The sequence below is a fragment of the Neopelma chrysocephalum genome, unplaced genomic scaffold (assembly GCF_003984885.1).
Source record: "Neopelma chrysocephalum unplaced genomic scaffold, ASM398488v2 Primary Assembly neopelma1_22b, whole genome shotgun sequence".
In the NCBI taxonomy this organism is placed as follows: Eukaryota; Metazoa; Chordata; class Aves; order Passeriformes; family Pipridae; genus Neopelma; species Neopelma chrysocephalum.
The window spans coordinates 2,919,672-2,991,760 of NW_020897690.1; positions in this window are offsets into that span (position 1 = coordinate 2,919,672).

The following is a 72,089-nucleotide window of genomic DNA, read 5'->3' on the forward strand; positions in this document are numbered from 1 at the left end:
TTTGATGTACACCAGATGTTTGAGAATCTTGGTTGACATTCTGTGACTGAGCTTACAAGGAGTGTCTTTTTCTAGTTTTGAATAAATCATCCGATGATCAGCACATCCAATGAACAGCAACATTCTACAAATGCACCTAAAATATTCCATTGTGCTCTGCATGATGCTTACATGGAGACCTGATGCAAGTCACTATGTGAGCTCAAATGGCACAACTCCATGCAGACCCATGAGCTAAGACCCAGATGAACTACACATGCAGAGAAAGGCTTTTTGTCACTGGACCCAAGAATACTGCTTTCAAACCTAGCTGACTCCTCACCTTATTTATTCGGTGGGCTTTTACAGGGTTCAAGGTAGTTCACAGACACTAACAACATGTTACTTGGATATCAAACAATTTGGGACACAGATTTTCATAAACCACGAATGTGACACCCTAGGTGTTGTGACAGCTAGTCCACCATCTCCATGAATTTTAGAATAAACTAAGAAAGGCTCTGTGTACAATGTTACAAATACACAACTTCAAATTCAAATTTACAATATCAGATGAAATGCTCAAATTCCCTTACAACATGGATGAAGAGAATTAAGCGTCCACTATTATTATTTAGTTTCCTGATTGGATAGATTATAGCAGATGGTATTTTTATGCTGTATCTGCACCTAGAGTACTTGCTGAAGCCAAAGCAAAAGAATTCTGTGAGCATGCAAAACAGACTACAAAACCTCTTCCTAGAATAAAAACATTCCTCTTTTCCTCTGAACACAGATGGCTGCTCTTTTTCAGTGTAATTCAAAGAATGTCTTTTGTATGAAATCACTCAGCTACAGCTGGAGGGAAAGAAGAATCTATAGCTCCTGCACAGCCCAGAGCCAGGTATGCAGACTACTCTTGGAAATGAACATTGGGCCAGAGGTGGGTAGTAGGGTTAGTGAATTCATACAGTAATCCTACAGAAGTTCTTGGGTGAATGAAATGCCTCTTCCTTTTGTTCTCTGAATTTTAGTGAAAGCTTCTTTTTAAAATGGAACAAAAAGAGAAGGAAACATAAGTCTTGCTCAAAATGTTTGTTAAAGTAGCAGAAAACAGCTCTCATCTTTTCTTCCATCACAGATATGACATGCTTGAATCAATAGGGAAAAGAATAATTTGAAGAGAAAAGGTGGTCCTAAAACTCCTGTTGTGTTCTCTTAGACTTGGAGAGAGCCCTATTCTTTTAAAGCTTCACCTGTTTAAAGCATTGACTACTTAAATACTAATTGACCCTTAAAGAGAGCAAATCCTCTAGTACAGCCCACAACTGGAAGTCAATACTGCTAGAATTCAAAGCCTGTGTCAAGAAATACTTAATATAAAAGCAATGTATGTGATACAAAACCTGGAGTCTATTTCATCTATTTGTGAAGCATTCAACTCACTGTCTGCATGTTAAGGCTTTTGGTAATGGGGGGACTACAGGGGTGGCTCCTCTGAGAAGCTGCCAGAAGCTTCCCTCATGTCAGACAGCCAATGCCAGATGGCGGCAAGACAGACCTTTCACTGGCCAAGTCCAAGCACATCAGTGACAGTGGTAATACCTCTGGGATAATAAATATAAAAAGGTATGAAAAACCCCCATGCAACAGCAATCAAAGTCAGAGAGAGGAGTGAGAAAATGTGAAAGCATCAGCCCTATAGACACCAAAGTCAGGGAAGAAGGAGGGGTAGGATATGCTTCAGGTGCCAGAGCTGAGATTCCCCTTCAGCCCATGATGCAGACCACGAGACAGCCTGTCTCCCTGCAACTCATGGAGGTCCACAGGGGAGAAGATATTCACCTGCAACCTTTGGCCCATGTTGCAGCAGGCAAATGCCCAAAAGAAGACTGTGACCCTGTGAGAAGCCCAAGCTGGAGCAGGCTACTGGAAGGACCTGTGGCACTATGGAGAGAGGAGTCCATGATGGAGCAGGTTTGCTGATAGGACCTGTGACCACACAAGGGACCCACAATGGAGCAGTTCATGAAGAACTACAGCCCATGGAAAGGACTTAGGTTAGAAAAGTTGGTGGAGGACTGTCTCCTGTGGAAGAGACCCCCTTTCTGGAGCAGGGGAAGAGTGTGAGGAGTCATCCCCCTGAGAAGAAAGGAGCAGTAGAGACAAGATGGGGTGAACTGACTACAGACCCCATTGCCTATCCCCCTGCAGCACTGCGGGGGGAGGGGAGATAGAGAAAATCGTGAGTGAAGTTCAACTTGGGAAGAAGGGAGTGGGGCAGGGAAGGAGGTTTTTTAAGATTTGGTTTTATTTTTCATTATCCTACTCTGATTTGATTGGTAATAAATTAAACTAATTTCCCCAGGTCGAGTCTGTTCTGCCCATGATGGTCGCTGATGAGTGACCTCTTCCTGTCCTCATCACAACCTACGAACCTTTACTTTATTTTCTCTCCTCTATCCAGCTAAGGAGGGGAGTGATACCAGGGCTTTGATGGGCACCTGGTGGTCAGACAGGGTCAACAGACCACATTCACAAATACTTGTTTCCTATTGTATTTCACACAGAATGGAACAACATCCAGGGAGAGACTGAAGGAGATTTACCAAGATAGCATTGAAACCATTCACCTGGAACACAAAACATATTCCATCCTATGCTACCCTATTTGATTATACCAGACTAAAATATTTGAGTAAGTCAGTTACATTACCATCACCTTTTTCTTTTTATCCCCAAGACTTTTGCTGGGGCTGATCTAGTAGCTAAGCTCTGAGACCAGAAACAAACAATGTGAACAATAGTTATTGTGAGAAGTCTGATGAGATCAATGTCTAGTTGCACAGGACTCACAGAATTTCAGAAGTCTTTCAGGCAGCAAGACAAAAATCAGTAATGGAAATGGATATATTTTAAACAGCTTCAGATGGGAACTTAATTTACTTAGTGCAAAGTACTTATTGGGACAGCACAACCCCCATAATATTCTGTGAATCTAGTCCTGCATCCCAGGCAAAAACTTTTAATGAAGCCCAGCTTATCTTTCACACTATTAATTTTGAAGTAATGTAGATCTGATGGGAAGCCGGGTTTCCATCATCTAATTCAAAACTTGACAAACAAACACATCGGCTAATTTGTCAAATAAGACTTAAATGCCATCTCCGGGTATAGAGCATAACATCCTGAGAGTAAAGATGCAGTGATTAAACCACAGTATTGCAGGGCTAAAGTAATTATTTGCACATCTCAGTGTTAGAAGTTTTTATTGAAGGCTACAAGAAAGTTTGAATACAGGTACAACTTTAAGAGTCATACTCCACTTCTTATTTATATTACATATTAAGCAATTAACTATGAACCATCAAGAGTTTGATCCAATATATTATGGCTGAGTAAAAATTAGGTATTTACCCATCTATTATTGAAAGAAAGGCAGTGGTAAGATGGAAAAAAACAGAACCCAAACATTCTCCATGATATGAAATTATTACAAAAACCTTCCAACACCTTAATACAGTAACACTAAAAGATCACTTGTTATCACAGATGGTCACAACTGTGTAAAAAAATCTTTTTGAGAGAAAGAAAAGTGAGGGGGATTTATGAATATTTTTTTTCTAGAACATTTACAGACCTTCTTAAACCAATAATTTTTGATCCTTCTTGCACTCTGTCCTCTGATGCACCTTTATTTAGTTTTATCTGCTTCATTGTACTATGTTGAAACTCCGAATATGAAAGTTTTACATCCTTTCTGAAGAGAATAATTGTGACTTCAAACAACAAAGGGGTTGCTCCAGAGCCAACCCCAGATTAACTTTTTTTCTGCTGGTGAAGAACATTCCCGTTTATTGATTGCCTGGAAATAACATTGTTCTCTTATTTAAACATAGCCAACATACTTTTTTTTTTCAAACTGAAGAAAACTGAAGTTAAGGTCAAGTTTCAATCTATTCAATATAGACTATAATATGTAAGTGTCGCAGCTGTTTTCTTCATGAACAGGGGTCACAGGAGTTTCATATTTGCCTTTATTCTGTGAAAATTCTCTTCCAGGGGCTACCTGTTCTTCACACAGCTAATTAAACAGCCACTGGCTCCCTGCCAGTCATCAGCAGGCCAAGGAAGGCTGTTGTAGAAGGCTGCTTTGGAGATGGTGGGCAGGGATGCTTTGACCATCTCTACTGTCTTTCTTCTGAAGATCTTAGTATCCTTTGTGAACATAACAAAAATAAAATGAAAAATAAAGCCCTCCAAATTGCCCAAAGTTGTCTGTGAGAGAAAATGCTCGGCCACTTTCCAAAACGGTGGACATTATCCTACAGACAGTCATATACACACATTGTCCCAGTGAAATAATTAATTTCAACTGGACTACTACTAAATGTAAAAATACACATTGACAGGTTTGAAAAAGCTGCCACTGCTGTTCTGCCACTTGTCCATGTCAACCTCTGGATAACATTGAAATATATAAAACAGGACTTTGTTGTCAATAAAACACACAAACCTCAAAAAAAAAAAAAAGAAAAGAGAAAATAATAAAAAAATCCCAACCCCAAGCAAAAGCAAATAAAATAATAAATAAAATAAACAAAGCCAAACAACCCTCCCAAAAAAACCAGCATAAATAAACAAAAAGTCACCCTCAAACGACTAAAAAATCCTCTAAAAATAAAGAACTTTATGAAACCAGCATAGCTTTGTGAACTATTACAGTTGTCTTAGTACTGTAGTTACAGCAATTAAATAATAATAATAAATACCTACAATGTACTGCAAATGGTAATATATTGCAGAAAGAATTAATTTGTTTACAGGATTTAATTAAACAAAATACAATTAAAGCTGAATTTGCTGATTCAGGGAGCATGAAATGTTTAATTTAATATACTTTGAGATCAATGAACTGCTGGCCAGGACTTGGTGCAGACCAAGCAGATCTTGACGGCACTGAGTTCCTGCCTCTCAGGGAAACACCTAAACAAATCACCTTCAGCAAGCAGCCACCTATTTACTTCTGAGTACACAGGAGTCCTTTGCCTGAGAAGTCTGATGTGGAGCCAGGGCTCAGCCAGACTGTCCTAGCTCTTTTTCCCCACAGGGACAGCCCTAGGAGCTGGGGCACAAAGTGCTTTTTAGCTCTCCACAGAAGGGGACAGCAAAATCCTGTGGCCACAAACTGGTATTACAATAATTTCCTGACTTTGATGCTTAATAAACCAGACATGCTCAGTCACAGCACAGCCACGTGTCTGTCTCACTCCATTACTAGCATGCTCTCTGGCATGGTCCTGCACCAAAGCAACACATGACCCCTGAAATGGCACATACCACAGACTGCTCCCAGCACAAGGGGAATGAAACTCTATGATGATATATACGTGTGTGTGTGTGTGTACTATTCATGAGAAAAAGGGAGCTTGTATGTGTGTTTAGAGGAGTAATAGTTCCAAATATCTTAATAAAGACCCAAAACAAGCATCATGTATTTTGAAAGGTTCAGACCATACCATGTGGCACAGGACCAAAGAAAAGACCTTGTTCCTGCTTTGTTCAAAAGTACAGGTGTAGCCTCAGAGTTCCGTAGTTCGGAAGCATCTGTCACAGCAGGGCTTCCTGTGTCCTTCTGGAACTAGTAAAATTCATAATCCACATAGATTTCACTGATGGCAACTATCGACTGTTATGAAACAGATACAGGATTCAATGTCATCAACAGATACTTTGTATGGGAGTTATTTTATTCAAAAAAGACACCAGTTAACCCCAAGATGACATTCACTGAGAGAAGGAGCCTCAGGCTGGTTCTGAGTGGGTCTGAGAAAAGTACTTCCAGAAATTTCTCATAAAAGGAATTACCTGTTTTGAAATTTGTTTGTTCTGTTTGTTCTATTGTTCTGAAAACTGTTCTGAATTTGTTCTGAAGAAACACACTGGACACCAAACTACGCACACATATTGACAGTACCTATCATGATTCCAGGTGGGAGTAATATTTTTCCCCTACAAAACTTCTAAGACGAACCATTTAAAACAGATGAAAAGGGAGGACAAAACCTGCAGTGGGAGATGTGAGTCACAGAGAGGAAACATTTGCATTTGAAAGAAGCAGGCAGTGTAGTCTTTCACAATTATGGGCTAAAATAAGCAGAAGCCAGCCAGTTCTGAGTTGCAGTGAGGATCCTGAGTTCAGTGATGGGGTAACTCAAAAACTGAGTCATCATCTCTTCAAGGTTATCTAGGTTCTCAGATACTGCATTCAGACTGAAACACACCAGAGGAGTTTAGAAAGTTGTTTAAGGATAGTGCTGGTAAAATTTATATTTTAGTTTCTACACTAAACTTTCTGTACCAAGCCATCCAGCTAGCATCTATGTTTGGCATCTTCAGTTTTTAAAAGCTTCATATTTCCCTATTCAATTGTTTAACATGTTCAGGTTAACTGTATATGCATGAAATCAGCAAATGAAAGTCTACTGGGTAGAGACTGCAAAGAATCAGCAAGGAAATTAATAAAAAAAATTATTTCCAGCATAACCTCTTCATCCCCCAAAGAGGAGATCTTAGTTCACATTTTCAAACCCATAATAATTTTTCCCAAGAAACAAGAGTTTCCTGAAAGTTTCAGCTCAGTGAAATGCTGAAAACCCCTGGATTTTGTTCAACACAAACTCAAATCAAATTTCTACTAAAACAAAAAAATCCTGATAAATGAGAATTCCCAATTTAGTTAGCTAAAACTGAAAAAATAGCACAGAGCCACAGAAATGTAGAAACTAGGAAACAGAATTGTACTTCAGCAGTTTTTGTATATCTGAATAACACCGTGTTACTAAACCTCTTCAGACAATATTTTCCATGTATATGTGACTGCATTTATTCTAATGTGAATAACATTACTTTTTTCATCCAGTCAAATTTATGATGGTTCAGGAGACTGCACCTTGTAATCACCATATACCTTCACAATAACTTTGCTCACCATGTTTTTCTCTTTTCTCTAAAAGGTTGTTTCCATGGTCGTTGATAAACGAAAGTATAATTAAGCCTTGCTTAAAAGTTAATTTTCATGTAAGGAAAAGGTCATTAACATCTCATCATTATCAATGCAGAAAGCTCATAAACATAACGCCAAGTCCAATGCTAAAACAAAAATTTGCAAGTTTCAGTTCTTGAGGAAAAAAAATAAAACCACCAAAAAAAATCACTCCAAGATATCTATAAGAGATGGAGTAGTGTGATTAACTCTATTTGTTTCAATAAATGGAGATTATACAGTGACCTTTACTTTAGCTGCCTTGGTTTCTCCATTTTTAATCATTATGCAAGATTTCATAGGATTTGTTGCTGACACTCTACTCCTCAGGGGGCAATTAGCAGAGAAGTGAATTCACTAGAAAGACAGCAGATCTTTTCACTTTGCTACCTAAAATGACAGGAAAGACCTCAACTTTGCTGGACTGTCATAATGCTTATCTGTGGCTGGATCTGAGAGAAGCCAGACAATTCAATGCACCACACAATTACGTAAATCTGTCTGAATTAAACATTGGAGATAAGGGATGCTAATGATATAAAATATGCTCTGCGGTGCTGCAATTAAAAGTTTCACTGCACAATAAAGTAATAACTTTACTGTTTTCATAATCTTGAAGGAGTAATTCAGTGTTAGTTCTCTTCACCTTACCTTGAAACTTAGCATCTTTTTCTTTCTTGAAGTACTATTGAGAGATTGCACAAAGGGGTATTTTAAATATTTTTTAAATTTTTTTAATTTAAAAATTTAAATTTCTGAGTTTAAATTTGTAGAAATGGATATTTTAAACATGTTAGTGTTTTTGAGCTTTATGTTTAATTCCTGCCACCTAATCTCATTCAGGCAAATGCATTCACCCCTGTGTCCATTGCAAAGACCTCTGATTGACACATACTGTGTTAGCTTTATATATGTTCCTTACACCTTCCTAGAAGTGCAATTCCAAATTCCTGGTGCATGCATACCTTAGTAGCACTCCATTTCAATTCCATTAGGATTATTCTAGTTCTGTCATTCTCTATTACTTAATATGTATTTGGTGTCTTCTAGAGACTATGGTGTGGTAACATGAACAAAAATTCAGATAGTTTAGTGTCTCCAAAGAAAATAAAAACATTATAAGTAATATGTTATTCAGTAGAAAAGGTCAAGAAAGAAATTGTCTACAGAACCTATTTCTCTCAGGGCTTTAAACACTTTCCTGTCCTTGAGATTCACAATCCCAGGAACTATTTGAGAAGAAGATAATAAGCCTTCCTTCCATAATATCTCACTCCTGCCAAGAACAATGTGTGTTTCCGGGATTCTTTTAGAAATATGCATATTAGAAGAATATTTGATCAGGAAAAGAGCCAGATTGCAGAGTGTGACCCAGAGAGTTGCAAGAACGAGCATGGTGTCCAAAAAAAAAAAACAAAAACCAAACCCAAACACCCCAGGGAAATGAAAGTATGTGCTTAATTCAGCACACACTACCACAGAGAAGTGTATAAAAATCAGTTCCTGAAAAAATGTAGGGTGTTTAAGTAAATCAGACATACTTATTTGCAGTAGAAGATGAGGAAAAGGAAAATAAACTTGCAATATTTCCAGTTTCCTCTGAAAATGGCAAAGAAGGTCTGGTAATTAGAGGTCCTTAGGCATTTTGGAGCAATCAATTTGTGTGGTAAAAGCTTGACATAACAATGAAACCACATGGAAATAAATGAACTGGAATATGACAAAAGAATTCCAAAGTTCCTAAATAAATGCATTTAAAGATAAAAAGAAAGGGTTAAAATGTAAAGAAGTCTGTGTAAACATAGGTCAGTATATCTGTAAGAAAGAGAAAATATTTAAACAATTAGTTTTTCAATGAAAGTTGGACTTCATGTAACAGTCCTGTTACATTACTTTTTTAAAAAAATGCTACCAGAATAAGTAACCATGCTTTGTCATGCTTCATTTCATTACTAGACTTAAAGTTTTTATTGTGAAGCTTTGTGTATGAGGATTTAAGTGATGTAGTGTAAGTATTAATGTTGAGTCTGAACTAAGGGAATAATTATAATTTTAAAAATATGGAAACTGGGAATTCTAGTCTACAGGTATGTTTCTTATTAACTGTGTGTTTACTTCCAGGGAGATGTAAGGCTTCTGTTTCTAGTAACAATGGGATTTTACACATTAGAGCATATAATTGCATCAACCATTTTTGACATGAAAATTAACATGAAAATTTTCAACTGCTCAGTGGGTGTTGCTGCTGGTAAAACAACATCCTGCATGTGCAATTACAAAACACGTTAAAAACCACTGCTACAGGATAGACACGGTGCAGAATAGTTGCAAAAACAATATATATTTTAATAGCTCCTTAATGTACAAATCAAGAAATATCTTAAAATACTCCTTGAGATTTAGGTCCTTGTGTTTTAGGACTACAAGAGCCCATTTATAAATTAACTGAAGACAAAGGAGAATCTCCTAACATAAATGGTAATCTGACCTGTCAAAATGCCCTCCTCAACATGCATCTTATACCTACACGTTACCTGATCGCTATGCAGACTTTCAACATTCTTCTAGTATGGTTTCTTACGTAGTGAAAGGTAAATTTATGTTCTGCAACAGGGACTGGTTTTAAATTAATACTAACATACACAGGGATATTCACCAGTGAGGACCCAATATTCTTCTATCTAATAATCCAACTAGAAGACTGACATACAGCTGCTAAGTGTTGTAGCATAACATCTTCACAATTAAAGAGTTGCAAATCCAAACCAGTCACAAATATGACACTCTTGCCATAATATAAGTTAAATAAATACTATTGCTAAGGAGTTGTCAGTCAGGTAGTAAGAAATTCTTTTTCTGACCAATGACACCTTAATCCTAGATGTAGTGTACATAATTTCTGTACAACATAAATTAGGTGAACATACAAAACTTTTAAACATGTCGGCAATTATGTCCGACAACACTCTAAGGTGAAATGATTGGATATCTATCACTAGCTCTTCCTGAGCCCATTGTTCTCACTGGAATATATCTGTTGTAAAGACCAATTTGAGAAAGGTGCATACTGATTCTCAGTTGTAGAAGCAGAAGTTTTGCTATTTTATGCAGGGTTGGTTTTGTTGGTTTTTTTTTTTTCCCAGAAAAAGTGTGATAATTTAATTGACAGCTTATGCATTTTCACATACTTAAAGTGTAAAAGTGTATTTGTGTAGAGGTAAGTATTCAGGGGCACCATAAAACTCATTCTTTCAAAATTTGTTGGTCGGAGTCTCAAGGAGAAAGACATCTCTAGTAAAGATAAATATTCATGCAACTTTTCTGAGTTGTCAAAAAATATATTGTCCTGAAAATCAAAGTTATATTAAAAAGTAACATCTGAAGATGTGGTTTTCTCCCCATTGGTCCTGTTTGGCCTCACTGGTGAAAGATCAGTGCTATCAGCTAGAGATTAGAGTAGGGTGAAAGGCAGTTTAAGCTCTGAATAGCCTCTGAGCACAGAAGTATTACCAGAGGGAAAGGAGATGATTACAGCTATTAGAACTGAGCATGAACATTTTTGGGAAGAGTGACTCATCCTTTGCTTCCCTGCACCATATAATCGAGATCCCAGTACAGTTAAGTACAGTTTTTTACTGTCTAATCAGCAATTAATTGTTTTCCCTACACAGTTGAAAAGCCCCAAGATAGATTCTTCTTTTACTCCTCGCTGTTGTCAAAATTCACATTGGATTTATTTATTGTTTTAATTATGCGTTAAAATGATAATCACGTTTTCCATCCTCAGCATGGCTACATCTAGTTGACTAAAAAGTCTTTTACTCCATAAATTAGTCAGAAGAAAGCCAAATACTAGCACTTTTTTTCAACATCACTGATTTCTTCCACAGCTTATTTATCAGACCAAGTTTGGTTCAAAGAAAAGAAATTATACATAGTAGAAACAAAACCCCATTGCTTCAATAATTACAAAAAAGAGTCTGTGATCAAGAATTAACTCAATGGTCTTAATGTAAAATAATTGTATGCTAAGAGAATGTCCAATATTGCATTAAGATAAGAAATAGAGTCTTTGAAATATCCTGTCTAAACATCAAACTGCAAAGCTTTCCATCACCCTGCCGTCTTGAGGCAATCTACATTTACAACTAATTAAAGTTCTGTACTGATCAATTTCATTTATAAAACACATTTTTTTGATTTCCAGACAAATTAATCATTTTGGTGATAACAACTGGGTTTTTTTGTAAATCACAATAAAGAAAAAGAGTTTCTGCTAGTCACAGTTCTTATAAGTATGCAAATATGTCATTACAAATAAGCTTTAGATCAGCAAAGACATTCCAGTGTGAACAGTAATCTCTAGAAAATATACTATTTACTGCTTTTTAAAGGACACATTTCCTATCTTACAATTTACGTGAATCAACACAACCATTCAAATCTAATTTGACTGAGAACAACAACATTTTCCATGCATATATTTCAGTAAACATTTCACACTGGACCTTGTTAAATAATACATGCAATTTATAATCCATTGAGAGACTGCTAACTTACAGTAAGTTTACATAGAAACACATTGAATACTGTGCATATGAAATTAGCAATCAGGTGTCCTATGATGCAGATGCAATTGCATAATTTACAACCTGTCTGAATTTAAACCATGTTACAATTTGTTCTTATTTTACTGCATAATAATTTGCCCCATCTCAAATGTCAATAACACAATATTAGACATACAAAGCATAATGTCCAGACAGATGTGTGCAAGAGTATATGTAACATTATTCTTCCTTTTAAAAATATATCAACCAAAATTATTTGAAGGAAAATTAGAATGTTTGTTGACATAATATATGTTGATAACTACTTTGAAGACTCATTTACAAAATTAAATATAATTGTTCATTACACATGGTTTCAAGATTCTGCAAGTCATTATCTTGAAAAAGAAATAGATAGTGTTACAAAACCATAAACAGCTAAAGAAATAAATAAAATGTCCTAGCTATTAATGCTGTGCATATAGTAATGCATATATGCAATCAAATGAATCTTTGTCTATGTGGTTTTGATAGTTTTCCTTGAAATATGATTGTTTTATTGAATGCAGGCATTGTGTAATCTGTACAGAGGTCTGTGATCACTGCTGATCTAAACTGTAGCCATGACAATCTGTTGATATATATGACAGTTGAAATTGAAAAGTCAGGGGAGTCTGAACAGGACAAGCAGCCTGCATAGTTCTCTGATAAGAGAAATCTACTGCTTAGTAGCCACTGTTTGGTCTCAATATTTTGTTTTTACTTTAGCTCAACTATTTATTTCATGTTGCTGGAATTGCTCTTTTGTTGCAAATTCTAGATTCTGAACAACTCTTGCATTTGATTGTGAGATTCCTCCGTCTTATTAGCCTGTTTTTCTTGTTGATCTTTTTGCTATTTTGTTTTTCTGAATAATTTCCAAAATTTCAGCATACTAAGCATATAGCCTAACACTCAACACTGTTCTAATTTCTTTTCTATTCCAGAAGGAAAGGATGCCTTATAGCACCCAACTTATTACTGAAAAAATAGACAGAAATGAGCCATTATTAACATTATCATACACCAACAAATACTAAAATGCTTACTGAAACCTAAGTTTTAAATATTTTAAAGTATTGAAGCATTTGACCCTACCACCACCAAACCCAGTCAATTACTTTTCCAATGTGTATTCCCTCTCTGTTTCTCTGAAAGCACAGGTTCCACAAATTTTCTTGTCAAGGTCTCAATTCCATTTCAGTGGCCTCTTTTGTTCCCACCCTATGTCAGACATCGAAATGTTGGAGAGAAAAGGGGGTAGAGGTGTGAAGCACCAAAGAAAGAGCAAGGCCTCCTGCTGCAACAGTTTATCTTTCCCTGCCTCCAGTCGAAATTCAGCTCAGGGGAAGGCTCCCTCTTTACTCAAGACAAGTGGCATTCCTCAGGGTGAGTTCTGGGATGGGCACAGTTTAAAATCTTTGTTGGTGACATGGATTGTAGGATTTATTACACCCTCAGCAAGTTTGTCAATGACAGCAAGTTGTTTAGTGCAGTTGACACACTGGAGAGAAGGGGTGCCATCCAGAGGGGCCTTGACAGGCTTAAGAGGTGCGCCTGTGCGAACTTCATGAAGTCACATAGCCAAGTAAAAGGTCCTGCACATGGGTAATGGCATCCCTGTTTGACAAAAAGTTCAGCATGAGCCAGCAATATGTGCTTGCAGCCCAAAAATACAACTGCATCTTGGGCTACATCAAAAGAAGTGTGGCCAGCAGATCGAGGGAGGTGATTCTGTCCCTCTACTCCACTCTCCACCTGAGTGCTGCATCCAGCTCTGGATGGACATGAACATGTTGGAGTGGGTCCAGAGGAGAGCCACCAAGTTAATCAAAGCACTGAAGCACATCTCCTGTGAAGACAGACTGTGAGAGTTGGGGGACTATTTAGCCTGGAGAAGAGATCTCACAGCAGTCTTCCAGTACCTGAAGAGGGCCTACAAGAGAGCTGGAGAGGAACTTTATACATGGACATGTAGTGACAGGATGGGGGCGGGTGGCTTTAACTGAAGGAGAGTCAATTGAGATGAGATATTAGGAAGAAATTCTTCACTGTAAGGGTGGTGAGGTACTGGAACAGGTTGTCCAGAGAAGAGGTGGATGGCCTATCCCCGAAGGTGTTCAAGACAAGGCTGGATGGAGCTCTAAGCAATTGATGTAGTGAAAGGTGCCCCTGCCCATGGTAGAAGGATTGGAACTAGATGATCTTTAAGCTGCCTTCCAACTCAAACCATCATGATTCTATGAACTTTACTTTCTGAAAACTCAGCCTCACTCTAATCTTCTTTATGCTTTCTGGCTGGATGATCCATTCACCTTCCTTCCCTTTTCTTGTCAACACTAACCAAAGCTTGTCTAACTCCCTATTCCCTCTCCTCACACTGATTAAATAAAATCCACTAACACAGCCATTACATTCTTTATCTTCTCACTGACACAACTATGACTTCTCTTTCAGCCCACTCTCTCTTTCATGACAGACAATTTTAGTGTGCAAGTTCAAGATACATATCATTATTGTGGTTAAATTAAATCAGAAACGAAGTTGTTAATAATGAGATGAATCTTTCTCCATTGCATGTATCTTTCAGCTAAGCATATTTACTTGGAATCAGCACAGTAGGAAAGACTAGAGCAAACTCTAGCAAGACATCTATAGTATGCAATCGATCTTAGTAATTGTCTTACACAACTGTGAATTATACTCCAAATTATTTTCTTGAGCAGAAAAGCATCATAACTTATTTCTCACTGATGTATGAAATTTCTGAGGAAGTGTGATATGTCTGGAAGACATGCACCCTAAAATAAATAAATGATTTTCCTTTTTTTTTTTTCATTATGCTCTTTCCTTTTTTTCTTTTTTTTTTTCCTGGTTCATGACAACCAGCATCCTTGGCAGGGAACTGCTTAATGCCAACCTTTCTAGGCTAGAGGAATCTCACCTAACAGTAGACATACACAGTATAAATCATAGAATCATAGGTTCATAGATTAGTTTGGGCTGAAAGGGACTTTTAAAGGTCATCTTGTCCTAACCCCCTGCAATGAGCAGGGACATCTTTAACTAGATCGGGTTGCTCAGAGCCCTGTCTGCCCTGATCCTGAATGTTTCTAGGGATAGGGCATCTCCCACCTCTCTGGACAACCTGGTCCAGGACCACCCTCATATGAAAGTATTTCTTCATTATAGCTAGACTAAGTCCATACCCGTTTAGCTTAAAACCATTGCCCTATGTCCTATCACAAATATGTCACTGCTAAAAAATTTGTCTTCATCTTTCTTATAAGCCTCCTTTAAGTACTGAAAGGCCACCACGAGGTCTCCCTGGAGCCTTCTCCAGACTAACGACCCCAACTCTCTCTTCCTATCCTCATAGGAGAGAGGTCTGATCATTAAGCTGCTTGCCTAGATTTCTGCATAGCCAGTGCAGCAAATTAGGTATTTTCAGAACACAGTTTGTTAGATTTAGTCATCTATCTTAGGAAAAGACAAAATGTGCTCTGTATGATCTGTATCTTTCCACTGACTGTAGACTATTAGCTGATGTAATATCTAACCTTGGTCCAGTCCTGCTCTATATTTTTATATGTAGCCAGTGACACACATTTCGTATACAGGAGAAAAAAGTAAGTCACAAGAAAAAAAGAAACTCTCATGAAAAAAGAAACTCAAATCCAGATGTACTTGCTGTGCAAAACCACAATTTCAGCTATTAGGGAAAATACACTTCAACCTTTTTCTTCTTCCCCCCTGCCCCCCCCCCCCCCCCCTCCCCCCCCCCCCCCCAAAAACGCCCCTCTGTTTATTCAGAGATCTTCACTTGTTTCAAGATAATGCAAATACTGAATATCTAGAGCACTCTGGTTAGAGAGGATGCACTGCCCTAGCCACAGATATGACTTTCTTGAGAGAACTCTGCTCATGTTAAAGGAAAAAGAAATTCCAGTTTTGTTGAAATGGAGAGAAACCATGAGAAGAAGTTCATTAGGGATGAAAATTTCTGTATTCTAGTCCCTGATAAAAACACTATTTGCACAGTAGATGTATTTTTAATGAGAAGGAACTTTTCAATAAAAGATAACAGGTTGTGCCTATGGCTCTCAAATGACTATTGTTGGCGTCTTAAAGGGATCAAACCATTTTAACTGAAAATCTTCATTTCCGTATTTCTTTTCTGAATTAGATACATAAACTGTATCTTCCATAGCACTTCACACATAAAGACTAGAAGTGAAACAAATTCATCTCACTGACAGAAAGCAAAATATGCTCAGACGAAGGAGTGGCCTAGTACTGTATTCTGTGCTGTAAAAAAAAAAATTATGTTTAAGAAACAAATTATTTTCTCCTTTTTTTTTTTTTGGTTGTCACTTTTCGAAAGTATGCAGCCTTTGCTCCTGAAAGCAGAAGAATACACTAGAGCCTAAAAAAATATTTCCTCACTTCTCTGATCACAGCCTCTCTAGTCAAGCACATCCAAACCAAAATCCCACTTCTAATCTAGACTGAAAGAGTGAAGTAGCAGAACTCAACAGTCCAACACAACTGTATAATAAATAATAATGGCCAGTCTTTGCGAATGAAGATTTGGGGAAAGGTCTTTTACCTTTCCAGCCTGCGCAATGGATTTTTTAGGTGAGACACAGCATGCGCTGAACTGAGCCCACCCTTTAATCCTAAGGTTCATCTGCCGGGGCCAAGCAAGCTTGGACAATGGCAGTGAGGTCCTCAGGACGTAGGTTTATTTAGAGTGACCTTCTCTTAGATGGATGGCCTCACAGGGCTAACGAGCTCCATCTGGACCAGGGAATCGAACCTGGGTTGCAGTGGTGAGAGTGCTGCATCCTAACCACTAGGCCACCTGGGGTCCCCTATCACAACTGTAGTCCTAAAGTATTCCTGCTTAGTCCTCAGCAATGCTCATCTAAGAAAAAATATGGGCTACTTCACTGGAGCAAAAATACCCATTCTGACACAATGGACTGTGTAAGCTGGTCATCCAATCCCAATTGGATTCAAAATTATTACTGCCCAATTAAAGAGAGTTAGAGGGAAAGAGTTTGAGTTTTGTAGAACTTAATCTTACTACTGCTTTGTCCCATTAGCTCTTAAAGTCATTGCTTCTGCCTATGGGTGCTCAGGACAACATGAGAATACCAGCAGCCTGCTCAATGCCTTTTTTAAGTGTAAACGTGATGACAAGAATATCTCAATCTGTTTGAAATCTGAATTCTTTACACTGCAGTCTATCATCTGGAGGTTAACATCTGCTTATGTTGAGAAAACACCACATTTGGAAACCTATTCTAGGCTAATGGAATCCTTTCTTTTGTACCCTTAATATGGATTAAGGGGAACTCAGATTCCAGACTTGATTATAATTTGTTGTTGAACAGCTCCTCATTGAAGGTCCAATATATGTATCAGAATAAATAATGTCTTTTATATGCTATTGATCAGCTGGCATTCTAGCTTTCTAAAGAAAATTAGCTTTATTTTCAATCTGTAGTAGCTCAAAATATATCTTAAAATCACAAAATGCAAATTGATCCAAAAATAATTTTAACTCATTTTGAAAGGATTTACAAATTCTGTGCACACTGAAATGAGTATAAGTACATTTATTTCACAAATTCATAACAATTCGTGTTTGTAAAAAATTTAAAGCTAAGTTAGTAGTGTTAAAAAAAAAATTTTGATAAAAACTCTGGAGCAAGAAAAAAAACACCGTATAATCAGCATTTATAGATTAAACTATGAGATGCACTTATAAGGAGATATTAGAACCAAGAAGTATTTACTACTAATAACATTAAAATATATGCAATATGTTAAAAGGTAAAGGTCTTTTCTCATGATTTCTTCAAATGTGCAAAAGAATTTCTAATGTAGTTGCTGAAGTAAGTAGCCGGAAACACTAACTGAAAGAAATACATGCACATAGACACAAAGGTAATTGAATCTTAGAAGACCAGCAGTAGAAAAAGCAGCTCGTTAAGGTCATTTAAACAGCTTAAGTTCATTGTTGAGGTTAGGAATAAGTTATAAGGTTTGTCTCAGATTAGAAAAGGGAGGAAAATTGTGTAAAGACTAGAAAAGAGAATACGGAAAAGGGATGGAGGAGAAGGAAAAGCAAGATCAAGAAAAACTGTATATTTAAAATGAGGGTGAAAAATAATTCACAGACAAAAAATAATCACCTCTATATTTAGTTCCTCTATAAAGGCTGAATCTTCTTTTCTGATTTCTCTGCAGATCTACCAACACTAAGCACAGAGAAATATACTATGATAAGCTTTGCAATTGCAAATAAAATTTGGTCTTCTCCTCTGTACTGGCTTTAGCTGGGATGGAGATAATTTCCTTCATAGCATCCCATATGGTGCTATGTTTTGAATTTTTGACTAAAACTGTGTTGATAACACAAGTGTTTTGACTACTACTGGGCAGCTCTTATACAGCATTAAGATTTTCTCTTTCTCCCATTATGTCCAGGAAGCAAGTATGTTGAGGATGTGTAAGCTGAGAGGGGGCACACCCAGGACAAATGAACCAAACTCACCAAAGGGATATTCCATCCTATATAACATAATGCTCAATAATAAACCTGAGGGATACTAGTTTGGCTAGGTAGCCACTGCTTGGAGACCATCTGGGCAATGATCTGCTAATGACAGCTAGTGAGGTATTGCCTCTGCATCACTTATTAGATTTTTCTTTCTTTCTTTTTTGTCTTTTTTTTGCTCATTAAACTATCTTTAACTCCCAAATTTGCATGCTACATTCTCTTCCCCAGCCCACTAGTGGGTGGAGAGAATGACTGACTGTGTGGTGTTTAGCTGCCAGCAGGGGTTAACACACAACATCCTCTATGTCCCTGTTTGTTTGAGATTTCTTTGCCACTCAGAAATCACCAATATCATCCGGAGTCCAGAATAACTTGACTGAAGTCAGGGTAACCAGTCTGCTTCAGAAAAACACTTGCAATGTACCTTATGCAGTTTAGTTGACAAAGTCGGGTCCATTGAGCATATCTATAATGGGCTAAATACACCACTCTTTAGCAGGGTGTCATGAAATGCCCATTTTACTGATTTAGCACAAGAAACTACAAAACAAAACAATCAAGCAAACAAAAAAGTAACAAAGCTACTCCTGAAATTCCCCTCTTAGTTTAATGCTGTTTGATGTCCTTACTACAACTTACACTTCTGTTACAATATCTGATGCACGGGCATATGCATGGAGTGCAAGGTGATTTAAAGAAGAGGATTTGGAAGAAAGAGCTTACAAGGCAACTTGAAACAGATCTTCTTAAATGCTAGATAGAATTATGGCTGTGTGCAAACCATACTTTGATACCTTAAAGGTCTGTAAAATCAATTACCTGATTTATTAGATTCAGTCCTCCCAATTAATTATATGACCTCACTTGAAGAGGACTCACAACAGGCAAAACAGGAACTATGAAACTACAAAGTTAAGTATAATATTAAATACAAAGAATAATAAGGCAAATGTATGAACATCTGAGAAAAACACAGCTGTGCCAGACTCTAATTACAAACGCATGCAGATGCTCTAATTTGAAAACAGAGAATTTATATATCCTTCCTTATTGTTTGAAAAACACCCTGCTTCCAAGTGAAAGCAGATGTACTGCTTGTGTGAAGAAGCACACTTCAGTTATATAACACTGTCTACGGGTTGCACTAAATTCGCAATAAAAATGGCTCTAGCGCTACATTGTCACACACAGTCTAACAGAGACAGGGATGTGTCCCATCACCTTCCTAGGTAATGCTGTCTTATGAGCTCTCTCAATGACATAAATAGAACCAAACATAACCTTTTTTCTACTATTGAAACTAATTATCTTCTGATGGATAATGGTCCATTAATTTTCACATATAGAAAATCTACTGAGACACACTGGGCTCCTGTAATTCCTTTCACTTTACCAAGATTGCCTGTTTTTGCTGCCATTCATGGTGGAGTTTATCAACACTGAATCTATGCTCTATTCTTAGAGCACATAAACAGAGTGATCATGCAAAAGACTTTCATTTCTCTTTTATTCTCCTTAATAATAGCTGCGTATCAATTCCTTTGAAACTTTACTGACTCTACAGATATGCCCTGGTCCAAGATGAATTATTCTCTATTTGCTTTTTTTGAAAGTAGCAGGAAAAATTGCCCAATTTTGAGCAACCAGTGTTCATCATTAGTCAGAAAAAGGAAGAAAAACAAGATATTCAAATCTGTTTGTTATAGACTTCAGCCATCCTTTTGCATTTATACATCTTTATAGGAACAGTGTCTCCTTTGGTAACTGCTTGCCTTACTATCTTACTGCATGATTAATTCTATTGTCCAGTATCACATGAAATCACATTGATACAACAAGGTAATACTTGATATCAAGTCAGAACAGAGCTTTCAATACTTTTTCAATGTTTTTCTTGCAAATAAAGATGAAGTGTTAATTCATTAATCCTTCCTCACACACATATCTTGCACGTCTTTTCTCACCCCAAAAATCTTCCTAAATTTTATAGTAAAAATTGATTATGTTATATTATTATAAATTATTATATTTTAGCAATTATCTTCATTTTTCTGAAGGTAAAGAAGACCCCACTATTCATAGTTGTTGACAATAGCTTCTCCACAAATTACTCTGTGAAACTGTTTATATATAGAGAAATAAATGTCTGTAACTTTAGAGATACCATGAGAGAAGCTGACAGAATAAACAATAGTTGTTAAAAAAAGAAGTTACTCTCCTCACAGTGACTACAAGTAGCAGATACAAAGCAGATTGGCCTGAAGAGAGCAGTGTGTAGCAATATGGCCATTATTCATACTTGAGACATAGACTTGTGCTTTCACAAAAAAATTCTGCAAATTAACATACCTACCACGCTGATCAAACTCTTCTCTCCAGATGATTGTGAAAGACCTGACTTCAATGGACCCTTGTAATATATACTGCAGATTCCTGTGACTTTTGCTGTTCACATAGTTTTCCTTCTCACCAATTTAATGTGATGGACTTGCTCATGGTGGCAAACTCTGATGGAGATTAGGTTCAATGTTTTGGTTTGTTTTTTTTCCCCACGTGATGCTGCTTCTAATTAATTATATTATCTTGAATAAATGGCTTTATGCCTTTTTTTTTTTTAACATGCCATCTCTGAAACAGGGACAATATCCCCTCAAACAGTGTGGTTTTTGTTAGAGATGAAAATTTAACATATAAAAACTAGAAGCAAAATTTAAGGAGAGAATATGAAAAATACACTCACTGAGTTTCCAAGAATGGTATAAAATGTTTAAGTTACTCTTGATGCTATTTTCTGTTGGTATGCAAACCATAACAGTGAAAATATTTTTAAAAATATGTCATATTTTCAATTTAGGCAGACTGAGTAATGTCTAAACAGTGCATTTGTTTTATATGGCCCTTAACACAGGAGATCTTTTATGTTGCTATTCCTGTTAAAGTATTTGCTTTGGAGGCAGTGCCATTCCGCTACCATTCTTCTTTTCCCTTAATCTGAATCAAACATCCTCTAAGGGCTTTCTAAAGGACCATACACTGTTTTAGCAACTTAATATTATAACTTCTACTGAAATACTCTTCTTTTGTGTCATGGGGCATGATGAGACAACTAAAAGGTTTACAATTTTAAAACTAATTGACTGCTTAAAAAAGTCAAATAGCAATGCTAAAAAAAATATTCAGTTGAAAGAGACAGGGATATGCAGGGAGAATATCTGGGCTTTTTAATTTCAGTACTGTACACATCTCATCCAAAGATGTTTATTTAGGCCTAATTAATTTTTCGCTGAAAAGCTACATCTTGGTTAGGTAAATGTGAAGTGTACCAACAATAGGGTGGCAAAACTACAGATGCTACTCCATTCAAACAGTTACAGTAAGGAGCACACCACGTATCAGAGAGGCTACCTAATATCAATTTAAGAAATTAACACAAAAACTTAACCCTTGTCTGCAGCAAGGGTTTTCTGTCCCCTAATTAATCATGTACCACATTCCTTAATGCTGTCAGCCTAAGAAACTGCACTAGAGGTACTTTGGCTTGTAGAAAGCAAGGATGAGAAGGGTTCAACAATGCAACATACTAAGTTGTGTACATAAGACAGTATTTTGCCTTACACTGGCATTTTTTTCTTTCATTAAAACAACTGGCAACATAGCGAGACTACTGAGCTGCAACTGTACATTTTTTTTTTTTTGCCAGAATACAGACAGTATTTTGAGAATGAGTAATACATAATGGGGGGAAAGAGCAAACTAGAGAGAATTTTTTGTGAACTAGAAGTAGAGGTAGTAATAAGGTAAATATTTTCATCACAACAACAACAACAAAAGATGTATGGAAAGATCATCAGTGAGATAATAAGATCGAAGCATTCAGTTCTCCAGGTTTTAACTCTACAGGATTAGACCTAATCCAAATGGTTTCAGAGCACCCACTCTTTTTTCTCACACTCTCACAGCACCAAAACAAATTGTAATTAGTATTTAAAAAAATATCCTGAAACATAGGCCGTAGCACAGACTATGAAAATATGATTATTTTAATGATTACTTATGAGTTACTCATATTTTCTATGAGGAAGAAGACCACCAAACACCAGTGTTCGCAGATAGCTTAACACAGGGCATGTTTCACACAGTTTAATTTACAAACAAATCTACTTTACCTGAAATAATTGACTATTCATCTAGAATTTATTTTGACGGTAATGAAGATAGAACACCAAAATGGTAAACAGTCATTTTTTATTATTACAGAAATCTTCCAATTTAATTAAAAAGATCTACTTGGCATAGGGAGAAAACTCCATAAAACTTCTCCTTTTTGATATTTAGGCAACTTGATCCGATCACTTTAGATGAGCATTTCTATTTTCATTCCTCATTTACTTTATTATGGAAGAGGAAATTCTTCCAACTATAATGAGGCTAAATAAGTGCTAGGAATAAAAAAGCATTACATGATTAAACCTATCAAGAGTAAATTGGGTGAAATTAACAGTAGAATTAACTATGTGATTATACATTTATTTACACTTTCTAACAACTCATTTGAAGTCTGTTCATGAAATAGTGCTTGTAAACTTTTCTGTCCTTCAGATGGTATCAACAAAGCAATTGAAAATATCTTTAACTTGAACACAATTATAACTATTTTCATCTTTCTAAAAGTATTCACATAGTGTGAAAATATCATATTTATCTTTTGGGGATTTAAGCCATTTTCTGACTGATCAGTTATTAATTTCTCAAATATATGGGTAAGTTCCATGCTTGCTTAGGTGTAGATGAAATTCTGATACATTTTCCCTCTGTCTTGAAGAAAGATGTTGAAGTGTCAGATATGAAGCATAAACATCCCATCATTACGCAGATGATTAACACGACTATTTTACACGACGCCACACATTTTTATTCCACTAGTACTGATTTCATCTTAACTGTGCTGAGATATCCTTTGAAGAGGATGTGGTGCCACGAACATGACAGCATTTTCCATCACTCACACCTTCCAGAAGTGACATCATCTGTAAGCTTATCAGAGCAGATACTTAGTACAACAGAAAACACAATAACTGTCCCTTCTTCAGTCTAAAGTACTCAGGTTAACTTTCTTGTTAAAGTTCTCAAATCTACTACTATCCAAACAGTAAGGATGTAAAGTTCAGGGTGGATTGTTTAAGCAAAACACAGGATGTGAGTACTGTTTTTAATGAGGGTCAAAAGAGAAATGTAAAAACTCAAAACTCCTACTGCCACTAAAAAGGAGGGAAAAACCACACTGCAAGATGCTAAGTGTGAGCATCTCCAGACCAGATCTGAATTAACCTGGCCAAAGAGAGAAGAGTGCCATAGAGGTGTGGTAGCTACGAAAGGAGAAAAACACTAAAAGCCTTGCAACACAGAAGAGTGAATAATAATATAAAAAGTGAGGAATGTAATAGAATGGGGAAATGGTGACAAAAACACAGTGATGTAATGCATTCTCTAAAATTACTCTGGATCTGCAAGTGGCTAGAAAAACATTTCTGCTCTCCCAAATTTTGAAAATATGATGAGATAGTTAAAACAAACAAACAAACAAACAAAACAAAACAGAATTCTAATAATATTTTGAAATCTTTATGTGAATTTCAAACTTTGACCAACTTTATCCCTAATATGATTTAGATTCTAAAGTCTCCAGCAGCATTAGCAAATTTCAATTATTTTTGAGGACTCACAAAAATAGGGAAATTGGTCTTAAGGGATCATCCTTCCCTTATGCACAGAATATTTCTATTATTATATGATGTGGAATCTTACATTAGCGAGACAACTTTTAGTCCTCAAGATTTCTTGCAGTTTTAGGAAGAGGTGGGCAAGAGAGGAAGTTAATGGCTCACTAGAAATTCCAGTCAGTGTCTTTTACTTCTAGTTTTAAGAATATTGCATTGCAGACAGCAAATTTTGAAAACACTTCCTCTGGAATATATTATAATATGCTCAAAGAGAGAGACCAAGTAGAAGAAATGAGTTGTTTATATCCAATGCTGTTACAAAGTAAATATACTTTGTTGCAGAACTGGTGGTTCTGCATCCCAGATTGTGCATCACTGGAATTTAAACTCTAATGGGTCCCTGAAGAAAGGCAGTCACAGATGCCAGATTACCTCTACACAAGAAAGGAAGTAATATAATCTCTTGAATATACTTATTGTTAGGTTCATGCTTTGTGTTAGTTCATACCCAGCAAAACCAGATTTACCTCCATCTGAATTCATCTAATAAGCACTACTTTTCCTACCACGTCTAATACACATTAATAATTTTTAACAGTGTCTTTCAAAGTTCAGTCTGCAGTCAGATCAAGAACTACAAAATTAGAGGGAGTTAAACATTCTCCCCCCTACTTCCCCTCCACCCCCACCAAAAAAAAACAACACCAAAACCCACCAAAACAAAATCATAAAAAGTATCATTTTAGAGTTGAATGTCAAAGTACCGGAGCAGTACTTAATAGCACTGATTCCCCTGAATGGGAGATGATTGACAAAAAGTCCATGAAATAGTATCACTTTCTTGCAGTCAAGGGCTAAGATGCTTCTCTCAGTGAGCAATTCCAACTCAAGAGCAAAGGGAAGGAGAAGACAAACTGTCATCAAAGTAAACTACATTGGCATCTAAAAATCTAATGAAAAAAGGTTTCTCCTTCTTGCAAGTTGTTGGAGAGTGACTGACTGAGAAAAAAATCCTTTCGGCAAAAAAAAATCATGAAGAAGTCTATACTCTTTTCTTTCATTTCATTTTGCACAGTACTGCATTACAGACATCTTTAAACTGTTCAGTTGTTTATAATTTATTAATAGAGACCAAAAGTTCTGTGACCCATTTGTTAGATCCTACGTGAACCATTGATAAAAAATTCTCCGTGCAGAGAAGATCCATGGCACAGGAACATACAACAATGTCGTGATAGTAAACATAGTCTTATGGTATAGGAAGAAAGGAGAGCAGAATATAGCTTGATAGCAGAGCCTTTCTAGTAGAACTTGTGCAATGCATAACAGTAGATTAAAGTCAGTATGACAGTCTCAAGGGTTTGAGCAACAAGAAAACATGAATTTAGCTTCTGAAAAATTCAAACATTGATGAAATTGATGTAATATGCTTTCTTCCAGTACCAGCTAGTAATGAAACAGGACTTTTAATTAGTCAGAATTAGCTTGTTATTATGTAACTCAGAACATAATTACATAATATTTCATAAGGGCTGTTTGATTGCAACTGTGCAATGAACATTTCTAATGCCATAGAGATATGGCATGTAGTAAACAAAACAAAACAAACAACCATGAAGACCAAGGGATAGTAACAATGCTGTAAAGACTTTAATGATCATTCTCTAATCTTACATCACAATTATGTGTTTCAAAATGTTATGACACATCTTACCTGTGCTACCGCAAAAAGTCACAAGGTAGACAAGGACTTGAAAAGAGGAGACTGTTAGCCCTTAATTCCAAGCAATTCTGTGTTTTCTACAGGGTCATGATGGATTTCTCCTAAAGCAACACAAAAAATGTGAGTATCTTCCTTTATCCAAAGACATTAGGTAAAAAAGAGGTTCAAACACTTTCCTTATCCTTTTTTTTCCCCTGTGGGTTATTTATTTATTTAAAATGCTTCTGGCATAATAATAATTTAAGAGTACTCTTAGGCATTCTCTGCAGGGTAAAGGCTAAAAATATGAATATTGTCTACTGCTGATATCTACTGTTGAAGGGCTCCAAAAAGTAGTTCTTCTATTGTGTATAAGAATTTCTCTATCTATACACAAAGCTGCAGAACTATTGATACAGAAAGTTTTGAATGGGTTTCAGCAATGTAAGATAAATATCACCGGTTAAACTCTGCTTCAGCAAATACAACCACCTTCATTTCCTGACAAAAACTAACAAAGCCCATATTTGTCTATGATGGAGAGAAACATGACAAAAATAAAGATTGAGAGATTCTGCATGTGATGACAGAGTGGATGGGAAAAAAAAGGAAATATTCACTACAAACAGACTTTTAAAAAATGCAAGTTTTGATATTACTCAGAAACTATTAATGTTCACAAAAATGTGTACTAAATGTCTGCATTAAGAAAATTTTTACTACATATCAAGCTTTACCTTGAGATAGGTTTGACATTTGGGGCAAGGGAAAAAGGTACCATTGTGTGTATGTCATAAAAAGCTCTAGCACATCTCTTCAGGTCTTTTAAAATCAGGTAGTACACCTGTGCATAACAAAGACATTGGTTCCTGCACTCTCAACTCATGAGACCTTGGTGAAAGAAAAGCAGGGCCAGTTCCGCAACTCTGTGGGATCTTATGAGAATGAGAAATTCTTCACACAAAACAGGAAGCAAAAACACCTAACAGGAAGCAAAAAACGTCTACAAAAGGAATCTGCCTTTCACCAAATATTAAAATCTCGTAGTTCTAGAAGAATCAGATCAGTATAGATCCCCTATCAAGGAGATAATGTTCCTCCTGTAAATCCCAAAACCTATCTCCAACATGACTTTCTTATTAGAAAGATTCTTTGTCATTGCCTTTTGTCAAAAAAAACCCCAAAACCAAAAAACCTTTTCTCTAGGAACTGCTGTGTATTCCATTTGCCAAACTTTGGCTAGCTCTCAGAATAGCTTTAAGTGAATAATTGCCTTCTCTCCTGAGGAAATTGTTTAAGCAGATGTTGGTCTTCAAATCAATCTTACAGAGAGGAAATCCTTGTAGAATAAAATAGATACATTAATGAAGAGAGACTTTGAAGTAGCACAAATTTCATTCATGCACATTTTTTTCAGAGACGTAATTACCTTTGAAAAGTTACAAAAACCCAGTAACTGCTAAAGCTGTGTCTATCTTCAATTATAATTAGGCCTCTAGCAAATAAAGCAAACTCACAAATAAATCTGGTCTTGGTTTACCTATCTCTGTCAATCCCAATCTCTGATAATTGGTTACTTAGTTGTTAGCTATTAAAAAGCAGTTATTCTGAGCAAAGTGTCTTAGGAAAGGCCCTTTGGGGAAAAAACAAACAAACAACCTAACAAAAAATATCACTTCCAATGCTTTATTACAGAGGTACTCTTAAGAAAGATGGACCTTACACATTAATCTAGAAACAACCACCACCATACCTTTTAAAGTCTTGTTGATTAGGCTGTACCCATGATTCAGTGAAATATAGATAGATATCAAATAGGAGATGCAGACATTTTGAAAACAAGTGAATGTTAAGTACAAATTATTAAGGAAAAGTTGAAAAATCACTTTTGCCTTATATAAACCTTCCTAGGAAAAATACATTGAGTCCTAAACCTATGAAAAAAAAATCTTAAGATGAGTACATTATAATTTTCTGGTGGAGCAGTGAAGACAGACTTGTGACTATCTCACACACCAGATAATATGAAATTTTAATTTTCTAACTAGATGTCTGCTTTTCTCCTTATGCCATAGAAGTTTGTTTACCACAGGCCATTTTCTCAGGCGTATAATTATTTTGACTTTAAATATAGTAGTCATTTATTATGAGGCATAGAAGCTGTTTAGAGCTGTGACAGCTGTGGCATCATATTACATTTTTCTAAATCACTTAAGTCTGCTGTTATACAACAGTGTACTTCAAATATAAATTATCTTCAAAATGGGGTTTCTGCCTATAAGTCAAAAATTCTGCATGAAAGTACAATGTGGGTAAGGTATAAGAATCTAATGGGCACTAACACATCTCAGAAATTTCAGTAATTAAAAAAACAGAACAAAGCACAAACAACAGAGGCATAAAGGAAGTTTTACTTTGATCCAACCACAAGTTCTATAAAACATTAAAAAAATCCCCTACTCGTATAGTTGTTAAGTACAATGTTTAGCATCCTGATTCTTGCAAAATAAACCCTTTGAATCACTGTTAAAAGCTGACAAAAAAAATACATAAAACTCTGCAAATTTTACTTTGCTGACAATCTGTATCAGCAAGTAGTTTTTCAACAACTTAAATATTACACACAGTCTCTGTCTGGTTGTGTTAAAAGTACATAGAACATGGTTCTGATTTTTTTCATTTGTTAGTTTCAAGTTTCTTCACAGAATAATAGTTTTCTTCATGGCAGAAAATTGCTATTTAAAGTTTTCTTTTTTGTTGTAGCAGTTGCAGGGGTATCAGGTATAATTGTAGTGCATTTTGGAACAAACAAAACTACTTTGCTCTGTTTCACAGAGGAATTTTTATTCAAAAAGATACAAAGTAAATAAAGTACATTGCATTTACTGAGAAGTATCCATGACTTCAGGGAGTTAATCCCTCTTTAAAAAAGATTTCCAAATTGTATGAATATTCCAAGTTACAAATCTGTTTATCTAATTTCAATAAAGTGGTGATTAAGACTTCTACAACTATAAATTAAGTATGCAAGATAAGAAGCTATAATCTTGAGTCATGACAAAAGTGTAACAAGCAGAAAAATATTTGGAAAAATGCTCAGACGTACCTGGGTTCTACTTGAAAAAGTGTAAGTGTTGAGTAAGAGTGCTTTTTAAACAAATCTGTGAGTTAAAAGTGCTCTAGATGACTTCATCAGGGTGGAGAACAACCACTTCTATGCTCACTCCTTTGCTTTTAGTAGGGTTTATGGTAAAGAAAACATGAAAAAAGCAAGAATTCCTATATCCTCAAAATAAAAAGATCCATATCCAATTAGATTTTAATGTTTAATGTAAAGGTGAAAAGGCAAGTAGTGTCAGTACATATCGTAAATATTTACAAGTATTAAATTATCAGTGATGCTAAATCAATACGTAATACCTTTCTGTGGCTTTGTTATTCTTGAAAAAGAATCACTTTTGTATGTAATTTAAACCTCTTGAAAACAGATAAAACTGGAAAATTAGTATTTTGAAAAGATAACACTGGATTTAAACAATATATATTCCCCCTTTCTTTCTCCAAAATCTGTTTTTTAGTCCTCTTCTGTGAAGCATGTTTGTCATTGAAGTTTCAAACAATACTGTATTAGGAGCATACTTGAGTTTTTATTAAGATTTCAGAACACATAACAAGCTAAAATAATGTTCTATGTGAATTTATCTGACCCTGTGCCATCAAGCAGAAACATAAATGTTGCAGTTAAACATCAGAGGAATAAAACTATTGATATCCCATAGAGGTTAATTAAAAGTATATTTTTTTTTCTTTTTTACAAATGGATTAAAATTTAGTTGAATACAAAGTCTATTAGGGTCGCAGAATCACATCTCATATTTGTATTGAGATGTTCAGAAAGAACATCTTGAAACATATTTATTAAAGACCTTCCTGGATATCTTTCCCTTCATTGCAGAAGGTTTACTGACATCAAGCCACAATGTTTAATGCACTTGCTTCTGCCAGCATACATCTTGATAAAACCATTTATCTCCAGAAAGTCATGAGTGTATGGAACAATAACTTCAAAAAATGCCTGAGTGGTAAAAATCAGACCGAGCTCTTCAGAACCACAAAGTGTCCTGTATAAAAAGCTATTTTAAGCCTAGCTTAGCGAGCTACCTGTCATTTACCTATCTTTGCTACCTATCTACAGTTAGAAACTTAAATATAAACTAGAGGTATTGTAAAAACAAAACTTATCGAATGAGAAGTGTTTTCTAAAATTTGTGTTTGCCAGTTCATAGTCACCTAAGAAATGGCTCACTTTTTTAGGAAGGAGTAAGCTTTTCCTAAAAAAGGCAATTACGAGAACTCAATGCTGGGAGAAAGAGATACTTTCAATTAGAATGGGTAAGAAAAGAAAATTACCTTGCTTTTAAAATTTCCTAGTGTTAGTTTTATTTATTTTTTCAGTGTCTTGACCAGAATTTTATAAAGCAGATATTCAAGTAGTGCAATGCTATTTAATTGCACATGTATAATAGAAATTTTAAACAGGAAGTAAGAAATTTAATTTTAATTACTTTTACTTATTGAACTTTCACGCCCAGAGTTATAATGATAGAGGTGTTTTCTACTCCTGTGTTCATTGGCAATTTTTTTACAGAATGGTAAAGAAACTCAAAATAAGAGATTAAACACCGAGGGATAAGAGAAGTGGACAGTAACCACAAAGAAAGTAATTTATACAAGACGTAAAAATTCTTTGAAAGATGGCCAAAAACTGATGAGTGACACTGCATGGAAATCAAAGTCAACCATCACTTCCAGCAGCAATATTGAAATGTGCATGTTTGAATGTACTTTCCCTAGAACAGATATATTGTATTATGCACATTTCTTTAAATAAGAAAAAATGACAATATGGACACAGCACATTTCAATGCAAAATTTCAGAAACTTCCTGAGAGGAACAGAACAGTATGATAAAGCTGTTGGCCGTGTCACATTATGTACCATAAGATAGTGATTGAATGATACATAAACTGTATATTTAAAAACTCTTTGCAACTGAGGAAAAAGACTTACCATGGAGACTAGTGATTCCTATTTCTAGTCTGTCACATTTTATTTTGTTACCATAAGAGAGTGTTACCATACCAATTCTTTAATTTCCATACTTTTCTTAATTTAATAACCATACCGTTTGTCATCAAAGGAACTTTGTGATGTTTATTTAATTCATATTTTGTAATTGGAAACTGAATATACACTTTGTCAAACAGAACTGGATAAAAAAAGGCAACAAATCCATATATTGACTGACTATATAGGGAAATCCTTCACTTATTTGTAATTGTCAAATATGAATTTTCTTTATCTAGAAACTCCAAAATTAAATCCTACCTAAAGATAGCACAAAATAGTAGGTTAATCTACAGTTATTCACATTTTTGAAATTGTGCATTTAGGCAAATGTGGTATGGTATCACCTGAACATGTGGCTACAACTTCCCTGGGCAACAAAAGAGTCCTAGGAATATACTGCAGTTTAAAAGGTAAAGAAAATGTGGAGACAAAGGAGGTCTTTATTAATCATTAAGAAGAGAGACCCCTGACAGCTGATCTTAATGCAACAGGAAAGGTTAAGTGATTAAAAATTCTGCTGGAAATCTCATCAAAACTTCTGGTAGCAGGCTACTAAATTTAACTGTGTGGTACCAACTACCAGAGCAATCCTTTAGGACCTATCAAGAGTAACAAAGACTTTTGTAATACTTTATTTCCAGCAGTTTTGTCCCTGAGGCCACATCAGCTTTTCCCATCATCAATGACACAGATGAGTTTTAGACCTCCTGCTTAGAGCAGATAACAGTTGCAGTGTTCACTATACAAATATAACATATGCACCTCATCAGCACGGATCAGGTGAGATGACTATATGTTATCCCACTCTTTTTCTATCTCCCTTTTTTGTCACAAGCAAACAGGAGATGGGAGTAAAGAGAGAAAAAAAACTATAGAAACAACAAGAAACCACTACTAAAGGCAATCATTTTAGATGTTTATGAAAAACTTAGCATCTTGTTAGCACGGTGTAAAATATTTGTTCTTTTGGTACAGTAACAGGGTTTGAATGGCTCTGCAATTTGCTTTGTGGCACTTGCCTTAATACACAAGGGAAAAAAACCATTGTCCAAGTATTTGTTGTTCCTTGGAAAACCAAGTAAAAACTGAAGTCAGAGCCAGTGAGTGCAAATATAACCTCATTAAATAAGACAGTGAATCTAAGTGGCATACAAGACTATTAAACAAACTAGATTGATCCATAATAATAAGAAACATATTTCACATCTGTTGAACAGTTCAGAGCTTTTAACAAGTAATATGCACACAACGCTATAAAATAGTTGCTGTTCTCCATCAGTATATCATTGTCAATGGCTGTGCTGTCTCAAAAGAAGCACTTTTCCCATACACTTTATTGCTTGATAGCTTGCTGATTGCTTTTACAAAGCAATAAATTGATGGTCTGATTCAGCAGTGACATTAGGTTATGTTCATTTTCTGTGATTGATGCTTTGAATTAGAACTCTTACATTCTCATCTGTTTGGAAATATGAAATTCCAAACAGGCAAACCTGATGTCACAAACAAAAAGACACACTGGATGTCAGATGAGTGAGATTTATACATTTAAATATCTAACTAGTTTTCTTCTTTATTAAAGTTTTCATAATTTATTGTTGAAGGGATTGTCTTTCAGTTTAAAGAATCCAGTCAAATAAGGAAGATGAAAAAAAAATTAAAAGACAAGAGTAGAATTTCCATACTATTAAATTTCTGCAGTAATAAAAATGCATGTAAAAGTGAACAACAAGAACACATAAATTATTTAGCTCTCAATTAAATAAATTTCATTTTCCATCAAGTTTTAACAATAAAAGGTATTTCATCATTTTTCACTGGTTAAAAAATTAATCCATCAACCATAGCAGCCTTTTTATTACTTGTCATTTTGAAATGCTACTGAAAGTAGTAAGGCAAAATAAAAAGATGAAAGAAGAAAGGGTGACCATTAAATCTTTTTCATTATTTCTTCATGATAAATAAATTAAATAAAAAGCAGTTTGCTAAACTAATTTTAAATATTAGAAAAATCTCCAGAAAACTAAAAATTCCAGTTAGCTGCCTATTTCACAACAAACAAAAACCCAACAAGCAAAACCCAAACAAAGCCTCCAAAAGCAAACAATCTCCCCAATCTACTGATTCCAACTCGTAGCTGTTGGAAAGCAGTTCTTCAGTGTTAGATGTTACATTTCAGAAAAAGCACTGTCATGTGGGAAGTAATTCCAGAATAAATGTATTTTTGCATATGCATCCCCCAAACTCACTTTGTTACATACGCAGCTCCTTCACACCATTCATAAAATGCAACCCTGACTTCAGTGCAGCCTAACAGTTGAAACAGAAGAGAGATGAAATCTCTACTTCGCCAAATCTGGTCATATTTTTATGTGTTCATTAAGTCTGCTGGATAAATATATATAAATTAACAGCTTTAGCCCAGGTGTCTTCCTTGAATCTGACTGTGACTTGAGAAATGTTGTAACACCTCAGTTTTCACATCTGTAAATTGAAGAGGATATTATTTACTAACCTTCTTGGTGAAGCTATGCACATTCACTTGCTGCCTTTTATACTGGCCTTTTAAATTATATAGACAACATTTAAGTGATAAATATTTATAGCAAAAGGCAAAGCATGATGGGCATCTGCTCATAGACTGATGTTCTTATCACTGAAAGGGCTATAAAATACAGTAGCTTTCACTTTTGGGTACAACATAATTCTTAGGCCATTCTTTTCAAAGAAAGAGCATGTAAGAAGTGCAAATGAGCTGTACTTTCCTAAAATACCACATTTATTTTTATCTTTTTTTTTTTTATTCCTCCCTTTTAGTTTTTAAATCCTAATACAGATAGAAGAAAACATAATTTTGACTTTGTGAAACTTCAGTTACACCTCAAAACAAGTCATGAGTTTATCAACCTATTCTGGTATAGTTCAACTTCACTTTGTTGTTATGTCCTATCTTCTAGAGGTTTCAAAACACATATATATGTGTTTTATTATATATATATATAAAATATATATAATATATATATTATATATATATTTTATATATATATATATATTTTCAAGTTACTGACAGTGTGCTTTACCCCATCACAGAAAAGCAGCATGACAAAGTTTCCCTTCATTACACCATTTTCCATTGTTGTTTTTTAATTTTCTTCCTTTGAAATATTGAAAATATTTATACAAAGGCATGGAATACCCACTTTCATGACTTTTTCCTATACCTCTCCTGTGGAAAAACAAATTGTACACATTCTTATAACATCTATTATGTGTAGAGACATTGTTTATCATGGCATGAAGGATGAAGCCACCATGCAGGGCAGGGAGCTGCAACCCCCATGCTCGATTTGCTCCTTGTGGGATGCATTGGAGGAGGTGATCCTTGAAAATCAGCCAGCATTCTTGGGCCCCTCTGCCCTCTTGCTGCATTTCACCTTGCATATGTATGTGCAAATACTCTGGAGCAATGGGTGATGTTCCAGGTGTCTTTCATATCAGCTCAAAGGGACAATTTCATATTAGGCAAGTGCCACTCTTCAGCATCAGCATTCAGAAATCCATATTGATGCCCTAGCAAGAGAGGTTAGGCCTAGAGCAATTGGCACCTCACATGACCAAAAAAATGAGGAAAGAGTCTACTGGGTTAAGAGGCCCATGAATGAGAATATATTGTAGAAACACGCAGTAACTGTGATTACCTATGGAAATGAATTTGTTCATTCATTTTTAATGAATACGTTAAGCTAAGCAAGCTGACTAAGATGTCTTCATAAAAAAATGCCTATACTTTAGACAAATGCAATAACAACATCAAAAAATTTTTTTGAAATCCCTGTTAAACCTTTTGGGTGACATATATTCCCACAAAACAGTAGTAAACACAACAATGTTGGCAAAACTAGCGAAGTCGAGATATTTTCTGGTAAATCTTCCAAGACTTGTTGAAAGAAAACTGGATTATTCACACAATACAAAAAGATGTTAGAGAAATCAAGGGAAAAGATTATTTAATACTTGCATATATGCACACACAGACATAAAATGCTTAAGAAGAATAGATGGTGAAAGACAAGGCTTTGCTGTTTGCAATCAAAACCTTACCTGTACCTTAGAATTGTCTAAATTAATAGGTTTCCTCATTTGACACTATCTGCTGACTCCTCCAACACTGTGGATCCCAAATAAAGTATATTGACCTGAAATCCCTGCAAATAAAGTAGTATTGAATGAGAAGGCTCATAAATGAAACAAAGACTGTGGCCTATTCTCAACAGGACATAAAAGACAAAAACAGCCTAAGTCTATCACTGGAATTGGAAAATAAGACCTCCAATTGGTATACTGCAACAGGAGAAGGAGAATCTTATTATATTTACATTCTTCTTGCCAGCATGGGCATTACTAACCGGGAAATTATAATCAACATGTAGTCTGTTAATTCTTGGGTTATAATATTTTACTAAGCCTCAAAGGACAGTAGTAAAATTATTGCCTCAGAACAACAAAACACAATGTCAGCATATCAAATGCTGTTTGATTTTGAATTAGAAGAATACAGGTCTATGGTGAAAAACAGTATGCATCTTTACAGATATTTATTTTGTGCATGGAAAAATGTTAATTGTAACTTTACATTAATACTCATAAATAAAAATAAAGTTTTGATAAGTTTTTAAGGGACTTTTTGTAGTTCTATATTTTAGTAAGTCATTTAAACTTTATATCCCTTCTCTTTCTTAGATCTATATTAAAAAGCTATTAACTCCCTTTGCTCGGAAATCAAGCCTTTTTCAACTACGATATTAGAATATTTCACAAGTGGGCACATCTTATGTACCACTGCACAATAGATATAATTTGAATGAAAAATTAATCATATATTTTAGTGCTCATATATTTTTTGTTGTTGTTATGAGTCCAGCAGAAAGAGAAAGGTATAGCGCTTCCTTACGGTGACTTCTAGATAATGAGGTTCTAAAAAAATCTTTACATCTTTAACATGGTAAATTATAGAGCGAACACAGAACTGAAAATTAATAAATTTAGATTAATGATAGGCTAGACTACCTGATGCCTGCCGGCATTTCCTTATGACTAACCTAAAATGCCCACAAATTCCAAACAAACACAAAGTCTGCACCAAAACAACCCTAACGCCCCCCACACACACATACACAGATGGCCTAGGTAAACTTTTGCAGGTCCCTCCTCCCAGAAAAAGCAATAAGAAGTAGAAAGATGTACAGTAGAACATACAAAGTAGTTTGTTTTATTCAATATCAACAGAACAGTAATGCTGTGATCCTTATACTGTTCTTCTTAGAGCCAGATTACAATCCAAAAGATTTGTGCCTTCATTTTCTGCACTATTAAACCAAGTTTTGTACTTTTCCTATGAACTCTTCAGGTCATTGGGAAGGAAGACAGGAAAAACCACAACTGGTTTATTTCTTTTCCCACTCTGTGCTCGTCCACCCTGAGGGGAAAGGAGGCTGAGTGAAATAAAAGATAACCTTTTTCTGCACATTGTATAAAATGAAAATTAATCTGTGAAAATGACTTATGACATGGGAAGTAACTTTTTAGCTATGAGCCTCTAAAGCCCAGTTGTGTTTAAGACAATAATAATGATATACTTTCTTCCTTGTCAATAAAACTCTGAATCTAAGTAAAAGGTCCTCTCAAAAAAAAAAAAAAATGTTTCTTCACCTTATGAAGAAGCACTTGGTAAGTAAAATTCATAATAGTATAAACTTGTCTTTATTTAGCAATAAAGTTAACCATGTAAAGCAATAATGCATTTTTGAGATCCAAAGCTCTACCTCAGACACATCCCTTGATGATGGATTTGTCCCTTGCTCCAACTCTATATTCTGTTTTTCAGTAAGTGTAATAGCTCTGACTCCACGGATATAAATGTTCTCAACTGATTAGATTAGTTAAATGCCAACTCTCACTTTGGGATCTCAAGGCTGCAGTAGTTGCTATTAAGCTATTGATTCGAAAGTAGGGCTAAAATACCAAGGTTCATGAACACTGGGAGTCCCTCCTCTCCTGTCCTGTTTTTTAAACCTTGAGAAATTCAAGGTATGAGTCTTTTTCTACATCTAAAACTGTGACCATTAATACTACACACAAAGAAAATTCAGTTGAATAAATTAGCTAGATGAGGGGTCTCACCTAATTAGGCAGAATTGTATATTTAATCCTGCTGCAAGTAGAGAACCATGAAGATCATGAAAGAAAAAAGTCAGGTTTGACTATAGAGTTAACTTAACAGATATGTTTTTGAAATCTGTGGGTTTGGACTTAATTAGACAGGGAAAAGTAAATTGAAAATATTTTCTGAATTATTCAATGTATTAAAACAGACATCAGTATTATTGCTTTGTTTTTAACATTCTAACACTATTTTATACTTTATTCTTCTGCAATGTGCTGTCAAAAAATTGATTTCTTGTAACAAATATAAATTGTGTCCCTCCTATTGTTTTGCAAAAGTCACAGATTTTCTATTATCTTCAGGTTCTAACACTGATGACAACATCTGAACACTTTCCAGAATGAAACATTTTTCTCCTCATTTAATTTCTGATCCAATGCAGATACTTAACATTCTTCAAACACAGTGAGAAGAAAGAAAATATGTATTTTAAGGTTCTCAGTGGCATTTTTGTTTAATTTTAATGAGCTATCAGGCTATATGTTCCTTTTACAGGAAAGGAAGTTGAAACATGCTTCACATTTAGACTTGAAATTAGTGATCCTAATGATTCACTGAAAACAAAATCTTAAAAGGTAAAGTACAACTAATTGTGTTACACAGCAAAGGCAAGGATCCCCAGAAGTTTAAAATGTAATGATTTTTGAAAAACTGTGACCATGGATGACCCTCACAGTAGTAATAAAGAGAATATTATTAAGCCTAAGCTACTTATCATTGGAAAAACATCAAACATCTGAAAGTGGCTGATGATATTTCTCTGTAATACACATAAGAATGGTTAATGTCAGACATAAACTTTTATACATTATTCTGCCATCATTTCTTAATTCTGACCTGGGGAGACCTCTAGGGGTGAGCGGTTGATTCTGTACTTGGTGTCCCTGCTGAGATTGCCAGCTGGGGAACCAGCAGTTATGCACAGACTGAGACCTACACTTCTTCCCCACTGAGGCCCCAGAACTGTACACATTTTTCAACGACAATTTTATCAACAATCCACCATGCTTGGTCTCTAATCGAAAAGTCATCCCACAAAAGGGAATACTATAGATTATATAAAATAGCATTTAAAATGGTGGTGTTACTGTTTATTTGTAATTGCAGTTTATTTGAAAAGTATGAAATTTTTCCATTTTTATGATTTTAATTTATAGTGGATTTTTGAATGTATTCACATTTCATATTGCAGGACTACCAACACACTGTATACTCTGCAACACATTGCACACTCAAAAAATTACTTTTTGGTTATTCAGTCTTTGGTGGACTAAAGACAGCTCAGACTGCATATGTTTTCCAGTATGTGGGATCATGTTATATCTGCTTATATAACACGAAATATGAAATTCAGGCAATAAATTATCTTTAGTTGTTTTATTTTATTCATTCTGCATTTAATTCTGAGGGCTAAAGAGGTATCTGAATTGTAAATCTGCATACTGATATATGTTTGGTTTTTTTAAATTGGTGGGGTATCTCAATAGTTTTTTAAATACATGTAGAACAACACCACCCAATTGCTTCCCCATGATGCACTCCTCCAATAGAAGGTAAATGCTGAGTTTGCAGGTCAGCAGGGAGGACAGAGCAGAGAATGAGCCCAGGCTCTCTCACATTCTGTCCCTTCCCCATGTAACCATGGAATTTGATACTGAATCATATGTCTAATACGAATGACAAAGTTCTCTTTTCATATTTAGCGTTCCCTTTAGAGCTAGGATGGAGTGGGAGAATTAGTTGTATAAATTGAAGACTGTCTCTGACCACAGGTCAGGGACCTGCTATTTCTTTGGCTGATATGTATCTACCAGTCTATAGAGAATGAAGTTGTCACAATATTTTGTCACATGCTACATTAAAACTTCAAAAATGTGTGTGGGAGGCATAATTAAAAATCAGCATATGTATACATCTTTGTCTAGATAACACATAAAATGATCCTATGTTTATGGCACAACATCATTTTAAACCTTCCGCTGTTCTGCATTCAGATTAAAGTTGCTTAAAGATTAGCTTTAAATACAGCAAAATCAAGCAGTTGCTAGGAGAATTACCATTCCTCTTTCTGCTTTGTTGATATCATGGTGTTGGAATACAAAATAAAGAAAATACTACTGCTCCCCTCACACAGTGTGGGTAACGAAGGCCGGAGAAATGTGAGGCAGAAACCTCTCCCTTCTTTCTACACATATGAGATAAAGCCTGCTCTGCAAAAGATTTTGATCTTAGTCCTGTCTGTTTTCTCTGCCTTTCTCACTTCTTTCTGTGACAGGAATGAACCAGCTCTCATCTTTGGAAAAAAAAACCCCGAATTCTGTCTATGCTTCTGAAAGGCTTTGGGTCAGGTCCACCCAAGAATACCTGCTTCAAAAACAGACAAACAGCCCCCCACCCTTTTAACCAGAAAAAACCAAACCAAACCAAAACAAAAAACAAACAAAAAACCAACAAAACCCCCACAAAACAAACAAACAAACAAAAAATAAAAACAAAAACCAAGCAAACCAAAACCAAACTATTTCCCTGGAATGAAAGCACATAACAAAAGATGATTTTGTTTCTGCATTCTTCCACTTCAATTGTATTTTCTTCTGCAGACTGCACACAGTGCTCAGAAGCCCATTATGACTGACAAACAATGCCCAGACATTTCTTGCCACAAGAGCCAACATCCAACGTATTCATCGAATAGACTAATATAAAGATCTGTAACAGGCTCTGCCAGTCAAGATGAATCTACAAGATTCCCAGTCATTTTGCCATTGAATTTACCCAGCCTCACCAAGTGGATTTCACCAGCAAAGGTATTCCTCTAAAATGATAGACTTTATCAAAGCCACTGGACTTTTTAAATTTCATGGTTTTATGGGACTAAAGAAACAAAACCCAACAAACATGTTTCTGACTGAAATAGTTAGGCTAGTGATAAGATCAAGGTGAACTTTCTTTCCTGAAATAGATCAGTTGTATATAGCATAAAATACTGATTCCTATTCTATCTATTGTCTCCAATCTCATATGCCAGTCTACATAGCTCACTTTGCCTTTTATTGTCTCCTTTATTGCATCCTCATCTTTCAACTCTTCACATATCAATGTTTTTTTGATCTGTTTAAGTAGTGCCAGAAGTCTCAACATCTTAAACATACTTCAGTAGAATATAGGGTCATACAAAAGCTTTTCCAGAAGAGACAACCTCTATCAAAACATAAGATAACTAGATTGTAAAATAATTTTTTTCTGTTACTTGACTAAAAAAGAAAAGGTCTGTCATGTTTTCAGAATGAATATTTAACAAATATACTCTACACACATTAATTTTATGCTACCTGGTGTGATACATCCACTCCAGGCCATGTGTAGCTCCACCAGTTTCTCTGTGCACCTGCATCCAATCCCACTTATAAGAAGCTTGGTGCTGCTACTCTTGGCTGACTCAAGAGTCAAGATAAAATAATAAACTCCATGAAAACTTCTCTGACAGTGACATAGTGTGCTGGATGTGCTTGATTACAATTTACTATAGTTTTTTTTTTAAAAGGTGCTTGTCATCAGCAAGGAAAGCTGTCTGCTCACCTTTTTGTTCTAGAGCAGTGGAAACTGCAGAACTGCATGAAGAAAAGATGGAGCTGTCCCTGGAAGCCACTGAGCATGATCAGCTGGGGGAAAAATTCTGGACTGGAAGAGAGAGAGCTTATGGTCAGAGGTGTAAAGTGGTGAAATAACAAACTGTATGATACGTAATAATAATAATAATAATAATAAAGTAATTGGAAATTGCTAGGTCGGGACCTGAGGAAAAACCTCATCCTAGAAAAATACAAGACATAGGGGTTGGGGAATTTCTTTTTTTTTTGGTCAGACTTTTTAAGGTCTTAACCTGAAAATCTGACTTCTCTCTATTTCAAAATGTCTCCTTGTTCCTTATGCTGTAATAAGATAGCATTCTGGTAATTGGAAAGACATTAGTGATTTTCCAAAATATCACTTTAACAAAAAGTTGCAGATTGTTCCACATCAAGGATCTGGCCAGATTGGGGTCTTGTCACAACTTGTTAGTAAAGTCAATGTCTCAGTGCGTGATGGCTGTGCTGAAAGTGCTGCTCAGAAATGAGGAGCATCTCTCTGTTGCTTTTACAGCTTGTATATCACTACCTGAGCAATTCACCATTTTAACATATTATCTAAAACTTCTTAATGCAAGGTAGAACATCACTATGATCTACCTCCTATTTCTGCCTCTAGGAAAATGAGAAATACAAATCATTCACAGTCTGTAGTATATAAAACAGTGAATTCTATCACATATCCAGTTGATTCTGTTAAGCCTGTTTTGTTTTTTTTTTAAGTAGAGGTCAACAAATTTTACGAAGAATTTTGCTTTGTTGTTTTATTTTAACTAATCAGGACAAGGGAACGAAATTCTAAGTGAGCTCCAAATAAACAAATGTTACTGCAGAGTGGATGCATCCTTCCTAGAAATGTACCTGACATATAATATATGTGATATAACTAGACATAAACTGTGTTTTTCTTCCTTTCTCAAAATGTAACCTCCTGCCTGCTCAAGTGTGCATCTTTCTATTACACAGCTCATGTCTATGTCTGCAGTTTGTTAGCAGGTTTGATAGATTTCTGATTAATATCCTGTATTAGAAGCAGATGTCCTGTATTTCACCATTCAAAAAGAATGATAAATACATGGACAACCACTATGGACAATCATCTGTTAGGAAATTCCAAGACTTTTTTTTTCTTTTTTTTCTTTTTTTAATGCAAATCCAATATTAATGTTCTTTTCAGACAGTGAAATTCCACTAGTATTATGAATTCAGACAAAACATGTATTGACAGGCATTACAAGGGATGAACAACAAGTTTTGCCTTTCAAGTAGTTTGACTTTCCAGTAAATTAAAAAGTAATTGCCGTATTTCAAAATACTGAGCTTGTCTGGGCAGAAGAGAAAATAGAAAATTTCTGTGCCCTTTTCCCTGCATCCTTCTCATAACTTAAGAGTACATCATCAGTCTTGAGTTCAGTTATAGTCAGAATATACACAGATTTAGCATTTTCAAGTTGTTTATATTAGCTAATATTTAGATATACATGTAGTTTTCTAGATCACATTGCAACAAAGGACATAGAAAGAAAGAAACAAGGACCTACTGTGTGAGGATCTGAAATCATCTTATTATTTAATAATGTTTCATGTTTGGAATTTCATTCAGGACTTTTTTTTTCTTAATTACACAGAAAAAGGTATGTAAGCTTCCAAAGTAAGACAGAAGCTGGGTTCAAGTCATGGGTTGCCAACAGCAAAAGTCACTACAAAGATTAATGAAAACAAGACATGTTATCCTAGAGGACACTGTAGTCATTCAAAATCTCTTCAGAGAGTGAAGATCTCAATATGGCTCCATGAAAATTGCAGGTAAATGTCAACTTGGCATATTTAACTGCAGTTAAACATCGTCAGGGAAAAAACCGCATCACTCTGTATTAGGCTTTGGCAAAATATCCGTTATAGCTAATTGTCATACACTTCAGGAATCTCATTTTACAGTGAAGTGGCATGAAGACTGCTTGTTTTTTAGTGTTTTCTCAAATTTCTAGAATTTGTGCTTAACAGCTTTTACCTAGGCAGGGGGATCAGTAGAATTGATTTGCTTGTCAGATACATGTTTTATTAACCACTTAAAGTGGTAGGGGAGCTCCAATTAATCTTTTGAGAGCAGGAAGGGTAGCTCAATAGAGACATAGTAAAGCAGTGTGGTACTCCTACCAAGAAATTCTTGTAGCCATCAAAGAAGCCAACTTTAAAAAAAAAAAAGAATGGAAATGTTGCCCTTCAGCATTAAGCATGCTTTGTGGAGATTTCAATCTGTAAGCCTCCCCAGGAGTTCATAGGCAAGACATTTACATCCAGAAGAGAGAAGTCTGAAATTTCACAAAGATTTCAAGGTAAAATTAAGCTCACAGATTTTCATGTCTTGGATTTCTTTTTGAAAGTGCCCCTTTGAAAGGAAATTCGTCTATATGTACATGTTCACATAAAGTAAAAGAAGCAGTATTTTTTATTTTCAAATGTAATACAATAAAAACATCAATTATTCTTTTCAGCTCTCTAAAGGTGACACAATTTCTGGTTTGACTGCACCACAGACAACAGGACCCCTAACAGTAGAATCAGGTTCTCCTGTCAGTGTTGGCCTTTGAGGACTGGCTTCTGATGCTAGTAAATATGCTGAATAATAGATCTCATATTTGTTCCAAAGCCTAATGACAAGCAATTAAAAAAAGATGTTGAGCAACAGTCATGACATATGGCCTCAATGTTCCTCACTCTTGGGATCTCTCCTCTGGTGATTTGGACACAACTCTAGGCAAGCCAGAAAATAAAATGAGAAGCCACACAAGAAGTGAAGTGAAGCAAAGAGAAATGAAGATACCTCTCATTCTTCTTTCAGTTGAGAGCTTGAAAATGAACCGAGTAACTAATAGAGCGATGCTTGCTCCCATTCTCCTAAGATATCCAACTGGGAAATAGAAGCTCAGGTTAGATTCAAAGATGAAACTCTCTGATCCCACATCCTCGGTGGCCTAAGCTAGTCCCCCTGATATACTACAAGCAACTAACCAGCAGTCATGGCCTTATATACTTCAACTACACTGAAATGTTAAGGCATGGTGAGAAATTTGATGTAAAGCAATCATTTTGAGGCATGTAAGTTAACACCTACTGAGATAAATGGGCTTGTTCTTATTTCTCAGAGCTTTGATGTCAGTCTGCAGGTGTAAGGAGGCACCACTTCACTTGCATTGAGGAAAAGACTGCCTACTGCCTTACTCCTGACAACTAAAACTAATTGTAAAGAGAAGATATCGATTACCTCAAACAATCGTGAGGACATCAGGCAGCTCTCGTTAAATCTTGACTAGTGGGAATTGCTGACATGATTAAAAAGTATTAGCAGTATGAAAACAAGTGGGCTTAACTTGACCATCAGCCACTGAAACCATTTCAACTACAGCAAAATATATTACATTTCATCATAGCTTCTAAAATATTCCTGTTTAATATCAGCCATTTCCTTTCAGAATAAGAGTATTATCTCTACCATTATTATGGTGGAAGATGTTAGTTTGTCAGAATTTTGCCAAATATACTCTGAATTATCAAATTTAAAATGCTTCATAAACATACTCATTAATATATTAGAGCAACTTAAAAGACTAATAGTAAAAGACTGCAAAGTTTGAAAGGAGAGGAATAAAAATAGTATTTTCAGTGCCTTAGCCACTTATTTTCAGGTATTTGATGAAAGCCAAAAATGTACAGTCTGATTTTCATCCATACTTTCAGAAAATTTTATCTGCTATATTAACTACATCTGCTGAAATCATAAGGACAAAGACAGAAACAAATAGCAAAAATTACAAGAGGACTAATGGGATGATTTTGTTATTTATAATCTTATGACATAGAGAACTACTGTAAATAATGCATAACTATTGAATATACTACAAAAATATTGTCAACTTTGAAATAAACTGAAATGAGCTCAAAAAGGCTGTTCAGAACAAATGTGTTACAGATAAACTCCAGGGATGCTACCTGATCTCCTTTTAATATGCCAGCCTTTCTAAACAACTTTATGTACAAGGGAGTGCTTCTTTGAATATTTTACTTACATACACATATAAGTATACACACATATATATATTTAATAAATATATAAATATTTTAAAACACATAGGTTGGAGTTAAAGCACCTAGGTGCTCCCGTCATTAGATATTACTCTGCTTCCCATCTAGAAAGCTAAGGTATCCCTGAATAATTTCCAAATGAATAGAAACCTCTTTAAAAAATACTGTTGCAATCTAAAGCAGCATAAGCTAAAACTCTCTTTTTCCACTTTGGTGAATAACAGACCCTAAACCATGGACTCTGCCAGGTAATTTAGCACAGTACCAGTTATTTTAATATTTCTGTTCTATTTGTCTAAATCATCTACCCACTGAATAATTCACGGTGCCATTGTACCAGTTCTTGCTAAACAATAATTACAGAAACTGACACAAAATAGTTGATTTGTAGATGGGCTTATTCTTTAAATGCATCTTGTTAATGGAAAGGACTCTTGATTCATGAGAGTAGTTTAATGTAAAACAATTTTATGCCGTGGCAAATTACCATCAAAACATAAAAAATAAATGAAGCCACGTTGTGCCCAAAATTAATCAAAACTATCTTGAAAGGCTCTTGATTTGCAATCTAAAATACAAATTGACAGAAATAAAAACTTAATATAAAACACAAAGCTAGAGGCATCTGAATATTTGGCAGGTAAGTGCTGATGGAATCTATTTTATAGAGAATTAAAGCTGCAGATAAAAAGTAAGGGTATTTAAATATTTTACAAGAGCTCTTCAGTGGTGATTATTCCCCTCCATAGACACCAAATTTACACCTTGATTTCTTTACCAGTTCTTGAAAAAGTTAGCAGCTATCAGCAATGCCCATCAGTTTACACCACTAATGGTCCAATTGCATTCACCTCCTGCAGAACTGGGAATCCTCACTTCAAGGTGCAGTTGTTTCTTTGTTCCTTTTCACAGCAGACATTTCAGTCACAGGTGGAAGGTCCATTCTATGAAGCAATATTAAGTATCACTACCTCCTCTCAGACAATAAGAGAGATCTTAATGAAGCCTGTGGAAATACTGACGTGAACTGCTAATATTTGTCTAAACTTTCACGGAATTTAATCTGTAAAGGAAATAAGTATTACACCAGAATATTTTGTCATATCATTTTATGGATTTTCTGAGAACTGTAATTTCCAGAAAACTTCCCTATACTCAGAGATTTTCATTGGCCATTATATACACCTCCAGAGGCAGTGAAATGTGATAAGAAACCCTCAAGGTACCCTCAATCTAAACATAGGGATCAAGAGTTGGAGACATCAGATCAGGCAGAAGTCTGGACATCCTTTCCACACATCCTGAATGCCCTGCTGTCTAAAAAAGAGAAATCCAAGTGAAAGGGCTGGGCAAGAGCTGTATTTCAGCAAGTGTCAAGCCTGGATGACCAGTGAGATGCTGGTTCCTGGGGAGACTGTGGTGCCTACCCAAAACCAAAACTGGAGCAGGGAGAGCCTCGTATGAGCTGCAGTAGGAGCTCTGACAGCTCACAGGCTTTCCAACTGTGCTGACTGGAGGCAAAGCAATTCAAGGCTCTTCCCTGAGTTAGGGCAGCTGGCTGACCCCTTTGACTTTGGTAAAATTCAACAGGGCAATTTTTCAGGAATTTTACTAATACTTATTTTCCTTTGAAGCAAGATTTTTATTTATTTTAAAATAAATAAATCTATATTCTATTCTAATCTAGAACAACAGTAATTTTTCAAATATCAATGTTTTCTTTGAAACAGAAAGTAAGTTTCATTCAGTTCTACTCATAGCTGAAACCGTGTTCATCAAACTAAAGCTTGTATGTACAAAAATCAGGGTTTGTCCACCTTAGAAAACAATTTTTAATCTTTTATCTGGCTTTTTTTCCAGTACAGTCCACTTCTTCAAGAGTAATTATTGACTTTTGTGGATCACTCAGATACAACCATAAATAAAGACCATAAGAAAATTATTTCACTCTGATAGCAGAACAGGATTTACAGGAAATAAAGCACTTGGCCACATTTTGAGCTATGATGATAAAATTCTTACAGCTTCCTACCATGTGGGTAGCAGGCAAATTTTGTGCAATGAATGAGGAAGGACTTCTGTCAGAGGGAAAAAGGATTATTATATGATCATAGAGTCAACCAAAGTACTGATTTGAGAAGAATCCAAAGGGCAGTTCTGTGCATCACTTGAGCCTCTTTTATCACTTAGTTACTGCTTTGCAAACTTCACATTTCATGTAGCCTAATCGTGAGAGAATGTCCTAGTTGAGACTGATCTCTACATCACTCCAATTAGCTTGAGACCTGAAACCTTCATTTTAAATATTGGTAATCATTATTCCCACTGAGAAAAAGTTCAGATCTGTACTTAAACTCTACAACAGAAATCTGTTTACTTCTATTTCATGTGTATCAACAGAAAATGCATCCAATGCATTTTACATTCTGTAAACAGGCAAAAACTGAGTGTAATGGAGTTCAAAGTGTCACATGAAGTCAAATTTTGACTGAGGAACTAAGTGTAAAAGATCGGTCTGTTATAGATTTAATCTATTACTGATCTTGTTCTGGTTTTCAGAAAAGACATACTCAATTTTTCTGCTTATTTATTAACAAAGCAAAAGTGATACATCTCCATTTAGTGATTAATCGTTTAGTGATGGCTCATGAGCAAATGTAAAAAGTGTCTGTAACCTGGAGGGAAAAGGAAGATCTTTAGGCCATGCTCCTAATTGATTTTCATTATAGTCTCTTTCACCTTCTGCCATAAAACTGGCTTTGAAGTAACTACCGGCACATCTAGAAAAATTAAACTGCTTTACTGAAAAGGAAATTACATCTTCAGATGCTTCACTTGTGGTCATTTATGGTATAAACAATCACATTAGAAGTCATGCGTGATATCAAAGGATGCACCACCTTTTGAAGAGAGATCCCTAAAGCCAGTAAATACTTTTAACAAATCATTTATGCGGTACTTTAATTTCAAAGGACTGTGCAAGTGCTTCTAACAAATGAGCACAGCTTTATGTGTATGTGCAGAGTCTTCTGGATAGCTTAAAGCAAACTGTATACTTGACCTTTACTTCAAAGGAAAGTTAAAGGGCTTCATAGAGATGCTGCTCCCAGAAGATTTAAGTAAGGTACCAGCAGCTGTTTTCCAGTGGCTAGTTTCGTACAGTGTGTATCCTCTGTTCTTTCAGTGTTAGAAGTTGAAACATTAACTTTACAGATCACAAATATGTGACTTAAAAGAGTGTTTCATCCTGATTAACTATTGGGTTTACAGCACACTTGGATAAAGGTACAACAGTTTGTGAGAGTGCAACTTCAGCAGCCCAGATTTCTCTTCTGCAACCACTGCTGGAGAGTCTGGGTGCTGCAGTTTCCACCCTGCCAGCCTGGGTTGCAGCAAGTTCTTGGTGGGCAGCAACTAGTCTAAAGCTAACTTGTATATGTATTAATTATATTATATTATCATTATAATATTTTATTATATTATATATTGAAGATTTACACCCTTTGGCTATATGTTTATATGTAAAAATAACTCCAGTGTTGCTGTCTGGATGCTTTAGCTGGATATCGTTTGATAACACCCTTCATAAACTGCCAGCTGGAGCAGAAGTCCAGACAGTAAAGGTAAGGATGGGGAAAGGGTGGGAAGCACCACACCTCTGTAAGGACAGATTCAGTTGAAAGAAAAGGTATTACTCCACATGAGTTCTTTATTGGTTGTCTTCAATATTAGAAAGATGGGGAAAAAGTAAGAAAAGACTTAGACCTCAGACAAGATAGATGTATATTTACCACAGAACTGCATGGTATGATCAATATTTAAAAAGCTAATAATTAAAAGATGAAATATGTTACTTTTACTGACCCACAGGTAATTAAAAAAAATGAAATAAACACTTAGCAGTTTGTGCTTATGTTACACTTTGCAGTATTTACTAGCTGTCGCGGAAAATAAATAAATAGAAAGCAGGTAGCTCAAGAGAAGAACACCCCAAAGTCTGCATATTTTGCTTCAAGCACTAGGAAACAAAAGAGAGAAATTTTCCTAGCTCCAGTTGATATTTACAACTGTGATCTGTCCTTATACCATACATATAGGTGCACACACACACAATTAGGTAGAAAAGAATTTCATACAGTATTGATTCTAAAAACTGTATTCCTGTAACCAGCAGTAAAAAATGGTATTGGAAAATCCTCATTGTCTCCCTCTGTTGTAAAACACTGCATCAACAGATATTTAGTGAAGGGAGTTAAATCAGCAATAACAGCTTTTCTAAAAAAGTGTCGGGGGATGGCAGGTAGCCATGAATATGCCTGTTTGCAAGTCAAATGTGGCATTCATGCACAGTGATAGTCAGTGCTAACTTTTCACTCACTTATCCATCAAAAAAATAAATACTGTAACTGCTCAATCAGCAGACAATATCTGAAGTATTCAGACATGTCTGTCAATCACATACCACCAATATAAGAAAAGTAGCAAAAAGACAAACACTTTCCAAACGTGCACTTGAGCATACAATTTATTCAGTGGATGCTTAACTATGGTGCTTACAGAAACTGTTTCACAAGGATTCATTGTATGAAAATGGAGGCTAAATTAATTAGACTAAATTCTCACTGTTGCAGAACAATGCAATTTAAGAGCTCCAGCACCTTGCCAAAGAAAATTCACCTTTCCAAATCCAGACTGTGCTAAAAGACATCTTATAAAAGAAAGTCTATAGACTACTGAAGACAATAGGTCAGACAGTTCAATACAACAGGCCAAATTTTATCTCTAGTGTCATCCTATCTGAGTTACACCTGAGATTAATTTACTCTGTTGTCTATGTAAGACAGCTCTAGAATGAATATCAACCTTTTAAACCCAAAGTGTCACTTTCATGCCATACTCACATCCTAGCTCTGTGGCTTGCTTAAATAAAGAGCGATGGGTTAAGTTTACTAGTGATTATTTTAAGGAACAGACATGTGACAAAGAATTTGTTGCACAGGAATAATTTACTTTGTTAATATCAAAATTGCAGATATCTGGACCTGTGTATATAAGCACTGCTGTATCTCCCAAAACAACAAAGAACTTGCCCATCAGTAATGTGGTGGTACCTTCTGTCTGCTTACAGCAGCACAATGTTAAATAAAAAGTTAAAGCAAAGACTGCTTAAAACACATCATCAAAGATAAAAAGAAGTTATGGTGTCTTTCATCTTGTATCAGATGGATTCAGAATTTACCTGCTGAGGTCCATAGGCTGTCTTCAGAAAAGGTACATGATGCTTTGAAATGAGATTGAAGCTATTCTTCCATGATATGTTAGTATCACCCACAATTTTGATATTAAGTAACATAGTTCCATCCTTTATTCAATAGTCTCTCTCATGATTATTGCTGCCATCTACTTAAGTCCAATCAAGCTCAAATATATATATAAAACCCAAAGGTTTATTTTTTCTCCTGCACAAATATATTACTATATGGATGCTATGGTGGTCATGACCACTAGGCACTATCAAAAGGTTAAAATTTGCAATGATATATACCAAATCAAGGTAAAACTGTCTCTCTTCTATCTGTTCAAATGGGAACCTATACAGTCTGGATGTGCAGAGAAACATTTTGGGTTTTTTTGAATTAAAAATTTCAGGAAAACAAATGGGTTTCCTCTAACTAAAATCCACAGATGTTTCAAGAGAACTTTAAGACTGTTTTGTGACTATTTCAAAGGAAAAAAGGCATTTTATTTCTAAACTAAATATTAGTTTTTCCTCGGTCTAGTCAAAATAAAATGTGTCGAAAATACTATGTTGCTCTCAGAAGTCTCTCAAAATGTTAGACATGCTCTGTACAAATTATAATCTAGAAAAAACATTGAAGTATGTTTAGACTTTAGTAGAGACTGAACAAGTGGTTTTGGTGAGAAGCGAGAAAGTTTTAGCATATGCTTATGGAAGTAGAGCAGGTAAAGCTTGTGTGCTTAAGCTCTGAGGAAATTACAAGTGAAATCCCTCTTAAACAAATTTGTTGTATCCCGATCCATGAAAATTACTGTAATGCCATCACTCCTCATTTAATCCTCTCCCTTACGTTCAGTAGTCATAATCATCATGTCAAGTCTAATGTGTTGATTACAAGCATTACCATATAAGAAATTAGAGGGGGTTTAATGTCTACTCCAAAATTAAGAGACAAAATGTGTGACTGCATTAGCAAGAATGTAGTTATAAGCCAAAACATAGCAAATTTATTGTCTTAAATCAAAATACTGTCTAAGAGCAAAGTTAAAGGCAGAGATTACAAAAATTTGTTCTGAGGAAACCATTACAAATGTGTTCTTCGGTAGATACTAAGGCTGAAGGAGTTCAGAAGAGGCCTATTTCACACAGCGGCTGAGTTTCAACCGGCATTGTTCCATGTAGATTTTTTTCCACAAAAACCATGTTCCAGTTACATCTGGTGAATGTTTCTTGAAAGTGCATAATTAAATATCTACTTATTGCAATCAAAAATTACAGTTATATTCAATAACAAAAAAAATTAAATACAATAAAAAAACTCAATAAAGAATATTCACTTCAATGGTTTTAAGGCCATAAAGTGATCTATATTGCTGCTGTTACTGTAAAAGGACTCCACTGATGTACTCCACGGCATTGTCTATGAACTATGTGGTTTTGAAATCATGATTATTGTGCTTCTGAACAGGTGTATTTTCAAACCCTTGGAGCTTTTCCACACTTTACATTAAAATCTATGTTCAATACAAATTTGTGATGTTCTCTTCAAACACACAGGCGATGCAACCTTCTTCATTCCTCTTCAAGAGCCCCTGTGTCATGGATAGCTATAAATCTGTAGGTTTTGTTACATTAGCCACAGGTTGAAATGACACTCATCAGACAATGGGTACCAAGAACCACAGAGCCACTGTGTCTCAGAACAACCTTTTGTGCTATTAATGGCCTTCATTTCTCTCAGAAATTGTTTTGATCAGCAACTTTAAATGTTAATTGTTTGCTTATAGTCCTCTTTACAAATAAGAAAATCAAATTAGTTACTACTACATCTTTTACATACCTTCTACTTTTTTTTGTCAGCTTAGCATAACTAAAAAGAATATTTTATAGTATAACGTCAGAAAGCTCTACTTGCATGATCTCAGGAACAAGCACTGTCTTAATATCCCGTTAACACTTTTGACTTATGACCTGCCTGTCAACCAGCCTTTAATCCACTGATTATGTGCTAGGTTGATTTGGAATCAACCACCTTCCTTAAACAAAATACCGTGTAGCACAAGGTCAGTTGCTCGTATAAGTCTAAGACTAATACATCAATATTACTTTTGTCAAGCAGAACAATCACCTAAAAAGCAATATCAAGGTAGTTTGACAGACTATATTTTTCGTGAACTGTTGATCGTTGGTATTCATAAAAACCACCTCTTTGGTATCTACTATAGCATCCAAAATTATTTTCTTTTGTGTTGTTTTTTTTTCTTTTTTGTTTCTTTTGTGTCATAAGTATCTAGATTATGAGATTATCTTTAGGAAATAGTAGTTACTACCTTACTGCATAATATTTGAGTCTGCTTAATAGAGAACAGCTGCCTTAAGTATTGACTACTACACTGTCTTTGGAAGTAATTTTAAAGTGTGAAGTGTTTCCTTATCATATGATTTCATAGCCTTTTTTTACCCAAAGAGTAATTATTTTTCAGAATTTTCTGCCTCTTGACATGATTACTACAGTTTTCATAATTTTTATATAATGGTCAATGCTGGTTTTTAAGGCTCCTTTCATTCCATTAATAAAAACTCATATACTTGATAAAAATGTTAATAGAAAAGGGAGAGTTTACTTTAGATAGTCACATGAAAGCTCAGCTGTATCGATGATTGAAAGTTACTAGATTCCTAACAATGATAATCTGACTCAAATCTCATGCGTCTACTGCCTCCCTAGCAGTAACTCTACAAGTAATTCCAGTAGAATGAGATATGAGTCACTTCACCTCTGAGCCCAAAAAACAATTAAGACATTAAACAAATAATGCTTCCCTAGATTTGAATCAAAATACATTATGTTCTTCACATAAATGGTAAAAAAAATTTTACTGAGCTCAGTCCCTGAAACATTAGAGGTACAGCTTTTCTTTATGCAATCCTTGAAGACCAATCTTAACCAGATATTTCATATGATGGGAAATTTTTGAATGAGCATACATCCAAACATATCAGTTAACTTCTGCACAGAAAGACGGGGAAGGGTGCACACAGTGATATTTCAGTGTTATTTCAGGCTTTCAGAGCTCAGTGATAGATCACTGAAATATAGATGCCCAAGTTATTTTTATTTTTCATCCAATTTCTCCAGCCCTGAAATGTGCTTAGGTTGCAAATCTTTTGGGGTATGACTCATATTTTCAGTCTTGTGCATGCTCAGTGCCGTTGCGCATAAAAGGCAAGATTATTAGTAACATCAATATTCTGAACATTCAAGTAAATTAATTTATCAATAATGACTGGTTTACTATGATTATTAAAAAACTGCCAGTCTTTTTTAACATAGCAGATGTAAATACCCTTGAAATCATACTTCAAGTTCAATTCATACTTTTTAAAATACAAAAGAATTTTTATGGCCTCTGTAATAACTATTATTATGCTATTAATACTGCATTAATTTCTAAAAACATTAAGGTCAGATACAGTAACCTCACTTATAGGAATATTGCCAAAGAATTTTATGGACCAATACACTTGTGTCTTGTGTCAGTCAGGTCTACCACAATAAGACAAGTTTTATAGACTTAATCGTCTGAATTATTTTTCTTCTATTTTGTATATAAAACTTGTTCTTGTGGTTCAATTATCAACCTTTGAAGGAGCATTTACATACAGCATCCTCTGGGGTACTTCTAAAGACTAGTCACTTATTGGCATGAAAACAACAGCTTAATTCCTTTGAATCCTTTAATTTACCGTCTAAATCTATAGTCCAAATAGGTGCTGTTGCTGAGCAACAACATACCTTAAGCAGCAGAAAGATATTGTAGGATATAATTTTCTGCAAACTTCTTTTATTGAAATAACCTAAGATGTTTATTACAGGCCTTATTTTTAATAGTTTTGGGGTTTGGGTTTGTTGTTGTTTTTTTTTTCCAGACACTGGGCATAATGCCTGCTATAAAACTAAGCCTAGATTTGCATACACAATAGTGCAATAAAATCTGGACCTGTTAGCTCATAGTGATTTTTTAGGGATAATAATTTCAGCATTAACAATTTTAAGTGCACAGTAGAAATTACACAGTACCAAACAATGTCTCCAAAGTATTCACAGAGCAGGTGTAATGAGGTCTATTTACAGGAAAAATGTCAGTGATACCTTTTTCCCTTTCTCAGGAAAACAGCAGTGCTTTAGTAGACAAGTGGACTTCCTTAGAATAAAATTACCTGTAAAAATTAAACTGGGAAGAACAATTAAAAGAGAAATATATGGAGTAATAATGTCCCCTATATCACTGTTCTTTCTATGTATTGATGTGGGTGAGGCTAAAGAAGCCAAGTGACAAGATTAATAAAAGCAACCATTATGACAAGCTTAAAGGAAAGACGTTCACGCTCAGCGAAGTTTGTTTCAAAATGTTATTGCCCAAGATAGTGAGTATCATGTCAATAACTTAAACAAGAAAAACAACCAAAGAAACAAAACTCACAAAAACATACATGCAAAACCCACCACCGAACAAGATCTCTGCAACTTTACCCACAAGCTGAAGTAAAGTCACGTGAGGACCTTGACCTGGTCCAGTAATTAATTGGAGAAGATACTAGCAAGGGTTGCCCTTTTCCACACTGCAGTGCAGCAAATATGTGAATGTACGCATTACAGAAGAGTATAAATGTTTCAAAGTATATACTAAACCAAACCAACCAAAAAAATCCCTACCACTACTACATCTGAAACAAAACTAACCAACCAACCAACCAACCAAAAAAAAAATAAAAAAACAAAACCAGATCAAAAAATCAAGAGATTTTCCATAATATTCAATACCTAATTTTGCACTTTAAAAATATTCTCCTTCTGGTCTGTGTCAACAACTGAAAAATACCAAAAAATTTTGCTAGCATAGCAAGCCCCAGGATCCAATCTCTCTCTATTTATCAGATGATAGAAATGCAGCAAGAATAACAAAGAATAATAATAAAGTGCAGACCTGGTAGTTTAATATATTAGCTTCCTGACTTTTCCCTCAAAATTAAGGAATCTTTTTCATACATCAACAGTGAATTGATAAATGTAAGAAAAGAATGATGTATAACCTTGTGTAATGCAAGTGTAACAGTAACTATCCTTAAAAAGACTTATTCCATAAGTAGTGTCATGGTTTGAACAGCCTCAAAATCCAGTTCCCTTGTTCTAGCCCCCCTCCCACATCTCAACCCAGTGTGAGATGGGTTTCCAGACAAAACCACAAAACTCAATATGGGGGAAAAGGAATATATTACAAGACTGTACACATAAATAAATAGTATAACATATTACATACAATCTTAACTCTATGTCTACCATGACAATAATATTTACAATGGGCCAAATCTCTTCTCCCTCCAAATAAAAGTCCAGGAGGGAGGAAGAAGAAAAGACCCCTTCCAGTCTCTGAGCAGCAGTTCACTAGGGGCAGCAGGCTCTCTGTATCTTTCATGAAGCAGTTGTTGCAGTTGGATCCTTGCCAATGCACACGAGGGGGTCTCCAAGCCCCTCGGCCCCTCGTCTCCAAACAAAGGGTCTTTCCGTGGGCTGCATTACCCCAGACAAGGTTGCTCCACCACGGTCATATCAACGAAGTGTGGAAGCCTTTGTGACGGTCTGGTATCCTCAGGGGAATTCAAGCCCCTATACAGAGCTTCTGTGCTGTGTCTCAAGATGGCTGCCAGCTTCTCTGAAGCTGCAGCAAGGGGGGGGGCCCAAGGTCACCCCACACACACATTCCTTTGGCCGTCCTGTCTTAATCCCAGGAGGCCTGAGCTTCTTGCTCCTCTCTCAGCAGTGCTATTGCACTCTGAAGCTCTTCCATCTCCCTCCTCCTAGGAGGGGTCTCAAAGGAGTTTGGGGGAAATTTTGGTTTTTTCAGTTCTTACCCCGAAACTCTGTCTCTGCAGTGGCTCGGTTCTCTTTTCTGCTGCTGCTTTCCTTTTCTTCAGACAACTCTCTGTCTGCCTCGGCTGCATGCCGGCTTCTGCTGCTTACTTCGGTTCTTATCTGTTGGCTCTTCGCCACTGCTCTCAGACGCTGCTGTTCTACTGCTGCTCCGTCTGCTCACTCACAGTGGAGAAAACTCCTTCAGCTTCTTAGCCCAGTTCAACACCGTTCCAAGTCCCCATAGCCCCCAGCCGGGGGCTGGGGGGGCAGAGCCCCCAGGGCTCTCGCCCCGGCTCCTCGTGGCCTCACCACAACATGGCTACTCTTCTTCAACAACAAGTACCACTCCTTCTTTTCTAGTCTAGATATATGTTTATATTTTGCAGGAGCACTGATTGGGTCAAACCCCAAGAGTTACCACCCCCTGGGGGTTACCACTTTCTTAGTTTCAGGGGGAAAACCTGGTTCAAACCACTACAGTAGTTATTATTAAAAGCATACCATTTAGACTCATAGAGAAAGCATTGCTATTTCAAAGCCATTTAGCACATTTTTATTATGTAAAATAATTGAGGTTGATAATTGTCAACAACATGTAATGCCAGATTACAAGATCCATATTACCTTTTATTATATTAAAACACAGTGCATTTTCCAGATTTGTGAATTGCCCCAAGAAACGTGCCAACCATTCATTAAATTACAGATTGCAATCTTTAGAAAGCGACCACAGTTTTACTAAGAACAAGATTTAACAAAACAGTGGAATTTACGTATTAAACTCATTGTCTTTATACCACCTAATCTAAATCTCTTGTAGGACCACTTGATGATTCCACAATTAAAAGCTTGCTAGTCACACCATTCCCCTCCTGGTTTTAATCATAATTCGTATGGTGAGGTACAAGCTACCTTAGACAGTTTACAAGGGATCACATAGCCGAGGACTCTGACTGTCAGGAAATAATCCCTATTTTAAGCAGCATAGCACTTTTCGTGCTGTGTTGGACAGACAGAAGTGTTATGAAACAGAAATAGTGCACATCTATTCTCTCACCCACACATCTCTCCTCAACTAAAATGGCAGGATAATAGTATCTTGTGTTTTCATATGTTTTTGCAACTACCAACTTAGATGTGCAGAACATATGATGTAAAAACATTTGTGCTTTGTTCACACATCAGTAAAAAACCCCACTCCCAAGTGAGTGATTTCCCCATGCGGAATAAAAAAAAAAGGTGTAGTAGGCAGACACAGAGAAACTCAGGCTAGAAAAAGGTTTTTCTCATAGCACAGCATGCTTCTGAAATCATCTGGGGTTGTACGTATTTACGTTACCTTAGACAGTCTCGTGTATTGTCACATGCGGTCCCTGCTGTAGGGGACAATTGTCCTCCCAAACCATATCAGAAATGTGAAAGAATCTCATGAACATCCACTCTGAATTTCCGCCCCTAGGTTCCTTCAATTAAGTTAATTACTTTAGATCTAACCTATAATCAGATGCTAAGATTTGTCCTTTGAAAGGGAATTTATCAGGAGGAAGTGCACACCCCTTAGAGCAGACTGAGATTGCAGGGTATGTCAGATAAGAGGGTAAGCATGAGTCATTTTTTTTCTTCTCTCCTTATCCCTTCATTTTGACACTGTATTAAATCCCGCTGGCAATCCTTTTGCAACATTTTCCAAAGCCACTCGTGCTGCTCTCTTCCCAAAGAAAAAGAGGACCTTTTGACCTTGACCTTGATTTTCAAAAGCCTGCCTTCAAATATAAAACAAATCAATTTTACCTGGTGTGTCACTTTGTCCACGTGGCCAGCCTGAAGACATCATCAAATCTCTTTTCTATAGTTTAGCAACATCAGACTGAGGAGGTATTTCTTACAAAGTTGGGTTTCTGTATTTTCTACCTTGGAGAAAATCCAGGTCCAGTTTTTACTCACAGGGAAACAATGAATGAGTTTCTCACAGAAAGAAGCCCCAATCATTTATAGATGTGTGTATATATGTATATATGCATATATAGATACATGAAAACATATATATATAAGCAACAGGTGATGTGACCTCAGGTAAAGCAAAACTGGATTCTGAGTTTTTTCCTGTCAGAGCAGTAACCTATCCCTTCCCCCTTCTTCCTGCCAGGTCCCTCTTCATTGCAATTAGTCCAAACCATACTATAGTGCCAGCAAATGCCCCACTCACTCACTGCCATGAAAAAATAAACTCCCTTTCCTTCTCTCCCTTCCTGCCTGCTACAGCAATTTCCTCAGTTTTTTTACGTCTGCCAGGTTGTGACTTCTCAATGGGATGCCATGGAAAAGAATCTCACAAAAGATCACAAAATCTTTTACTCTGTGTTTTGCTTGTTTTAAACTCAATGCTTCAAACTCTTGCCTGCCAATAGTTCACTTGCTCTGAGAAGCCATGTCTGTTACTTTTTCCAAGTATTTTTTTGGTGCAACAGTCATGCTTTTAAAGACCTTCACTGTCTGTCACTGTCACAGTGCTGAGCTTTGTAACCTCTGCTTTCAAGAAAGCCATTTGCTGTTTTGTGAAATGAATCACTCTTTTCCCTACTTTCCTCTATCTGCTACATATTTTTGAGAACAGTGACAGAAATTGTAAAATTTCAAGATGTGAAACATGATACAGTAGCATAAAAATTACATTTGGTTCACAATTTCTTCTCCTGAAAATCTAGCATTAGTTTTGTCTTTTTGACTTGTCAAACTGACTGAATTGTTTTAGAGGATTTTCCTCATCACTTCAAGATCTCTTTCAGGTCTGTATTTATGTGTGAAGAGTTGGTATTTTTTCCCTCTCGCCCTCGCATGTGCATTGCTTTGCATTCCCTTTTTTTGATAGATTGGCAAAGGATTCAAGAGTCTGAGCCTTGCCTGCAAGGTTTTGCAGTCAGTTTTAGCACTCTACTGATATCAGTCAACATCACAGAAATTAGCAACTTTGCCCACTTACCCAATTTCATCTGTTCAGTAGAGCAAATTTCTGTATATATATGTATTTGTTAAATATATTGGACAAATTTTTGGTAAAGATTATGCGATTCATTCAGCTTACACTTGAAGTTGAAACTAGATAAATTCAGATTAGAAACGAGTTGGAATTTAAAGCAAAAAATCAGTTAACCTAAACTGGGAGAAAATTACCATCAAATAACTCCCTAAAGCTACTGTTGGACGCTTTCGATCCCTAATAATTTGGAAATTAAGAGTGAATGGGGATTAATTTGAGGGAGATCTTTTTTTCTTTTTTAAATTTATCATTTCATACAGTGATAAGTTCTAGAGCCTGAATTATTCCAGAAATCAGCCCATATGCTTTTTGCCTAAATCCTATGTCTACAAAGATGGCATTCTTAACCTTTAACAAGGCAGTATTGACTCCTGGACTGCAGATCTGCAGATAGCCATCGTAAGTATTACATGGAAAAATACTGAATAATGACCTACTGCAGTATACGATAATAAAAATGTAACTAATAATGGACTTGCGTGGTGGATTCTTACAATAATAACTTAAAAACTTTCAAAACATTACGGTGATTCTTTTCCTCAAGAGGTCTACATTGCCTCAACCAGTGATATCAAGCAGGTTGATGCTTATGTGCTCTGTGACTAGGCAGAGTTCTTAAAAGGAGAAAAGACCCTTCAGGGGGCAGAGACAACGGTGCAGCTGCCAGTCCCTCTCTCTAACCCACGACTGAATCTGCCTCTGCCAATGTGACAGAAACTCAGAGACTTAGTGGAAGCCTCTCATGCTCCTGAAGCTCCTGCTGGACATAGGGCAAGTCCCAGGCAGGACAAAGGACCAAACCTTTGCTACTTTTGAACTGGACTTTCAGCTTCTACAACTGCACATGTTCTTCACCCTTCCTTACGTTTGACCAGCTAGATATTTTCAAATCCTTTCCCTTAACAGGCAATGTTAAATTTTAGTAACAAACTTGATTAATACTAATTTAGCCTGTTCCTCAAGCTAATATGAACATACATTTGCTTTTCTTTTTTTATTTTTAAAAAGTTGCAAACATAAAATGCCAGATAACTGAAATGGGATTAGAGAAAGGAATCTCATTTCAAGTGAGACACAAGATACTCTATAGCTCAAAGAATTTATAAAATAACCCAAAGGAAAAGAATGTGATATTTTTTGTATTTTCAAGGGGAAAAAAGGAATTTAGGTATATATTTAAAAGATTTTTGTCTTCCTCCTAACTGGCTTCAAATTTTTCTTATGTTTCTGGCCCTGAATGTGTATATTCTAATAAAATAATTTAACTCTACTGCATAGTGGCATTGTAATCTATTTTATACTCAGATCTGGACCATTTAAAAGCCCAAAATAAAAAGGTAAAAAAAAAATCAGCTGAGAAACTGGCAAGAAATATGTGAAAGACTCCAACATACACACTCACATCCCTGCCAAAAAAAGAAAAAAAATCCTCTGTAAAAACATTATTCTCCTGAGGGCACTCCTTTTAATCTGGCATCCTGTCCTCCCTTTTCGCTCATTCAGTATCAGAGTCTGTATTTATTATCTGTTGCCATCTAACTTGGATTGCAAGCTGCTTAGGGCAAGAACCTTGTCTTCTTACATTTCTGTAATGTACCATGAACACCTCTAGCACTAAATAAATAATAGGCTCTGCAAACCCTTTAGTATCCATTTCAATTTGTGGTGAAGACTCACCATGTTTTCAGGGTGTAAGGTTCATTTCTTTCTCTTAATGGCTGATGCTGGACAAGATATAAAAATGAATCCATATTTTTCTGGCTTCTGCTGGAGTAAACTTGCTCATTAGAGTTCCTACCAACAGTGACCCTAGCCCAGTCTAGTCAAATCCAAGTCTTGGCAGTTAAGATTTTCTTGCAGTCAAAATTCGTTGCACAGATTCTCATTTAGCCTTCTTGATTCTTCATAGTCATCTGTTACTAACACAGCTTCATGTTTGAATAACCAAAACATCTTCCAGAAATCTCAGATAGTCTGTAAAGAATCTAGAAAGGACTGTTCAAATGAGAAAACAAAACCCATCAGATTTCATTGCTCTATTTCCTAGCAGGCCCTTCCTTATTGAGAGAAGAAAAAAATAAAAAATATCATCTCTCCTGACCACTTAGGAAATGCTTCCTTTGTTACAAACTGCAACTTTCCCGCTTCCAGAAAAATTTTTAAAATAAGGTAAATAGCTAGAAAACAGCATTGACCCATTTACTTTACTTGGAAAATTGCAATTGTACGAGACATTTCCCTTGCTCATCTCATCATACTTTCTAATAATTTCTCCCAAACCTGAATATAAAGCATACCAAGCTACCATGATATCTTCAAGCAAAACAGATGACTACTATAACCTCTCACTGAAATACTCCAAACACTTTGACCTGTGGGGGTTTCAGAGGTTGGTAACAGGGAGAGACGAAGAAAGACTAATTTCTCTGGCTAAAATGGACCGTGTCGCATTGGAGTCAATGTAACTTGCCATTCCTTTCAAGCTCCTTGTCAAAGAGGCTACACTGTCTCAGTTGTTCTGATGGTGCATCATAGGATGCATTGCCCACTTACTGCAATACTCCACAGATGAGGGTGAGAGGATGTGAGGGAATAAAGATTTAGTGAAAACCTCTGTTTCAATCTGCACTCAATTCTGCATGCTGAGTGAAATGTTGCAATCTTTCCTCAATCAATATTCACACATCAGGATTTCCGAATTTTGAAAATAGTTAAACCAACATCTGTCATCTTTGCCCCCTCTTTCAAACCAGAAGATGTAGACTTTCAGAAGGCATAAGAAAGAAACTAGCCTGTGGTCTTTTCCTAACTGTTGTTTCTATTTCCTAGATACTCAATTTCAAACAAGAGCAGAGGTATTTTAACCAAGAGCAGCACAGCAACCTGGTGGAAGCAATTACCAAGCAGAGCACAAAAGCTTCAAGCATATGTTGGAAAATCCTTGCCTGTTAAGAATTCAACCTTGTTCCTTCACACAGGTGAGCTGTCCTTGCAATTTTCCTCAGCAGTTTCCACAAGTATCATCAGTTCACAGCATCAGGTCTTTTTGCCCATAGCTGAAATGAGACTACTTATCAGTATTTAAGAAATGCCACAAAGAGCCCTAGCAGCAACTAGGTAACATGGTGTTAATAGATTCTATAACAGAATATTTTTTTTTTTGCTATATGCTTATGGATTTTGAAAGGTAGGATTATATTAATAGCCTCTACTGTACAATAGGTAAAGAGAAAAGCATGTGCATGCTACAAAGAGTGGCAGGCTTTAATGAACACTCTAGCGTCTGTCACTGCTGAGGGATGGGAAAGTAGGAGACTGCTTTAAACCCACAGATATCCTGAGGAAAGAGAGCTCAGTAACTTACTAAGATGCAGCGATTTATTATTTTAGAAACTACTTCATAAAATGACAAGATTAAATTATTCAGTCAATGTTGTCAAGTTAGCTTGTGTCATGAATACCCTGGTCATAAAAAAGCTCTCAATGACCTCTTTATCACATTGCTTGCCATTTGATGCATGGCAGCTGCTGTCACCAGCACATTTTTATTTTTTTTGCTTCTGCTTTAAGAACACTAATTAATACATTACTGTGATGAATTAACAGCAGTAGACACGTAAAAGTTGGTTGAAAAATTTGGTATGCATTTGGTAACAACACGCTATTCCTTCACTTAGTCATTGTAGCATAAAGTAATAAGTATATGGGACTCAGTGAATAGTCAATTGAGTTCAACATACTTTTTTTCTGAAAACATGAAAAATAAAAAATATTGTTTCCAGATGATCAAATACCATAACATAACTCTCAGTGCTAAGATGGTAGACTGAGTTTTTGAATGAGGCTCAGCTTCAGAACTCTTCAGGCCTCCGATTTCTCTCCCTCAGTAATTCATGATTGGGGCAGGGGGGGAAAGTATGTATCTCTGTCTATTGAGTAATTATTTTTAGACCTGTTCAGAATACACTAATGAGTCTGAAAAAAAGTCCAAAATTTTTTGCAACCTCAAATTCAGATATACTAACTAAAATGATTAAAAGCTTGCTGTTTTCCATGCAGAAAACAATAAAGACTTTGCTCCTTTCCACCTTCTCTCTCCCTCTCCTAAAAACCAGAAATAATCAGAAAACCCCAAAAGAAGTTGTAGTGTGTTGACCCTGGCTGGACATCAGGTACCCTCTAAAGCCACTCTCTCACTCCCCCCTGCAACTGGACAGAGGAGAGAAGAAAAAACAACAAAGGATTCATGAGTTGAGAGCTGGGAGAGGTCACTTACTGATCACCATGGGCAAAACAGACTCAAAGTGGGAATATTAATTGAATTTATTACTAACAGGATCAGAACAAAAAGTGAGAAGTAAAATAATCTTAAAAACATCTTTCCCCCACCCTTCCTTCCTTCCATGTTCTCCCTCCTCCTCCCCAGAGGTACAGGGAGATGGGGAATGGGGGTCATGATCAGTTGTTGTTTCTGCCGCTGCTCAGGGAGAGGAGTCCTTCCCCTGCTCCCATGGGATCCCTCCCACGGGAGACAGTCCTTGATGGACCTCTCTGGTTGAGTCCATCCCACAGGCAACAGTTCTTCACGAAACTGCTGTCCTGTGGGTCACTCGTCCATGGAGTGCAATCCTCCACGACTGAGCTGTACCGACATGGGTCCCCCACAGGGGCCACAGGTCCTACCCAGGAAAAACCTGCTCCAGCATGGGCTTCCCTCTCCACGGGCTACAGGTCTTCAGCAGGACCCTGCTCCATCTTGGGCCTCCCACAAGGTCACAGCCTCCTTCGGATATCCACCTGCTCCAGCATGGGCTTCTCCATGGGCTGCAGGTGGGTCTCTGCACCCCAATGGTCCTCCGTGGGCTGCAGGGGCACAGCTGCTCCACCATGGTCTGCACCACGGGCTGCAGGGGCCTCAGCTCCCATGCCTGGAGCACCTCCTGCCCCTCCTTCTGCACTGACCTTGGTGTCGGCATTGTTGTTCCCATGTTCTCACTCCGCTCTTCCCTGGCTGGAATTCTTTCTGTGCAACAACCTTCTGTTCTTAAATATGTTGTCACTCCTGATGGGCTTGGCCTCAGCCAGCGGCAGGAAGTCTGTCCTGGAGCTGGCTGGCATTGGATCTGCCAGATAAGGGAAGCTTCTAGCAGCTTCTAACAGAAGCCACCCCTGCAGCCTGCCCTGCCTGCTACCAAAACCCAGCCACAGAAACCCACTACAGAAGTGCACACAAAACTGGGAAATTAAAAGTGAGTTTATTAGTTTATCTGTGAGGTCCCATGGCAGCAAGAACCCCCACCTTTGCAGGACACCTTGAGAAGTCTCTGGACCCCCCCTGGAGCTTGCAGCCGTTTCTGGCACTCTAAATAGACATTGGCACATATCTATGGGGGAATGAAAACAAGAATGGCTAGGTAGACAAAATGGGGAGTTTACAGATCCAATAGCACAATATTTCAAGACAGTAACCTCTGAAAAATAAATTAAACAGACCTTCTCCTGTGTCTTGTACCAATCCGCAAAATCATGTTATATTCCTGTTTTATGCAACTGACTAACTTGAATCTGCATCAGTGTCCGTCATAGCTTTCCTATCCCAGCTGTATGGTTTCCACAGACCATATAGGTAATATCTGCTATGTGTGTTCACATATGAGAACATGATGCTATCATTACATGTCATATTGGGTCTAAACAAGGCAAGGATCCCTTCTATTTCAGCCTTCTTCAATAACCAGTTACACCTTTTTCAGTACAAAAGTTTTTGTGAGTAGCCTGCCATTAAGCATAACCTGCCCATGCTCAAATAAATCTTCTTAACATGGAAAGTGGCATACAGGATATACCTTCACAATGATATATGATTTGCTGAAATATTTAAGGGGTTGAAACAGTGCAACTTTTTTTTAAGAAGAAAAATAATCTGCTTTCAAATGAAGTTTTGTTCTAATATTGTAATTACTAGATATGCAAGAAAAATTATGAAATAATGAAATGCTCAAGGCAGAAATTAAATTTCTTTCCTAAAATAAAACTCCTTGGAATATAAGATTTTTGAATAATCACATTTTTATACATGAAAGATCAAGACATAAATACTAAATTTCTGATACTTATTCCTTATTTAATAAGCTGCATGAAAAAATTATTTAGACCCACACATACACAGACATACATATATATTCAAAAGTATAGTTTTACTATGCTGGGTGATTTAAAGAAAATATAATAAAATTTTAGCTGATATGTATTTACTTCCAAAGCATTAACAGACCTCAGTCAAAGCATTTTCCCTATGCCTTTCTTCTCCTTCCATAATCAAAAATACCTTCTTGTTCAGCCAGAAAGGTGCAGGTGTACAAGTATCTATACATCTATAAAAGTATTTATTTTTTGCCCTTAAATAAATGTAGATACAATGACATAGTGCAAGATTAATCCTGGAATGAGAGTTGTGGATTTCTTAGTCTTTACCTTAGAATCAAAATCTGCATCTTAGTGTCTCTAGCTTTTTAATATCCCTATACTCTTGTAAAATGGAACTTTGTCTCTTTTTATTGATTTTTTTCTTGTTGTGTCATTTTTATACTTCACTAACCACAGGTTTCAGAGCTTCTGTTTGTTGTTTACATGGACCAGAATGGAACTTTTACACCCTCCAGAACTAGAATTCTGCTTCCTTCAAGCATAATATGACATTTCTACTGTATGTTTCCTTTCTCTGTAGGAATAGAAATTCGCCTCAGTTATGGATAAGATATTGCACAGGAAACTCACAGTGGTGTTGCTCTTTCTTCTTGGTACTGCTCTTTCTCCTTCGTTCTTAGTAAGTTAATCTTGATCACTCATTCAGTATTCAAGCGATCAAAATAGCTTTTTGTGGGCAGAAAAATAATGATTAAAAAAAGCCTTCATTTTATTAGATTTTTTCCCCCTCAATCTATAGCAAAGAACATCATTTCCTCCTAGCACCATACCAAGCAAACTTTATGAAATGACCTTCATCTCTCTTTTGTTGTGGTTTCTTATAGTTGTTGATTTTTCATATTTTGAACCATCTTAACCTCCTAATGAAATACTGGGGGCGTTTTGTAGCTTTTGATGCCTGGAATAAATAGACAAATGTGGTTTATGGATCTTTGTGTAGTAAACACCATAACACATAGATGCTTCTTACTATAGAACCAGCCTGAGGAAGTCTATGCTACTTTCCAGTCCCACATGCTGGCAAAGAGTTTGTTTTCATAGTTGCACATACACAGATATATTTTTATTCAGGAGGGGGCTAAAAAAAAAAGGGGAAAATATATACTAATAGAACTTTATGGGGAAAAAAATTGAATTTCACTTTAAATTTTTAAAACATCCATAAATGTTGATAATCTTTCCTTAAAATCCTTTGATTTGACATGGCACATGCAAGAGCTAGAAGGAAGTGATTTCACTTGCAAGTGCTTTTAGAACCCAACAGGTTATTTATCACAGTAGAGAAACCAACGAACATCTGAAGTATTCAGACTACCCCTTCAGTAACACTGGACAGAATGTTAAGAGAAGCTTCTCCTCATCTGAGATAGCAATTTGGCACAAAGTAATGATAAAACTAGCTCAAGTCAAACTTTATCAGTGCCAAACAACTTCAGCACTCAGAATTTTATAATACAAATGGTTCTAACCAAAATCAAAGAAGCTGAAACATTTCCGACTATTCATATCCAGACTGCTTATCTCCAGTCTTAGGAGTGGTTTAATTTGTTCTTAAGAGACTGGGACTAGCCACAGAAGCTACACTTTCAGCTAATACATAATATATGCTACAGGAATCCAGAAAGCTATTCTGAGTATGAGAAAATCCAACAAGCACCCAACTTCCCACACAAATAGAAAAGAGCAAAGAGAGAGGATGTATGAATAATTAAAAAGAAAATGCTTGTGGGGTAAGCAATTATATTATTTTTTATAATAAAGCTGAAATTTCTAATCATATTAAAATGATTTAAATATGTATAAAACATCTCCATTGAATTACCACTTCATTTCTAACTACTTCTGCTTCCCTTTCTTAGCCAAAATTGCTCTAACATATCAAGTTATGTCTTTCTGTGTTACTTTTTAAGAAAGAAATCAATAAAATGATAGCTAAAAAGGCAAATTATCCAGCCAGCTATATAAAGCACTACCTTATTTCAGTGATTATTTAAGATGTGGCATAGAAAATTTGGCTCATAAATATTTTGGTGAATTATTTACATGGAGACAGGTTTCTTCCCTAAGAAACTCAAGCGTTGGTAATTAAGCACAGAGAGAAACACAGAAGCCTAGTGAAGTTAAGGCATTAAAAAGTATTGAACAAAGAGTACATATTGAGTAACACAGATTTAAAACAAACCCAGAATCATCAAACCCTTCTACTTTGGAGCCTCAGTGGTTTGGCCTCATAATGAATGCTTTGATGTCCTGGTGCTTAATCCTGCAATACAAAGATCCATTGTAAGGATTCACAGTAAGGACTAAAAGAGTATTATAGGAAGAAAATAAATGTTGCAGGGTTCAAATTGTGAACAATTTCCATTGCATTTCTGTAGGCCTTGCTTGACATGACTAGAAGCTGTAAGCTGTAATGTTTATGCTTATAGACTGTGTGAAAATATGCAGTTTATACTTGTTAGCTGTGTGTCTAATTATAAGGTTTGAGAACATAGTATGTTTAGAGCAAGAAAGCCTTGAGAAAGTATAGATAAGGGTGCACCTGCAGATTTCAGAAAGTTCCTAATTAGGAAGGCCTCTACATTCCAACTATGACTTCAGATCGCGTGGACAGAACATCAGGTCCAATGAACTGGAGACATGAGACGCGTGCACAGACTGAGCTATCCAATCACCTTGTTGTAAGCATGTGCCCCAAACAAACTAAACTGCATAAAAGTTGACTTAATTAAATAATAAATGGAACATATGGCTGACCACATTGGCCTGTATGCCTTATGTTTATACCCCTCCATCAATAAATAAATTTATGGTTGTGTAGGGTTTTTGATAGCTAGTATACTGCCTTGAAGAACCTTCTAAGGAAAGTCCAGCTCCACTTTGTGTATGATTATATACCTGCATTGTTACTTCATAGGTGTAGACCAAATGGGAAAATACCTGGGACATTTGGCTGTCACTTTGAGTTAATTTATAGGAAATAAATATTATCCTCATGATTCTACATTCATGACAGAGAATTTTGTCAGAACTGTCATCAGATGAAAATGTAAATTGATCAATTCATTGAGTGCATAGTTGCAATTCCAAAATGAGTTATTTCCCTTTTCCCAAAAAGTGTAATACATGCTCACAAACATGCATTGACTGTGTTGACTGTGCAATGACAGTTTCCTCAACATAACCAGCATAACATATGGGAAATATGACATGCACTGGCAAAAATATTTTTGTTTGACTGAATTTATTTTTTCCTTGGTATTTATCTGTTTTCTCTTTACCTGCATCTTAATACAATTGCAAAATTGATACTCATGTGGAATAAGTAGTTTCTTATTAAGACAGAACCATTATCCTAGCGTAGGATTTGCCTATGTACTCAGTGTAACATAAACTTATAAAAGAGTTGATTACAATATAACTGTGAAAGAGATTATAAAAAGAAACTTAATAGAATGAAAAAGATTAATTATGGATTTGATCCTTCAATTAGTTCAGCAGTTTATTGCAGTGCAGGGTGCCTCAGAGTTCATTTGTATAGCAGCAGAGAACCATTCCCCCACCACTAATCCAGAGTTTTTCTGAAAAGCTCTCTGAGTACAGATTCCAGACCACAGATCGTATCACTATTGACTTTAAAAATATATTCTAAAAATTAGTGCACCTTAAAACTCTTAGATGACATGTAACCAGATTAACTCGGTGTCAAAGGCAACTCCCAAGAAGCTGCTTGCTGAGTTAGTTGGAAGTCAAATTACACAAAATGAAGATAATCTTGTAAAAATAATTAAGAGGAACATTATAAAAGTACAAATGTTAAAAGTTTCAGAATATAAACCATTGAGCTAGGAATGTGTCTCTTTTAAATTTGTAATACTTGATATAAACTGCTTAGTTTAGAGTAGGTAAGAATTCTTCTTGAGGATGAATTGTATATTTCTGACCATCCTCCCTGAAGTGATAATGGAGAGCAGAAAAAAATCCTCCAGAACAATAAATATGTTACAGAAAGAAACAGAGAAGTAAGGCTACAAAATACTGGACTAGGAATGAGAAAAACAGACTATATCTTGGATTTAAAACCTGTCATCTATGTATGCGGCTTTAGCACATTAGGTCACTTCTATGGCTGTTCCTCTTTCATACTTTTTTTTAGACACCTATTTGAGGAATATGGGTAGTGAAGCAAATTTTTTAATACACAAATATAGCTAGAAAATAAGATAAAAAAAGAAAAGATATCTCACTACTTAGTAAAAAAAAAAAAAGGAGAATAATTCATTAAAATTCTTCACAATGTCAACTGTATTAATACCGTAAAGAATAAAGGAGGATCCTAAAAATAATTGATATACCACCCTGTTTTTATTTTCAAACTACTGGGACCAAAATAGAGTATCTGCACTTCAATTTCTGCCACTGCAAGCACCCTTACCCTGAATGGCAGGGATTTAGTCCAGCAGTCAAATGGATGACAAAATAATTCCCTTCAGTGTTGTACATGGTCTGCTGCTCATTATTTTCCTTGGGTTTTAAATGTGAAGGTTTAGGATTGTGGTGGTTTGGTTTGGTTTGCTTTGTTTTATTTTAAGTAATAAGTATAACCTTAGTGCAGATAGTTAACAGTTGAAGGCTTTTTATTGGCAAATTTTGCCTGAATCTTGCCTAAGATCAGGGCCCGTGATGTCTCTTATAGACCTGTATAACATCCCCCTTATAGAGATAATTATTGCTTTCTCCATCTTCCTGTTCTCTGTAGATGCTGAGCTTGGCTTCCCAGCTTTGGGAAGCAGCTGTGACATGCTGGCACATTTCCCAGGCATGTGTGCTGTATGAAGGGCTTGGGAGCAGAGGTCTACGCAGTGCATCTGCTTCCTAGATTAAGACATCATCTTCCATAGTAGGAGTAATGAACTAGAAAGCAGAGAGACTGAAAGGCAAAGGCATATTTCCACAAATATGTCTTCTTTATTCCATTCCACATCCTTTCCATACTGGCTTGTTCTGAAAAATTTTCCTCATCAAATGACTTCAGAGTGGGGAAAAATCCTGTATCACTCACTCAGAACCTGATGTAAGGACCTGAGTGGCACCAGTGCCTGTCAGTGTCACGGGGCTGTGAAGAATGGTGACCTAAAATCTTACATTAAAGTGGAGCTTGTCAAAGATCTGCAAAAAAGATGTTTTCATGTCCTTAGAACAGTAACATCCTCAATATCACACTTTTAAGACCCTTTTAACACATGAAATGTACAAGATAATTTGTACCAGATTTCTTGTCATAACCAAAAGTCTACACAGAAATATGATAAGAAAGTAACTTAATTAAAGACTGTTTGCAACTTGCAAAGGATAATTTAGGTAGAGCATGCTTTCCTCAAAATTCAAAATACACTAAAGAGTGGTGAGAATGAAGAACAAACTGAAGAAAAGGTAACTTCAGTTGGTTTATAATTTCTTTTAATGCTGTTAATTATGGTATCTGACTCAGTTCACACTCCTCGAAAAATTTCATCTCATCTCATCTCATGTTTACAGGTTCTACACAACAAAATTTAGCTGAGGAATTTCCTAGCTGACTTTAAGCCAGTTTCCAAGTAGGAAGCTGCAGCTAGTTTTCAGGGTCATCCTTTTCGATGATATCTTTAATTGACTACTTGTAAAAAGATAATCTATTCTATAAACAAAGGCTAAACACAGGGGTAAGTACTGTGCATTGCTAGCACCTTGTTGAAGAATTCAAAAACACCCAGACTTTTCACCTGAATTCTATCTCCAGATAGAGCAGAAAAGCTACCTTTTGGTCATAGATCATCTATCTTTCTATTTTACAACATTTTGAAGGTAGCTTTGCTTATAAGTTTGTCATGTCTGTGTTTTTTCTTCACATTTCTTAAATATATATATTGTTTCAGTCTTAAATTTGAAGTCACTTTTGCTACCTATAAGCAGTCCTTATATCATGCAGAAAGAATAGATTAGCATATTTTGGAAGAACAGGCAATCTTTTCTCTGATACGGATGTTTTGCAAGCTCCCTGTGCAATATCGAAGATTTACTGAGCACGAGTCTCCCATTAATGAGATACACTAATTAGTGACTTGTACATATGAGAAGTAGAAAAGGAGCTGGAGGAAGAAAAAAGAATGCTGTGTTCTGAGGACTGTTTTCTTTTCAGATTTTTTTTCATGTTTCATCTTTCTTTGCAATAACAAAGAGTTACCTAAACTAGAGTTTCCTAACTTGGCAGTCCTTGGGATAATTAGTACTGATTACTGCACTGATTAGTATCATCTAGATAGCGATATAACTGGCAGAGCAGAAATAGCTAGATACACAATTTTTCAAATACTGTCACATAAACTCCTTATGGGTTTTGCTTTCCTCACCTCTAGCTTGGCCATGAATTGTTTTCTATTCTCAAAACTACTGAAGTGTGCAACTAAAAGACTGCTGTTTTTACAATAATGAGAAAGTTACTCTCCTGAGATTAAGCTCTGATTAAAGGAATATCTTTCTTCTTGCTTTGAAAACTCTACAGTTATTCACTGGTGCTAAATCTGATGGCAAATAGTATCACATATACATACATACATATATATATATGCATGAGATGGTTTATGTTCATTGCCCACTGTTAGAATCCAATCAGTTTTTTTGAGACATACACAAAGAAAGATATCAAGAACATTGAAACCCAGGTTGCAAATGGCTCATCTGAGTAGCTCTGCCGTGACTACACTATGCAATGCAATCTCTTGTTTCATTCTTAGCTTTCCAAAATTTTCAGGGGTAAAGACCATTTCTCATAAATGAGGGAGTTACTTAATGAGGGAGTTTTTAAGTTCCCCCTCCCCATGCCTCAAGGTTAGGATTCCATCAAGATTTGGTACGTTACATTAAATACATCTTTACAATTGCATGAAGAATTTGAATGTAGTCTGTTAACAGAAATTAAAGGGATCCTCCAGAGATTTGAAGTGCATGTCTGCTAGAGGGTATAATATTACAGCAGATTTGA